The sequence below is a fragment of the Musca autumnalis genome, unplaced genomic scaffold, assembly GCF_047663935.1.
Source record: "Musca autumnalis isolate F117 unplaced genomic scaffold, ASM4766393v1 scaffold_3, whole genome shotgun sequence".
Lineage (NCBI taxonomy): Eukaryota > Metazoa > Arthropoda > Insecta > Diptera > Muscidae > Musca > Musca autumnalis.
In genome coordinates, this window is record NW_027411866.1 from 95,585,234 (window position 1) to 95,657,322 (window position 72,089).

Sequence of the window (72,089 nt, forward strand, 5' to 3'; positions counted from 1 at the left end):
CGAAAGGTACAATCATTGATACAAATTGATTTTAAATATTAAATCGGTAAAATTCAATTCAAGCCCACTGTAGAATTAGATAGCTAATAAAGAATTAAAAATACAAAAAAGAATTTTTTCAAATTTGACCAATATTTAAATTTTTACAGAATTAGACTTTTCAAGGCGCGCCATCTCTGGAACCTTTAGTCAAAAAACCTGAAAATATAATAAAATTTTTTGCTAAAGAGCAGCATCACCACAGCAAAAATAAACGAAATTAAAATAAAAATTGTGAAAGTATGTCCGATTTCACTCAGAAGTCTCCATTTGTATATTAGGGTTATGACTTTTCGACATTTATTGTTATTATTTCCTGTAGCACGGATGAATGAAGGTTTGCCTACTAATCACTAAAATAGCCTTTATTCCATTGAAACATAAATAAAGTTCACGCACAAATCGTTAATAAATATTGTTTTGAAAAAATTTATGAAATTTAAACAAGTAAAAAAGTGTTAAGTTTGGCCGGGCCGAACTTTTTATACCCTCCACCATAAAATATTCTGAAGTAAAACGGAATAATTATTTTCTTTCCTGTCCACAATTTTACTTTTAATTTAATTTTACTTTTAACTTACACTTATACCTAATTAAGGTAAAAAATCATAAAAAATGTATTTAATCGGTAGGGAACCTTAGATGGGGCTAAATCAAAGTGTGGACCTATGTTTTTGGTGGAGAAGTTTTGTGACCATTGGGGACTTCAAATGTCGACTTACAAATAGTTCGGTCGAAATTTATAGCTAAAATCTTCAAAAAAAAACAGAAAAATGGGGGGTACCGTTACATGGGGCTATAACAAGACATGGACCTATGCCGACAGTTTTTGGTTGAGATGTTTTGTGACCACTGGACACCTCAAACGTCAAATTACAAGTAATTCGGTCGCAAAATGTAGCTACAATCCTCAAAATACCGAAAATCGGGAGGTTACGTTATATGGGGGCTGTTCCAAAACATGGACCTATGTTGACGGTTTCTAGTGGAGATATTTTGTGAGCACTGGGAACCCCAAACGTGAAATTAGAGGTAGTTCGGTCAAAAAATGTAGCTAAAATCCTCAAAATACCGAAAAATTTTTAGATACCGTTGTATGGGGGCTATACCAAAACATGGACCTATGTTGACAGTTTTCGGTGGAGATATTTTGTGATTACTAGGAACCTCAACTGTCAAATTACAGGTAGCTCGGTCAAAAATTTTAGCTATAATCCTCAAAATACCGAAAATCTGGAGGTATTGTTATATGGGGGCTATACCAAAACATGGACCTATGTTGGGTAAAAAAATATAGCGCTCTAGCTCAATTTTTGCGAACGCTAGAGTGATTACAACAGACGGACAGACAGACAGACAGACGGGCATGGCGAGATCGTCTTATATAAATTGTGAGTTTATTGAAGATCTTTCGTCCAAAAATTGTGCACATGTACCTCACGTAGGCTTGATAATGCACAAATAATAGGATGTGCAAAGTTTGGACCAATCAGAAAATCCCCTTGAGAGTTACCTTGCGTTTTTGCCATTTTAGTTAGTTTTTTTGTTTGTTTTTTCAGAGTTTCTTGGAGCTTTTCGGCCATAATCTCAGGAAGTATGGTCTTGTCATTGCAATTGTACCATCGTGAAGGGGACCGCAAGGAGAATCTGCTGAAAAATTCAAAACGATTCGAGACATTTCCGAATTTTGTGTGGGAGGTATTCGAAGGTGTGGACCGATATAGTCTTACCCGATCTATATCTGGAAGGAATAATAATATATGGAAAGTTTGGACCACTTCGACATTTATCGTTCACACAATTTTTCAGACAAATTTTGATCTTTTTGGGGGAGGTGCCCGAAGGAGTGAACCGATATAACCCATATTCTAAATTAATCTAAGTTTGGGCAAAATATTACGAAGTGTACAATTTGGTTCCGTTCGGGAGTTATCGTTCACACCAAGCAGCTAGACAGTAAGAGAGACAGATGAACGGACAGGGCTAAATCGACTCCAAATTGTCTGAAACGAGTTTCGTCCAAACATACTTGGGGTCTAACACTATTATTTCGATGTGGCACATCTTTAGTCGTATTTTGTATATATTCCCTTTACCCTAAAGGCTAAGCCTATAAAATAGTTGGCGAAGCGACCCAATGCTACGATATTTGTATTAAAAATCTAATTGGACGACTGAACTGAAAAATTCGGTGACATGATAGAGACAATTTGTAGTATGTGAGGAAATTGTGGTTCTCTACACAAAACCCATTACATATTAGGCAGTAGACCGTTATCTAGCAGACACATTATTGCAATTTGCACCAGGGGAAATGTCATTAGTTATTTTTCTATATGTAAGCTACTTTGCCGGTATATGCCATCCAGGAATTAAAATATGGACCAAGAATAATACTTGTATATTTTTCATACAAAAGTAATGGTCTACGTCGCCCGCTAAATAATACCAGATCATCATGCAAAATTATAGGCAGTTTCTTCAACCTAAACTCTTACCTCGTGCAAAATTTAGTGACTATTGAGCTATAATTGCGACCTCTAGCGTGTTTGTGATAACACTACAAACAAAAAACTGGATATATAAGGCTGTAACTCTGTTATCTGATAACGTACGTCAACAAAATTGACATCAATGGAAACCTCAAAAGATTGTCTTCCAAGTATAAATTACTTGCCCGGAATGTCTATTTCAGGAATAAATTGGACTATTATTGCAACCTACAGAGCCGCAACCAAATTACAATTTTTCACAAAGTTCTGGTCCATTTAACCCTAGAAATGTTATCTGATCGGCATCTCAAATTGCAAGCTACCTATTTTTCATATACTCTTACCATATTTAAAATTTCGAGACGATCGGACTTTTATTGCGACCTACAAAATTGGATAAAAATTATGTTTTTGGTCCATTTCAACCGCTAAATATTTAACGATCATCACCAATAAAAATAGGGATCTATTCTGATTTGAAACCGGCCTCCATACCAAATTTCGTGACGATCGGTCCATGATTGCGGCCTGGAGTTTGATTACAATTTATAATGGACAGACGGACGGACGGACACATATCTCAAAATCGTTTTATCTCGCCGAGATATGAAGATTGGTATACCACATTGGGGGTCTCCGACGAATATTTCGCGGTGTTACATGCATTTTTATCAAAACAAACTTATAATACCCTTTCCACATAGTGGTGTAGGGTATAAATATTTTTCCAAATACATTTTTTGGTTCGATTAGAAAAATTAGAAAAAATATTTCGGTGTTCTCTAACTATTTCGTAAAATCCCATACAATAATTAATGTATACTGCTAAAACTTCATCAAGAAATTTGTAATTCTAATTATTCCATTTGAAATTCGAATTATTCCATTTGTAATTCGAATTGTCAATGATGGCATTGACAATATTCTTACGAAGAAACAAATTAATAATTCGTTTTCTTCCTTACACTTCCTTACAAATAAATTCTTTTTAAATGACTTTTTGTCCTATTTTTAATATCATTACTTTCAATTTATCTTGAGTTTTGCTAATGTAGGCCCCGTAAGGGCAAGACCCTATTTTTTAAAAAAACAGGGGAAAGTCTCTAGTTTACGATAAAAAAATCCAGCTGCCCCCATCTTATACCACGCCTGTAAAATCGCCAAAGTTCGTTTTTATTACGTTTTTATGGGAGCTATACCTAAACGTGGACCTATATTGAACATTTATTTCTAGGTTGTCGCCTCAGAACTCAAAATGCAAAATTTCAGCCAAATCGGTTGGAAAATTTGGCTAAAATCGTCAAAATACCGAATATCTGGAGGTATGTTTATATGGGAGCTATACCTAAATGTGGACCTATATCGCACATTTTTTGCAAGGAGGTATGTTGTCCCCTCGGAATTCAAATAGAACTATTTTTGCACTCCTTTCCATACGAGTGGGACCACTGTGCTATGCTCCGGTGGGGACGTGCCCTGTATATAAACTGACAAACCCAAATTATTAGAGATTTAGAAGATATAAGCCTTTTGACAACATGGCCTCAGGTCCTTGGGGGCCCATAACCGCGAAAGTACAAGTGATGGGGAAAACGCCGGGATATGTGTCTCCTTATTTTTAGTCTTTTATCATCACCATAATGTCATTCTGTTACCATGTCCTAACGATGTTACCATGTCATAACCATGTTGAAACCAAGATACAGCTTGCAATTTTTAAGATAGAGCTTAATAATTTGATGCAGAAGCTTCTATTACTCTAGAATGTTTGGTATTGAAAGCGGTCCATACGGTCCACGTTTTGATATATCCATCATATAACGGTACCTTCGAAATTTCGAAGGCTCAATAGCCCACCGAAATGGTTGAAATGTGGTATTTAGTTTTTGCTGGGGTTATAATCTGAAATTTTTCGGTATAAGTCCACGTCTTCATATAGCCCAATAAAACGGTACCACCCAATTTTCGGTATTTTGAGGGTTTTGACCTCATTATAACACCGAAATGGCTGAAATTTCGTATTTAGTCTCCGGTAGAGTTACAAAACTTTCCTCTACAAATTTCTTGGTACAGGTCAACGTTTTATACAGCCTCGATAGAACGGTACTGCCGATTTGTTTTCCTACAGATACAAAACATTACCACTGGTACGAAACATTCCTTGCAAAATATCGAATAGTATAGGTTCACACTTTGGTATAGCCCCCATATAAAGTTAGCCCTATTTAGGATAGGAAACTTATTGGCAGAAAAAAAATCTATCCATATATATGCAGGATTGAGTCTAGACCCTGCTGCCCCATTTTATGTATTTCGATGGTTTTCTGGGAAGTCTGCCAGATCCTCTACTGTGTAGTGTTGATCACCGAATAGCATTGCTCGTCCTTGAAGTGCTACCTTGACATAAGCAGATCGCGGCCTCCGGTTCTGTCTCCGCGGACATTTTACTCTTCTGGACGGTTCTATACTTCTTTTTGGAGTCCCCGTTCATTCGAGCTTCTTGACGATATTTACTAGTCATTTGATGGTGGGAAAGTCCGTTTTTTCTAACATGGTTTAGGGGTGTTCTGTTCCTCAAATATAATATGTTTGGATCCAAACATATACTTGTTTCCAACCAGTCCCAAATATATATTTGTTTGGATCCAAACATATTTCTACCATATATTATTATATTCGATCAACTTTTATATGTTTATAAACATAAACAGACAATGTGCATTTCCTTTTTTAACCTTTTAGCCTTTACCTAATTAACTGCGCGTTGCGTGTGCGTTCAAAAATACAAAAACAAAATACATGTATTTGTTTTTGTTTTCAATTTGAAATACATGTATTTTGTTTTTGTATTTTTGAACGCACACGCAACACGCAGTTAATTAGGTAAAGGCTTTTCAAAATGATTCAAACAAAGCAGCTGCCAATAATAAATATTTCCCTGTCGAATTTGCTTTGAAGTGCCCATTTTTTAATTGTTCAACATATCCCCTACATCCCCATAATACTTTTCTTTTGTTTATTTGAAAATAGGGAAATTTTTCTGTGCTGGTCGTTAAAAATACACCATTGAACGAGGTCGTATGAACACAAGAGACCCACATCCACCTTCATATGCCGTCAATTCATAGGTAGACGCAAACGAGAAAGAAACCTACGCAACCGGGAGTAAGAACATCAATATTTCAAGAATTGTGTTGACAGTGATAGTGTTCATACGTTCCGTTGATATTATTAGATGCATGAGGGCTATTTTTGATCTGACATGCTAAGGTGACAGTTTTTGTTTTTCTATTTTTTTTAACTTTTAGTTATGAAAATGATGATCGCATCTTATTTTCGTGTTTGTTTTTAAAATGACACCATTTTGTTTTGTTGTGAAAAATATTATTGAAAACTATGAAATGGCTGATTTGATTGTAAATGACTGTTTCACACTGTATTGACGTGAATGTTGAGTCTACGTAATTATGTCATATGAAATGAATCAAAAAATAAATAAAAAAAGTTAAAAATATCTTCTTTGTCACATTTCATATGAGCTATTTTTTGTTCTTCTAGTTTATACATACAAACACATTCTTTATTTGTACCTCGTTTCATGTTCATAACTTTCCCTTTGGTATACAATAAAGAAATTTCACATGTTCTTCTTTAGTAATATTAGAGATCAGAGGGAAAGGAAGAGGAAGAATTCTTTGTTGAAAACGAAGTCTTTCGCCATGAATAAAAGTCATAATAGTTTTAGATTCCGGCCAATTCTAGTCCATAGCCAAGTTAAGTCTATCACATTTCCCCTATGGCAGTAATACGTATCGGCCTTGTGCTTTCCAATTATATTCTGCCGTGAAAAGACTGCACCTTCTCTGTAAAGAGTCTGGACACTCATGGCCATTCATGGCCATTTAATCTGACAGCAAAATATGCTGATTACAATTGCCGACTTTTTTCGTATATTTTGTGTAAAATTTGATGAGTAATAATTTCAAATGTCTTGATCGACCGGCAATAGTTTTATTAGATTTTTAATAAATCTTACCACATAAAGATTATCCTACCACATAAAGATTATTGTAATATTTTAATTTTATTAAATTATAATTGTCAATCAAAGTTTTTTCCACGGTTTTCTTTAAATCATCATCATCTGTCGACCAATTATTGTGTCAATTCTCCATTACATGGATGGGAGATTTCATGGTTTTCAATTTCGCACCGAATGTGCTGTAAAATCATAAAGAATCGTTAGCATTGTAGACATTTTTAGATGTTTCTGTTTACAAATTCTTGTAGCGTTTGTATGCTACGAATATATGAGCATCTCTGTGAATGTGAATGCTTATTGTGTATTGCAATATTTTTATAGGGTTACAATATACCCAGCAAAAAAAAATGGAAGTGGTGCAAGTTGGAGTGAGGATTTCATTACATGCATGGATGCGCTTCCAGTGGACTAATGAAAAAGGCAATCCTTTTCCTCACATTTGGATTACATCCAACAAGCACTTTTATGTATAAACGATAAAAAATTCAATTTTCATTCAACAAATGAAATTAAAGTAATACGGCGTTTATATTATAGTTTTTTGCAGGGTTAACCTTCTTTATGAGGATTTGTTTGAAGTATATACAATGGAAATGACATTTGAAACCCAGACCCACTGGGTTAACCTTGTTATATATAAACGGCCTATAAGAATAAAATTAAAATGTCTTATTAATGGCCTGTTCCCGTACTTTACAAAGTGGTAAAAGTCGTAAACGATTTTCATACAAATTTTGTGTACGGGAACGCAAAACTCGTAAAAGTGGTAAAAATTGTAAAAATGGAGTGCTTCCTAGCTGCGTGCTGCGGAAGCAAAATGGAGTGCTTCCTAACTGCGTGCTGCGGAAGCAAAATGGAGTGCTTCCTTTCTGCGCGCTCCCTTGTAAAATTCACTGAGGAATTCATAGAAAAAGAAGCACTTCGTGACACTTGCACCAGTGATTTAACTGCTTCCGTGGATGCAAACTTTTTGCTGGGTATTGACGTTATGAACATATCGCCCATTTACTCATAGAGTGACATAACTAAACAAATGCGTTGAGATAGCAATTTCAATTTTTTTAAGACTTCTACTTTAATTTGAGTCAAATTTACAGGGCCGTAATTTCTATGCGTAGTTATCTATGAGTTCATAGATATCTCCCGTGTAAGCAAAATGTTATAATTTCAACTCATAGGTAACGTTACCGGGCCAAAAACGGCCGTGCTACTTACACCAAGGATTTTATCTGGTTGATCGATGCCAATGTGTTAGAATTTCTAAAACATGTGGCAATGATTTTGCGTATTCATGAATGAAAATCACGAATGTTACCACATGATTTTAAAAATTACACGCCTCGGTAAATGGCATGTAGAAATTACCAAACGCGTAAGTAAAGATAACTAATAGGTAGCTACCTACCCGTTAACCTGGACGTTGAAATTACGGCCATCAATCTGATATCTCTAAAACACAAAGAGTTACAGCTCATTTACTACGAGTTTGGCATAATTCAACAAAAGTGTTTTTTTAGTTTATACTAGGGGACCCGGCGAACTTCGTCTCGCAGTTTGTTAGGTACAGAACTTTATGGCTTTGGTTCAAACCAATAATACTATTATTGCTATAACCTTGTTCAATGACAAATATTTCATTGTTTTGGTACTGAGAGGCAAAGTGTTTATATTTTCCTCGACTCACTCTTCTATAAACTGACAATAGCCGCTAAAAAAATTAGGTAATTCTAAATCGGGACTAAGATATATTTTTTAAACAAATAATACGTTTTGCGATGTAAATAATAATATTTGCTAGCGCAGTTGAAGGAAAAAAATATCGTAACGCCCTAATCGTTTCATAATCGATGGTTTTCTGCAATTCTTGTTTCCACCACTGAACACGATATTTCACTCAAGCAATTGAATATGAATTTGAATTTAATGGTGAATATAGTGCTTATTTTAATTTGCGTTTTAATCAATTAACCCATTTTGATCCGATCCACCGAAGGTAACCACCTTCGTCTGTTTTTATACGCTCCAGCATAGTATGGAGGGTATATTTAGTTTGTTTTTCTGTTTGTTACACATCGAACTAATCATTTGCACATATATTCTTGATCAGGATAAAATTCTAAGACGATCTAGCCATGACCGTCTGTCTGTCCGTCTGTTGTAATCACTCTAGCGTTCGCAATAATTGAGCTAGAGCGCTATATTTTTGCACCCGAGCGTCTTTTTTTCCATAGGCACGTCAAGTTCGAAGATGGGTTATATCGGAACACTTTTTGGTATAGCCCTCATATAACGGTACCTCCCGATTTTCGGTACTTTGGAGATTTTAACTACATTTTTTGACCGAACTACCCGTAATTTCACGTTTGGGGTTCCCAGTGGTCACAAAACATCTCCACCAGAAACCGTCAACATAGGTCCATGTTTTGGTATAGCGGTACCTCCCGATTTTTGGTATTTTAAGTATTTAAGCTAAAATGTTTGATCGAACTACCTGCAATTATACCGTTGAGGTTTCTAGTAATCACAAAATATTTCCACCAAAAACTGTCAACATAGGTCCCTGTTTAGGTATAGCCCCTATATAACTGTACCTCCCGATTTTCACTTTGATATACCTCCCGATTTTCACTTTGATATAGCCCATTAACACGTTCGCGGACGTGAATGCTATAGCATTCCGATGGCAAATGACGTGAATGCTATAGCATTCACATTGTCAGCCAATTTTTGTTCATTTACTTGAATACAATCTTAAGTTTTGGTGATTAATATACACAATACGATTTATTTCAACAAGATACATTCTATAATAAATAAAAATAATAATAACAATCAATAATTAATAAATAAAAACAAAAAAACTAATTTCAAAAATAATTGGGTGTCATTTTTTTCACCTCTCTGAATTTGCTTGCGTCCGCGAACGTGTTAATTACCGATTGAATACATTTTGTATGCTTTTTTACCTTATTTAGGTATCAGAGGTCACAAAATATCTTCGTCTAAAATTGTGGACGGGAAAGAATATAATTATTCCGTTTTAGTTCAGAATATTTTATGGTGGAGGGTATAAAAAGTTCGGCCCGGCCGAATATAATGCTTTTTTACTTATTTTTTCTGACTTCTCTAGTTAACGCTTTTTTACTTATATTTTCTGACTTCTCTATTTAATGTGATCTCCCGAATTCTATTTGCACTGCAAATTCGGTATTAGGTGCAATGGCTCTGGTAACAGGGACAGAGCTTTTCTATTAGTTGCGTTCTTTGTGTGTTTCGGATGCTTGAAGTCTTGTCACACTAACACGTGACTGTTGTCGATTACTTGGTCATCCTATATTTAATTTCGACATAAATAACATAGTCAAATTAACATCACAAACTAATTAACGATTAATAAGTATTTACCTATTTATGTCGCCGATAAAGAATATTTGTCAGATAAATCGACCAAAAAATGTCCAGTACCTCCGATTTCTTGTTTTCTCCAATTTTGAATATCATCATTTTTTCGAATGACATACATACATACATACAGTGTACCAACAGTACCAACCCAGCAAACCAATCGTACCGACATCGTAACGAAATCGGAACAAAATTCGGACGATACGTCCGATATCTGATCCGAAATCTTAACGATATCTTAACGAAAGTTGTATGAAGTGGTTGACATAATTTCGCAACGAAATGTCTTAGCGACATCGGATCGATTTCGGTCCGATTTCGTAACGAAATCTGAAGAAAATCCTTGGGAAATTCGGAAAGGAAATTTCTTTCCGACATTCGTTCCGTAATCGGAACGAAATCGGTACAAAATCTGAACTATTTCCTATCCGAAAAATCGTTTAGAAATCGGAACGAAATCTGAACGACTTTGCTTCCGACATTGTTCAGACATGTCGGACATCAGACATTTGGTTTGCTGGGAATTTGTCTTCCAGCTCTGCGGGAACTAAATTGATTGAATTCATACTCCTTTTACAGTGGGGGCATCATTTTTTTTTTGTATCATGACAGAATCTATACAGTATCAAAATATATCTGGTACAGCTTAAATATTATACCGCATATATCGGAAGTTTATCTTTCGAAGATGTTTTTACCAACGGTTTATGCCACAACTTCACTTCCAATGAAATTACCTCGGAGCTCTTGATGTTTCAATTAACCCACCAATTTTTTGGATTTGTACCTTTTTCCTCAAAACTGTGGAAACCACTCTTGGCATTATCATCTTAGTCTTTTCAATCGGTATCTGACCGAAACCACCACTAATCTTTACAAACTCTAAACTAAGCCCTTTTAACCATTTTTCGCTGTTAATTTCCTAAAAAGACGCTTGAAAATAAATGAGAATCGATTTGATTGTGAATAAAAATTTCTATACTACTTTCAAAAATTGACAAAACAGAGGCGTACAATGGACCCTCACAGTAGGTGCAAATACTATTTTCGCCAAAAACTCTCCAAATAAGTGCCAAGATTTACTCCAAACGCGAAGCTCGATAGAAATTTGTGGAAAAATTGACTTTATTAAAAAAATATTTTTGCACATTTTTCGCAAATTTTCGCGATTTTTTTTAGGTTTTACCCTTTTCTGTCATAAGACCATTCCAAATTGGTGCGAATTGTCAAAATCTGTTCAGCCGTTCTTGAGTTATAAGCGTAGTAACTAACATCATCCTTTTCTATATACATATATATAGATATACTAGGGGGCCCGGCGAACTTCGTCTCGCAGTCTGTTAGATACTGAAGTCGATGGCTTTGGTTCAAACCTATTATACTATTATTGCTATCTCGTTGTCGAGTTCAATTGCAAATTTTTCTTTGTTTTTAACTATTTAGGACGATCTTTATCGCAGATGCACATTAGACAATTGTACTTTCGATGTCAGTTTGTCGAAGAAAGAGGCAATGTGTTTCTATTTTCCTGGAATATCTGTCCCATAAACTGGTTTATTAGAGCTCATTTAAATTTGCGTTTAATCAATTAACCTATTTTGAACAGAGGGATCCGATTAATCCGATACTTGATAAAAGTAACCATCTTCGTCAGCTTTTCTTTCTGACTTCTCTGTTTAAGATGATCTCCCGAATTCAAAAGTTCGGAATAAAATCATAGGTGAACACGGAGAGTGCATTTGTATGCAGAATCCTAATTTAAATTAGAGGGACGTACTCTTATTGTTCATCTATGGATTAGATGCAATGGCTCTGGTAGCACGGACAACTGCGGTAATTGTATCAATATCACAAATTAATATGTCGCCCGATGCAGAATATTTGTCCATAATTCGATCAAAACATCTTCAGTACCTCCTATTTCCTGTTTTTTTTTATACCATCAGCCTTTAGGCTAAATGTGCATCATCTTAATAATAGTTTTAGACCCCAAGAGTGTTTGGACGAAGTTCTTTCAGACAATTTGGAGTCGATTTAGCCCTGTCCGCCAGTCTGTCTGGCTGGTGTGCACGATAACTCTCGAATGGATCAACCGAACCAAATTTTGAACTTCATAATACCTTGTCCAAACTTATTTTAAGTTCGAAGTTCACCCATATCGGTCCACTCCTTCGGGTACCTCCCCCACAAAAGTTCGAAATTGTTCTATAAGATGGTGTGAACGATAACTACCGAACGGCGCAATCGATTTGGTCCAAACTTTGCAAATCGTAATACTCCTTCCGGATGTAGATCGGGTTTAAATATGGACCATGTTTATCCACTCCTTCGTATACCTACCGCACAGAATTCGGAATAAATGAAGTTTAGGAACTTCCATCGGATGGTTTTGAAATTTTTTTCAGCACATTGTCTTTGCGGCCCCTTTGCCAAGATACACTTTTTTCGGGGGCAAGTTCATACTTCCTGATATACTGGGGTAAAAACTCCAAGAAATCCTGACGGCACCATCTACTATGCCAAATCCTGAAGATAACTATAGCAGGGAGATCTGACTGGTCAAAACTTTGCACATCGTATTATTTCATCCAGTCCTTCGGGTACCTTCCACACAAAATTTGGGAAAAGTGGACTTTGAGGACTCATCTCGAATCTGTTTGATTTTTTTGCAGAAGGTTGTTTTCACTATTCCTATTTCATCGGTACAATTTTTTTTTCCGGAGTTAGCCCATGAAGTATGAAGGATAACTCTCAAATTTTTCAACAATTTTTTCCAAACTTGGTTTAAAATCGCTGTTTAAACTTGTGTTTGCTTCTTTTTTGTTTTTGGTAAAAGGCTGAGGGTACAGCTGACTCATACTTTCTTGTTTCTTTCCAATTCTGAATACCATACTTTTTCGATGTACATACATATGTTTGTATTTGACCATTTTCAATTCCGTTCCAGCTCTGCGGGAACTAAACTGATTGAATTTATACTCCTTTTCAGTGGGGATATCATTTTTTAGTAACATGACAGGACCTAGACAGTATCAATGTATATCTGGTACTACTCGAATTTTATACGACATAAATCGGAAGTTGATCTTTCGAAGATGTTTTTACTTACGTTTAAAAGTATCATACATATGTGTATATGTATATGCCACAGCCTCATTTCAAAGAAATTACCTCCGAGCTCTAGATTTTTCAAATAACCCACCAATTTTGTGGATTTTGTACTTTTTTCCTCAAAACTGTGGAAATCATTTCCTGCGTTATCATCTCCATCTTTTTAATCGGAATCTGACCGAAACCACTAATACAAACTCTTTACTTAACCCTCTCTTTTTAACAAAGTTTTCGTGGTTAATTTTCTAAAAAGACGCTTAAAAATAAATGAAAATCGATTTGATTGTCAATAAAAAAATGTCTATACAACTTCAGAAATTGACAAAACAGAGTAGTACAATAGACCCTGACAGTTGGTGCATATACAATTTTTGTCAAAAACTGTCACGGTATACTCCTAACACGAAGCTACATAGAAATGTGTCAAAAAATGTCAAAAAAATTTTTGCAAATTTTTCGCAGATTTTCGCGGTTTTTTTAGGTTTTATTCTTTTCTGCCATGAGACCATTCCGAATTGGTGCGAATTGTCAAAATCTGTTCAGCCGTTCTTGAGTTATAAGCGTAGCAACTAACATCATTCTTTTTTATATATATAGAAGATATATAGATGGTAAAAACCAAAAATGTTTTACAATCAATGAATCCGAGTTTCACCCATTCAGAATTCGCGAACTGTTAACATATTCTATATAGTATGACTTAATTCTTTAAAATGAAGTGTTTTAGGAGGGATCCTATAATGTCGACCATTAAAATTAATATTCGTGGAAGCTGTGTTGGCATCAGTGTAGAAAAATTGGTAACAAGAAATGCTGTTCTTTAGTAAATTAAATGCCCAATACATTTTATAATTGAATCAAAAAGGTGAATGGAAATATTTTATTGGACAGGGAAGAAATCGGATTTAGTATTGGTTATTACATCAATACATTTTTCATATACATACATACATATGTATATTTGAAATATGGACGTACCTATTTATTACATTATATAATCATTTGAATCCAGATGCCGATTTCCCGCTGATGATTTCAACTTCGAGGAAAATGTATTTTATTTCACAACTAAGGAGAATCGTTCAACGATGTTTCTACCACACTCCACAATGTGGGACATTGGAAATTAATAAATACTTGGAAAAACACAAATATCAAGCCTTTTACACGAAAAGCCTATAGCCGAGTAATACAACAACACAATAAAAAATGATTTCTTATCTGCCAAACGAGTGTGCAAAAGTAGTGGAGTAGGGTATCACATGGTCGGCCCCGTCACACTATAGCCTTTTCTTACTTGTTTTTTCTTTTTAAAAGTGCGACTTTTTATAAGTTATTTCATTCAGTTTTTCTTTTATTAAAGTCTGTTATGTATTTCTTTTGAATTTTATTTGTGTACCTATGTGTCTGTTGTTGCTTTTGCTTTTTTCTATGCCTTTCAATAAACCACCACCATTTCTAAATGTGTGTACATGTTTGATATAGCCAGCAAGCGCTTACTGGGAGCAAGTGAGCATACATTTCAATGTGTTTCACATTAAAATTTACGCTCCCTTGCTCTTAGAAAGCGCCCACTGGTGCATGTGTTTGTTTTCTTTTTGTGGCGTTTGGGTTTGTATTTGTTTGCACCCAAACATATAATTTGTTTGCACCTAAACATATATTCCTTGATTGCAAACAAATATATGTTTGCTGCAAAATATGTTTAGGACATATCGCTCATTTACTCAAAGAGTGACATAACTCAAAAATGCGACTTCTAATTTATCTTGTGTCAAATTTGCATGCTGATATCTCAAAAACTCGATGAGTTACAGCTCATTTACTACGAGTTTCGCATAATTCAACACAAAAGTTGTTTGAGTTTATGAAGCACTAAAACACTTCAAATCATGCTTGATCATGCACAGAATTTTAGCTCTGATAGTTGGCTATCTGCACGCAGAGAAAAAATATTTTTCGCTTTTGTTGGAACAAAAATATCTGTTTTGGTTCCAAAAATGTATTTCTTTTGTTCAAACATTGTAATCCAAATCCAAAAATACCATCTTTTGTTCCAAACATAGAAAACAAAAACAACTTTCGAATTTCCGCAATATTGTAAAAATCGTTAACAATACCGATTGTAGGAACTATCATAATCTAATTTTGTTTACAAAAAGTATTGTCAACCCAGAAAACCAGACCAGAAATTTTTGATTTGAGTGTATATACTTCTCATATACACTTTTCACATAACTTGGATATAAATGTCGCGTATAATATTGCAATAATTGATGAACACAATACATGGTTTGCTGCATTGGCTGACAACAAAGACAAACAAAGAGCCACAAGCACCCACCACAACATAAGAAATAATTAAACACCATATCAAACTCCGGTATAACACCAAACCTCAAAGCACAATGAAGATAGAAGAATGAAACAAAACAGAAACAAATAAAAACAAGAGTCTCATTGTTGGTATACATACACACAAAAACAAAGATAAAGGCATCATGCAATACAAACAAAACTCACCATAATTGTTTTTTTCAACACGGCATCGAATAGCGAGAGAAGAGAAAAAATTGTCGAAGAAAAGAGAGAACTATTGTCCAGTTGACAAAAACTATTTTTGGATTTAACAAAACCCAATTGTTGGAATCACAATACTACATTTGGAATTTAACAATATCTTTAAAATACATATTTTGCTCTTCGAATATTGTTGGATCCATCATATTTTTTTCTCTGCGTGTGGTTGCAAAATATGGTCCAAGTAGTTATTTTAGTTTTAGTGCGTCAACTTAAAACGCGTTTTTCTCGAAACTTGATTTTTCGAGATGTGTCACTCTTTGAGTAAATGAGCGATATGTTAGATAGGCGTTTTTTTCCTCCGTGCATCTAGAATGTTTGTGAAACAATTATTATTATATATAACAATTGGTAAAACAAAAAATTCTACAAGACCAACATTTCCTGTATCTCTTACCCATATAATCCCCCCATTTCCGCAAAATTTTCCCAATGCAAATTGATGACTTTCTGAATTTCGACACTACACGGAGGAAAAATGCAGCAAACAAATAATATCAAATAATACATTTGGGTGCTAACAAATAATATGTTTGGATCCAAACATATTATTTCTTTGCTGCATTTTTTTCTCCGTGTAGTGTGGAATTCTTTTGTAATACCGAAAATATGTTACTGAAATTTTGAAAATATCAACAGCCTGTTTCTGTATGTCGAAACGAGAGTTATAAAATATAACATACAAATTTGGATGCAGCAATGAGAATTCGACCGATATTTTGAATTTTGTAGGTTTCGTTTTTACACGGATCCAAACATATTATTTGTTTGCTGCATTTTTTTCTGCGTGTAAAAACAAAACCTAAAAATTCAAAATATCATTCGAATTCTCATTACTGCATCCAAATTTGTTTGTTATATTTTATAACTCTTTAACAAACTGTTCTTCTTTAGTATAACTTTGGTCAATGTTTACATTTTGAAGATAACGTAATAAAAATGTGAATGCTGCGGCTGATTAATGCAATTCTTTAGAGGTTTGAATATTAATCTATGCCGTTATACATTCATAACAAAAATTATTGGCCATATTTGCACACTTCTCAAAGAAGTATAGAGTCTAGACATGAAATAGACTTTTTGGTGATTTTGCAGACAAGGAAGTATTTTTAAATTTTTTAATATAAATCGTTAAAAAATTAAACGCCAAGTGGTCATTGTACTGATGCCACCACCAAAGACTAGACGATAAGCTGTTGCTTTTGCTGATGTTCTTTGGCAACTGAATGACTGACTGAAAAATTTTGAATGGACAGACAAACGAACAAATACACGCAAAACGAATGCCGCTGTTCATTGAATGGCTATATGGGATATGTAGCCAAAAATATGTTGTTAAGATTTTTGTTTGTTTGTTGTTTTACATAGCATTGTAGTTCTGTTATAACCAAATATGTAAAAAATATGACCATAACACGAAAATTATATGTTTTACCAAGAAGTTGTACGCTACTTCAGGCATTGTAGATCAGAGGTAATATATTACGTTAATTTTTGGTCTGTTCCCAAACTGCAAGAATCTACTAATTTTTACAATTTTTCCGATAACATAAAGGAAAAAATGTTATCGTAGTAAAAATAGTAGCTTCTTGCAGGTTCTGGAACAGAGCAATTGTCCTTCGTTTGAAATGAACAGAGAGGGGACAGGTTTACTCAATAATTTGTACCAATTATTATGGGTGCTTTTTGTTTACTCAATAGAAAATATAAAAGACCTTATTCGCTAACAGGATGTTACTGAATAATTTGTCCTGGAGAAATTAACGAACAGACATAATGTTTTGCCTACCATTCTCAGTTACGATCGATCTGACGTAGGGTAGCATATGATCAGTCGAGAATGGAAACAATTCCCCACGTCTCCATGCTTAAACTTATTAAAATTATCATTTGTTATTCTATCCTTTGTTTACTCGCTGCTGGTTGTCGTTATGAAAGCGACATGGCGAAGATTTCACAAGTTTCTTACATTTCTGCAGGTAGTAAACGAAACCAACGAACGAACCGAACTGTTGACTGTTCTTTTTATAATATCTGATGACAACAGCCAGTCATGTCTTCCTGATGTAATGCAAAACTATAAGTAACCCGAAAAGAAGATAAAAACAGCAATAAACATTGAATATTTACAAAAGCAATTTTATAACTTCTCAATACCACGATAATTGCATTTAGAATAGTGAATATTCACACAAATAACTATAAAAATCTATGGAGTTCCATTCACTTTTCTTGGTTGTGGTTTAGTGGACTGTTACTGAAACTCTGCTGTAATCATTTTGGTGTTTGTTTTCTAAACAAAACAAAAAAATCCGCAGTAATGAAAAAAAAAATCTAAAAATATTTCGCAAAACATTTATGCGAATGAATGTCTATGTTTGTTTTTATGAAAAGGAAAAAAAAACACACGCACACGCTTAGATAGATTTGTATGTCTTATCTATGCTGAGTAAGCGATTCAGGTGGTATGGATGTCAGTATTTTGTATGGGCACTGATCACGCTAAATTCATGTTAATCCATACATCCATGGAATTAATATCAAATTTTTCTTCAGACATATCAAGAGAAGATTATCCCATTCAATGTGAAGTGTATTTGTTTGTCAGGAATAGTGGACGAAGTGTATGCGCCCGTATATTCGTGCATATGAATATGGAACCGCAGTCTATCCAATTTATTTGTGCCTTCTTCAGCAATTTATGTCTTTTTTGTAATCATGTATCTTTTTTTATTGCGAATCATGAATGGCATGGTGTGTTTTTGAAATTCGAAACGTTAAGAGTTTTTTCGCACAATATTTTTGATGCGATTTAAAGGTTTTGAAAGGAAACATAGTGTCACATCGAATTATGAAAAATCGTTGTACATATATTCCATTTTTAATGATAACAAGTTAAGTTCGGCCGAGCCTAACATTTTACAGTAGTTTTCACTTAGATGCATTAGTTTTAGCTGCGTTTTGGCGTTAGCTGCCCAATTTCATTTTTGTTTTGCGTAGAACAAATATGCTATTTTTTATCAAATTTATTTAAGATAACTGCATTTTTTGCTTACGTGCACAAAAGTGTTTTAAATTTTTCAATGTGCACGTAAGCGAAAACTACTGTATACCCTCCACCATATAATATTCTTAACTAAAATGAAATAATAAGTTTCCTTCCTTGTCCACAAATTTATTTATTATTTTATTATTTTCCTGCGGGAGTTTGTCTGTTCTCCTATCTGGCGCGGTCGTACCACTCTGTCCAATACTTGTTGCATGGCGCTTCTGACGCATAGTGGTGGGATTGTCTACCTCAGAAAACCTTGAGTTTCCCGCGGACAAAAAACAGACTACGGGGTGTTCCCCTAAAACAAAAAGCAAATATGGAAGAAGGTAAACATGATGAACCAGTAAGGAAAGGACCAAAGTCGGGCGGGGCCGACTATATAATCCCCTACACCACTGTGAATATGTAAAATATATATGGGAGCTAAATCCAAATCAGAACAGATTTTGATATAATTTTTCACATTTATTTGTAGACCAAATTCCGTCACATAGTCCAAATTTCATCAAAATTGGACATACAAAGCGTGTTTCGTGCATCAAATACCTCAAATCGGTCGAAAATATATATGGGAAATATATATAAAAATAAATAGCGTTCGTCCTTTGGCAAAAAAAAAAAAATATCTTCCCCAATCTTCATGCGAATCGAACAATAAATGCGACCTGTACTTTGTTTACAAAGATACATGGACAGACGAACAGACGGTCAGACGGACAGACAGACGGACATGCGTAAATCCACTCAGAAAGTGATTCTATGTATATCCCTAAAAGGAACTATGGGTCTATCTCGTTTCCTTTTGCATGTTACAAACTAATGCACAAAGACATAATACCCCTTTCCACAAGGTGGTGTAGGGTATATAAAGTTATGGTCCGGGCCTAATAAACCCAGTGCCGGCAGGGACCAGTGATCTGCCTACGAGTCACACCTCGTCTATATCATGCGAACGTGAGCAAACATCTTCCATATATGTGGGTGCCTTGGCATATATGGTCGAAGGTAATGCAACAAGCACATAACATAAGGGGGAGATTTAACTTAACCCAACCATATGAGGATGGAAGCGACACTGAATCCGAATCCGATAGCTGCGGCAAAACTAACAACACCGTTGTGGAAAACCCCATAAAAGAGGAAGTCCACAAGATGGTGGAGGAAGTGAGCGAGAGCATCTCAAAGCCCACCATGAAAAGAGTGCAGTGGTCTGGGGCTCAAAGAAAGAATTATAAGAGGAACCAGACTAGACTTAAAAAAAGGAACAACTGGCTGCTTCAAAGGTTACCACAGATATTCTTTCCACTTCATCGGAAGCGGCGATGAGGATAGGGTCTCCTGAGGAGCAGAACGCAGCCAAATCCAGTAAGAAGAAAAAGGGCTTTCCACCTTCAAATGCCCAAGACAAACAGGACAAAAGCAAAGGAGACTCCCAAAAGGTGCCTTCAATTGAGACTGAAGAGGTGAGTTCTGACGTGAAGAGGGTAAGCGTAACGTCGTCACCTTCTGAAATGGCCAAGGACTCAGAAAGGAAGCCTAATGTCATCCAGAAGAGGAAGATGGACGCGGAAACCGGAACGGAGCCGCAATCGACTTACGCCAAGAACGAGCTGTGCTATGCAGTAATCGACACTAGCAAAGGATCTGGAAGGCTACACAAAACCATCTATTGGAGATCGCGAAATCCATCAACGACAAAATATTGGAGCAAATTCTGCAAGGGTGAGTTTCAAAAAAATCAACTGCTGTGAGCCAAGAGGGGATATTCTATTGTACCACCTGGACTCACACACAAACTCTGCAGCAGCATAGCAACTCCATGGGAATGTGACAGACTAAAGCTGGTGTGGAAAGACGAAGTTCGTTACCTAACCAAAGCATCGGTGTACGTCAGGCGGTACGGCTGCAAGCTCAAGACGGAACTCATGCTCGAGGTCTTTGGCGTACAAAATGAGACCCTTAAAGTGGAGAGGTGGGAGGTCTTCCATAACACGATCCTGCAGGCGAAAATCCAAGCAATAACAGGGTGTCTGAATTGTTTTGATACTCACACAAAGCCTACCACTGCAAACATCCTTACGGACAGCAAAGCAGACATTAGAGCTATAACAACCAAGACAGTGAAATCTAGAATTGTCTTGGAATGTATAAAGTCTATAAATAATTACTCCCAACACGGTACGGTAAACATTATATGGGTACCAGGGCAGTCCGGGATTAGGGGTAATGAAATAGCAAACTCCTGGGCAAAACAAGCCAGGGACAACCTACAGCAAGTCTAGATAACGCCAAGCCCTTTAAAGCTAGAGCTAAAGGCACATATATGCCTCTGAAGCAGTGAAGAGAAGGGAAAAAACACAAAAAACCTATCGGGAAACTAACTAAGTAAAAAAGACATCAGTAGACTGACTGGCGTCCTTACAGGACCTGGGGCACCTGAGCTTTTACAAATCTGAGAACCCAGTTTAAAGTGTGGATGTATGTCGACAATTTTTTGTGGAAAAGTTTTGTGACTGCAGGGAATCTAGTATATTAACTTACGGGTAGTTCGTCAAACAATGTAGCTAAAATCCTAAAAATACCAAAAATTGGGTAGTACTGTTATATGGAGGCTATACCAAAACATGGACCTATCTTTACAATTTTTGGCGACGTTGGCGATTTTTGATGGAGAACTTCCGTGACCACTGACAACCTCAAATATCAAATTGCAGTTAAAATCCTACAAATACCGAAAATCGGAAGGTACCGTTATATGGGGGCTATAACTAAACATGGAGCCATGTTGACAGTTTTTGCTGGAGAATTGCAGCTAGTTCGGTTAAAAATTGTAGCTAAAACCCTTGACATACCAATAATCGGGAGATACCGTTATATGGGGAATATACCTGCTGATAGTTGTTGGTGGAATTGTATTGTGATCCCCAAGAACCCTAAATGTCAAATAACAGCTAGTTCGATTAAAAATCGTAGCTTAAATCCTCAAAATACCGAACCGGAGGAACCTTTATATGGTGGCTATATCAAAACATGGCACTATGTTGACGATTTTTGATGGGGAACTTTCGTGACCACTGAGAAGCTCAAATGAGAAATTGCAGCTAGTTCGGTTAAAAATTTTAGCTAAAACGTTCAAATACCGAAAATCGGGAGGTACCGTTATATTGTTGCTATACCTAAACATGGACCTATGGAGACAATTTTTGATGGAGTTGTATTGTGATCCCTAAGAACCTTTATTGTCATATTACATCTAGTTCGGTAAAAAATTTTAGCTGAAACTTGTGACCACTGGAAACTTCAAATGTTAAATTATAGGTAGTTCGGTCCAAAAATGTAGCTGTTTTTTGTGACTACTGAAAACCTCAAGTGTTAAATTACAGGTAATTCGATCCAAAACTGTAGCTAAAATCCGCAAATAGGGAGGTACTGTTATATGGGGACTATTCCCAAACATGTTAGCAATTTTTGGATTTATGTTGACAATATTAAGTAGAGATGTTTTGTGACCCCTAGGAACCTCAAATGGATAATAACAGGTAGTTCGCTAAAAAAATGTACCTAAAGTCCGAAAAATATCAAAAATCGGGAAGTACCGTTGTATGAGTCTAAAATGTACAAGACAATTAAAGACAACTTGCGACACTGTTTAGCATGGAAGTGAGGTTACAATTAAATACGTTAGGTAAAGTTTAAAAAGGAGAATCGCCACATATCCTGGTGAACCAAACTTAAGACATTGTAGACCTAAAATGTTGAATAATGGGAGTATTTTTTATTTTTGGGAATTATGTGTCCTTAACAAAATCGCAGTTGACATGTAAGGGTGCCTCTTAGCCTTCTCGCATAGTATATTGATGGTATACCCTACCGCACCTTGTTACAAGGGAATTTTTCCCATGGTTTTAGCCCTAGACGTTAGACATTTAGGGGCTCTGGGCTATATAAGTTTATTGTTGTCCTACTATTTTTTTGAAGAGAATTTGTTGTCTCATTACCTCTAATCTCAGCATAGCACAGTTGTCCCACTTGTAAGGTGCGACAAAAAAATTTATAAACGTCGATCCTGGTTTCGGTATAGCCCTCAAATTACTGTACCTCCCTATTTCAGTTATTTTGAAGTTTTTTTTTTCTACGTTTTCGGTTGGAATTTGTTATAATTTGCTATTTGGAGTTCTTAGTGGTCAAAAAACGTCTCCGACTGGTATCGTGGACAGGAAAAGAAACAAATTATTCCATTTGAGGTCATAATATTTCATGGTAGGGGATATATTCGGTGCGACCGAACTTTACATTCTTACTTATTTTTCATATTATATGTAGCATCATACATATATAAGAAACATACACATGTAAAAAAATACACTCATTAGTAGATCCCAAAATAAAAATGTCTAAATTAAAGAAAAAACCAAAACAAAGAAGTAACTGAGAATACAGCAATACAGTAATATTCACGGAAACGACCATAGGCATTGTCAGTATTTTTAATGTCACACGCGGAAATGCAAATATATGCAGCTGGAACCAATTTTTTTATAAACTTGAATCTGTTGCGAACATTCTTCAACAAATTTGGAGAGTGGCGAAGGATGGCGAAGTTAGTAAAACTCAACTTCAATTTTTAGGACTTGGAAAAAATCCAAAAAAAGGTATTATAAAAAAATGTGATTTCCAGCATATTTTATGCGAATAATGTGTACAAATTTTTATGTAAAAGTAATTAGAAAACCTTGTACTAAAACTTACATTTTGAAAAAAAATATATCCTTTAAATTTGGAGTTACTTGCCATGTACGAAGTCACAACCTTACTGATGTTTTTAAAGTTTTTAAGAGATCATATGTAAATGTCAACTTCTTCTGTTTTGTTTTGTTAAATACCGTTATAAATTACAAAAACAGTTTTGGAATATTAAAATATGATACGTTTAGAGACCATTTGCTGAATTGTCGCAGAGGTTTGCTGATATGGATTTTTCGATTTTTGTCGCAGGTTGGGACCATTGTGCACAGTCTCGAGCCAGTTCAGACATTCTGTAACCGCCCGAACATTCGTTCGAATTGCTTTATTATAATACCCAGTCCATTCTCCCCCCTAGAATCATTGTGGCACTTACATGGGAAGGTGTGTGAAAAATTCTTCTAGATATTATATAAAACTCAAATTTTTTATATATGGTTCCAGTGACTAGAAAATACCCAAACATAAATATTGCAGTCCTATATAGCGAATCACCCTGATTTGACGTAGTTTACTATTACGAACAATTTTTCTCTAATTTGGACTGTAATTCGGTACTTTAAGCTTTAATTGCATTTTGAACATCTCCGCGAAAAATTACCAAACTGAGTCACCAAATTAAAAAATGTTGTCTCTTTTATCCCATTTTTTATTTCTTATTTAATTTGCGAGATATTTTGAAATTTAGCAGTTTTTCTAGGAGTTTTTATACCCTCCACCATAATATGGAGGGTATAATTAAATTTGTCATTCCGTTTGTAACACATCGAAGTATTCATCGGAGACCCTATAAAGCATATATGTATATCCTTGATTAAGGTACAATTCTAAGACGATATAACCATGTCCATCTGTTCGTTCGTTCTTCTGTTCCTTGAAATCAAGATACAGCTCGCAATTTTAAGATAAAGCTTTGTTATTTGGTATAGAAGTTTCTAATACTCCTAGGATATTTGGCATTGCGAATGGGCTATATCGGTCCACGTTTTTTCGGTATTTTGCAGGTTTTAGCTTCGTTACCACACCAATTGACTGAAATTTGGTACTTAGTCTTCGTTGGGGGTATACAACTTTCCCCCAGAAGTTTTTTGGTACAGGCCCACGCCTTCATATAGCCCCCATAGAACTGTAGCTTCCGATTTGCGGTATTTTGAAGGTTATGCCCTCAATATGCCTATAAAATGGTAGTTGGTATTTAGTCTTCACTTAGGGTACAAAACTTTCCATGTGAATATTGTTGATATAGGCCCAAACCTTCATATAGCCCATAAAACGGAACCTCCCTATTTGCGGTAATTTCAGGGTTGCTTCCTTAATATTCCACCGAAATGGTTCAAATTTGGTATTTAGTCTTCATTAGGGGTATAAAAATTCCGTATGAAATTTGTCGCTACAGGTCCACGCCTTAATATAGCCCGCATAGAACGGTACCTTCCGAATTTCGGTATTTTCAAGGTTGTGGCCCCAATATTTCTCCGAAATGGCTGAAATTTGGTATTTTGTCTTCATTTGGGGTATAAGACCTTCCATATGAAATTTATCGGTATAGGTCCATGCTTTCATATAGCCTCCATAAAACGGAACCTATCGATTCTCGGTATTTTGAAGGTTTTGGCCTCAATATCCACCAAATTGGCTGAAATTTGGTATTTAGTCTTCATTGGGAAAATTCAACTTTCACCTCTAAATTTGTCGGTATAACCCATGCCTTCATATAGCGTCTGTAGAACGGTACCTCCCGATTTTCGGTATTTTGAAAGTTAGCCACATTGTTTACTGAAATTGCTGGAATTTTATATTTAGTCTTCTTCATAAACGAAAGGAAACAAATTGTTCAGTTTTACTTCAATACAACTGGTGGTGGAGGGTATATCAAGTTCGGACGGGTCGAACTTAACGCCACCTAAAATTAAGGCCTTGACACATAAGAAGCATGTCATTCTAGCTTAAGTCATATCTAGTAAATTGATCCACAACTTCCCATACGGGACAAGGGACTTCCCCTATATCAATGAGTGCACCCCGATTCATATTTAGCTCAATGATATGGGACCTACTGTTTATCGCCGAGTCCGAACGGCGTATCTTAAGACACCACTTGTGGAGAAGTTTTTCAATTCTGAAATACTCAGGAAATGTCGCCAACATCACCGAGGGGTATTTTGCCACCGTTGGAAATTTTTGATGTTGCCTGGCCGGGGAATCGAACCCACGACCTTCTGTGTGCAAGGCGGCCGTGCATACCATTGCACCACGGTGGCACCCAAGTTCGGCTTAATTCAAGTGTGAAATCTTTTTATTAGGTCGAACTTGGTCTTTAGTCTTTTATCAGCAAGAATGCCATGCTTCTTATGTGTCAAGGCCTTTATGTACCGGGAAGAAAATAATTATTCCATTTTAGTTCAGAATATTTTATGGTGGATGGTATAAAAATTTCGGCCCGGCCGAACTTAACGCTTTTTTGTATGTTCTATTCTTAGCTCTAGTATTAGCACAATGATATGAACCTCCTTTTTATCGACGACTACGGACGGAACAATTGTTGGTTAGTTAAAAGAGTGGTAAAGTTATTGGGAAGGAACACATCACTTCTTTGAAACCATTCTTACCTGCAACCTGAGAATTTTTACATGCAAGTTTGTCTATTATAAGTCAAAGACAATCAACAAATTTTAGTTGCTACAATAACAAAAACAGATAAGTACCATTTACAGAATGAAAACAAATGAAACATTGCATATGGTAATATTCAAAAAAGTTTTACAATCGTTGAAGTTGAGGTTCACCATTTAATAAGTCGCGAACTGTTAATATATTTTATAAAATATGAATACATTTATATATATTGAAGTGTTTTAGCTACGATCTCATAATAGGGACCATAACAAATAATTTTCGTGGAAGCTGCGCTTGTGGTAATATAAAAAAATGGGAAAAATGTGTTGAAGTTTACAAGTTTTTTTGTGTTCTTTCTTGATTTCTGGCCAAACCACGGAAAATTCAAACCTATGCTCAAAGAAAGAACTAAAGAATACCCCTTAGGCAATATGGTTCTAGTGTATGACTTTTCGATATATACACTGTATCCCCCTAAAATCGATGCTGACATTTTGAAGTTTTGATTTCAGTGTTTTTCGAATTTTTCTTATAATTAGATGGTGCAACTAGATAATAATCGAAACTAGTTTATAGGATTGTAGAACTCGCGATTCCACGTCGTTCGATGAATATCTTATGAGTGTGCTCCGTACAGCTTCCTAGTAATAGAAGTCCAAAGGCGAAAATTTGGTCCGTAAATTTTCTGAAAAAACCTATTTTTTGGCTTTAAAATTTACAACTGTCGTACAGGTACCCCTGAACCCCGCGTGATTTTAGTTTTTTTACGTGCCGGATCTAATGAGCTCTTCCGCGGTCAAATCCATCCACTAAAACGCCGGATATAGATACCTTGAAAGTAGGAAAATCTGCAAAAATATATTTTGACAATTCCGCGAATTGAACCGCGGTTTTCTTTGATTATTTTTACATAAATGTAATCCTTTATACGCTATTATTATATTTGCCAAAAAGGTGTGTCACAAATTACAAAGATTCGGGAGTAATATCCCTATTTATCCCAAAATAGAATGTGGTGGCACATCCGCAGTTCTTGACGAATCTGTCTAAAATAATTTATATTGACGTATTTTTAATAGGGGGCCATTGAAATCGGATGCACCTTATTATCATATGCACATCGCGTAATTTTTGCCCACTTGAAGGTTTTTTGAATAGTAAGATGCAACTGATGGCACACTTTGGCCGCTGAATGAAACATGGGAAAATCCATGCATATTGATAGACATGGACTCCCTGTATCCGAAAAGCACATGCACCCCAACTGATTTCAACGGATTCGCGAATTACACGCCTTTTAATTTTTGTGTTTTTTCTTTGGTTGTAATTTCAATATTACTCTCTACTTCTTATTTCTATTGCTTATCAGAGAAAGCAAATATACTTTCACGATGACTAATTACTTTTCTCGTAGAAGTTTAAGCAAAATACTTCAGTATTTGGATCGAAATTTAGCGAAATAATAGAATAAATCCCAACATTTATTTTTCAAATTTTTCGTATTTAACCAAAAATATATTTTTGAAAAAATTTCCTACAATAAGTTTCCGTTGTTTGTTGTTGCTATAATATGCAAGTTATAAACGCGATCTTTATAATTTTGGTCTCACATTTTTCTAGGCGTTGTCTAGATTCTGTACGTATTTTTAAATTATTTTTTTAGAGATTTTTTGGACTTTGATTTAGAATAAATAAAATTTATTCCAAGATTTCTTCAATATTTTTTGATTTACCGCGAAAATAAAAATAAATTTAGCAACTATTTTAGCATCTACGGATAGATATCACATTCTGCTAACGATTCATATATACATGTTCTTATTACAACTCAATAGGAATTTTTAAATATTTTTTCTTTACAAGAGAGTAAAACCGCATATAACTTTTGAGTGCAGCATCCAATTTTGTGAACGCGAACAGATTTGAAACCACGATTTTTTTTCTTAACCCATGTACCAAAAATGGCGGATGTGCTCGCCAAAAAAGTTTTTAATTTTTTTTCTATGTAATTGTAAAGGAAATTTGAAATTTACCATATACACTGTAACTTTTTTCTTAAAATATTTAAATATGTAGGCATTGCTTTTGTAACAACAAATAAAATAAGGAAAAAAAATATTTTCAGTTTCTATTCTATTCGACTTATAAAAATTTTCTGATCAAAATTCTAAATTTTTTTGAAATTTGTTATTGACATTTTACCGTTATGTTTCTCATCATTTAAAACCCGCAATATTTTTCTAAAATTCATACTTTAAACAAGAAATTTCCCTAATACTACCCAAAGTAAAATGGCCAAGAAAGGTGGCAAAGACAAGAAGGACAAAGGTAAGAAGGGAAAACCAGCACCGGCCCAACCAGTTGTGGAGAAACCCGTCGAAAAAGTAGAAGAACCCAAACCTGAGGAACCGAAAAAAGAAGAGCCCCAAAAACTCGATGTCGAAGAGCCATGCCTTTTCAATTGTTCTCAGGATGTCGTTACCTATCGCCCGAATTCTTATCCTGGTTTATTGGAACATCCCAAAACAATGGCTGTTGTAGGTTCGGAATGTGGTTCATATGATAGTTTGTGCAAATTAATACATGCCGCCTTTCGCTGTGCCGATCGTGTCTACATTATGGTTCCTTGGGGCAATTATGTGATCTTTCGCTGGCACGATGGTTCGAAAATGATTTATTTTGTTTTTGATGGCTGCACCTGCAATGTGAATCGTTTCCGTTATTTGGATTTGTCATGCGGCACCTGCGGTTTGCTATATTTCGAAGAAATGCATAAAGTAATCAATTATGTAATAATGTCAAGACAACGACGAGAAGAAATTAAGCGTTTGAAACGATGCATTGTCGATGATGTCTGCAAAGAAATGTATGGAGATCAACATATTTGAAAACAATTTTTGACACACAAACATGTGTATTTGGTATATGCCTCATAATTTTGAAATAAAAATTGGGAAATTAAAAAAAGGCATGTGATTTAATTCTGTTCAATGGGCTAAGCAATTAGTAGTAGGTAGTAGGACGTAGAAAGTTGCATTAAAGAAAATACAATGGGACGAAATCAAAAACTATAATGGTAAGACAATTAAGATGACACATGCATGCCTTAGAAAGGAGGGGGGAGGAAACATGAGGAGAGTAGATTAAACTGCGAGGAAGGGTAGAAAAAGGAGTTAGCTGCACGCAGTTTTACGTCCTGAGATAGCTGGCCAGATTAACTTCGATACCATGCGCCCAGGTATGTCTAGCAATTCTCTACGTAGAGTTAATAGAGGAAAAAGGGAAATGGTTGTTTGACACAGTCCTCCACCTGAAGGTCAGGAGACTGGGCACCTCGCCTTGCTAGTTCACCTCAGTCTCATTTTCCAAAACATTTCAAAGCCCCGGTACCCAAGACACTAGCTTTGCTACCAATCTGTTTATACAGACCTATCTCGCTTGTGTCTGGCTCAAATGAACCGTACATTGAATGAATGGGGGTAGCAGTCATTTTTGCAAATACCAAAAATACCACTGCATAGCCGTGTAGAGCATGAAAAACAACTGTGAAATACGGTGTCATTTTTTCTCTACCGCGAAAAAAGTTTCCGCACCAAATGCATTGAAGTTCAGTAATGCATTATTTAATTTTATTTGATATAATGACATTTACGCTTTTCGTATTAACTTATTAATAACACTGTGATACAAAAGTGGACAAAAATTTTTTGCAGGATTTCTGATGCACAAATTCGGATTTGTGGGAGTCCATAGAAGACGAAAATACCTTTGGTTTCTTTGGGTCACTTCGTGTTTTGATTTTATAACGGTAAATGCAGTGATTTTTCACTTTCTTGGATTTTCAAATTTAAACGGACATTACTTCTTAATTACTTCATTATAAAGGGGAGAGTAATGCCTTTCGAACAAGCCATAGATTTTTAAAATCGGTTAACAAATGGCTAAGTAATAGTGGTTTAAGTGTGACAAAAATGCAATAAAAAAACAGTAAAAAGTTTTTCCTTGTGCTCTAGGCTGCGTAAACGACACCTAACAGTAAAATTATTTAATGTTAACAATTAGGAAATTTAGTTGGCTTTCCAAAATGCGAAAAACCAACGAAATCGGTTGAAAAATGAATGCGTTATGGCATTGTTTGTGTTTCAACTTTTTGGTTTTTTTCATATTTTCCTTTATAAAAGATGGGTAGCTTAGCATGTATGATTCTAATTGTGATTAACCTGCTTAACAATTACGCACAAGGTATCAATGTTTTATAAAGGAAAATATGAAAAAAAAACCAAAAAGTTGAAACACGAAAAATGCCATAACGCATTCATTTTTCAATGGATTTTGTTGGTTTTTCCCATTTTGGAAAGCCATGATCTAGAAAGAAAGGTCCAACGTCACAAGACATAAACCCTAGATCAGCAAGCTAATCAAGCAGGATTGAATAGCATGAACAAAGAAGCAGTCGTATCTGTCACACTGTCGTATGAATGCGGTTTGCAGCTGAGTAGCTTCAGCTGCCACGACAAACGAGAGTAGTTTTGACTCAAATATGCTCGGGATGGTGCAGCCGTCTAAATTTCAATAGAACAAGGATTGAAAACACCGTACTCAGCCCAGCATGCGGCATACGCCCACACGACACATGGGTATTAAAAATGGAATTTGTTGGTTCAACTTTTTGCGTAACCCGGATAGCGGGGATTAGATTGCCACTATATATCCAGGTTTACAGTAGAACATTTCCAATCTCTAAATAGCTAACATACTTGGGGTCATATGGATATCAGGTTTAAGTGGTCCAAGCATGCCACAGCCACCTGCTAAAATGTGAAAACAAGTAAGAACTGCGTTAAGTGCTGCCGGGCCAAACTTGTTTTGCCCTCCCCCACGAGTTGTATTGCAGTAAAATGGAACAATTAGTATCCTTTCTTTTATGAAGAAGACTAAATACCAAATTTCAGCCATTTCGGTAAAACAATGTGGCTAACCTTAAAAATAAAAAAACGGGAAGTACCGTTCCATAGGGGAAATATCACAATGTCAATCTATACCGTCAAATTTCTGGCGGAAAGAAGTCTAAATACCAAATTTCTGATATTTCAGCAAGATAATGTGCCTAAACACTTAAAAATACCGAAAATCGAAAGGTACGCTTTTATGGGGAATATAGTAAGAATTGGACCTATACTGATAATTCTCTTCTGGAATATTTTATAGGATATTGACGTCACAACCTTCAGAATTATGAAAATCGGGAGATATCGTTTAATGGGGGCTATATCGAAACGTGTACTTATACCGACGAATTTCAATCGGAAAGGTTTTTACCTCCAACGTAGACTAAATACCAAATTTTTGCCATTTCGGAGGGTTGTTGGATCCACAAACTTCAAAATACCGGAAATCGTGAGGTGCCGTTCTATCGGGAAACATTGTATACCCCCAACAAACATTATAATTCATCCATTTCTGTGGAATGTTAAGGCCATAACCATCCAAACACCAAATATTGGGTAGTACCGTTCTATGGGAGCTATATGAAGGCGTGGGCCCATACCGAAAGTTGAATAACCCCAACAAAGACTAACTAACAAATTTCAGCCATTTCGATGGGTTATTGTGGCCACAACCTTCCAAATACCGAAAATCGGGAATTACCATTCTATGGCTGTTCCAACAATTTTCTCGGGAAAAGTTTTATACCCGCAATGAAAACTAAGTACAAAATTTCAGCCATTTAGGTGTGATAATGAAGCTTAAACCTTCAAAATACCGAATAGTATAGCATGTCTTCGTTGATTTGTTGTTTCAAAATTATCATATTGTGAATAGGGGACGTTTATTCTTTTACACTATAGGCAGATGTTTTCTCTAAATCGCTGTTTCTAAACGGATTATTGGATATTTGTGGTTCCCTCTTTTTTCAATTGGGCATAAGGCCATGTTTATATTATAACCTTTTGAAGAGTTAACCTTCTTAATCAGGATTTATTTGACGTATACGCAAAGGAATTGACATTTGAAACCCAGTGGATTTGTTAAATCCGGTTATATATAAACGTACTATTACATCCTCACACAGTAATACATACATATGTATGTACTGTCGAACTTCTCTATATCGAACTTTCCTGTTACGATTTTTTCTCTGTAGCGAATACAAATTGAAAACATAGTTTTTTTCTTTAAATTTTCACATTTTTTACCCTCTCTATAGCGAACTTTCTTATAACGAATACTTCTCTATTACGAAGTGTGTTTAATGCACCCTAGAAAGTATAAGTCAGCTGTGCTGAGGGAGATATACCCTCAGCCACTGACAAAAAAAAAAGAAATAACAATTACAACGATCACGAATTTGTTTAAAATACGTGGAATCTGTGAGTACCGTAATGTGGGGCAATACCAAATCATCGACGTATACAAACAACTTTTAGTAAGCAAACTTCTGATTCACAGTGAACTCGAAGTACAGATTAAATTATGTTAAACTAAGTTTGGAAAAAATTTTTAAAAAGTTTTAGAGTTACCTTGTATCGTCGTAAAGGGAGCAGCAAGTACAACCTACTGAAGGAAAATCCAAAACGATCCGAGAGGCGCTCTTAAACTTCACTTTTTCCGAATTTTGTGTGGGACCGAAGGAATGCGCAATAACACTTTTGATATGTGCTGGCAGGGTTTTTGGAGCTTTTGGACGTATGGACTTACTCCGGAAAATATTGTACCGTTGTAAGTGGTGCCAATAGGACAACCTATTTAAAAAAAATTAAAACGATCCAGGATTAGCTTTAACTTCGCTTTTTCCCAATTTTGTTCGGAAGGTACCCGAAGGAGTGGACAGATATAGTCCATATTCCAACCTGATACATGACTGAATGAAATAATACGATGTTCAAAGTCTGCACCAATCAGAAGCACCCTGCGAGAATTATCTTGCGGGTTTGCATTTTAGTTGGTGCCGTCAGGGTTTCATAGAGCTTCTAGGTCATTATCTCAGGAAGTATGGACTTGCGCCCGAAAAAAATTGCGTCGTTGCAGCATGTACAACCTACTGAAGAAAATTTCAAAACTATCCAAAAGGGACTTTTAAGCTTCAATTTTTCCGAAGTAGTCCATATTCCAACCTGGTACATGACTGGATGAAATCATACGATGTGCAAAGTCTGCACCAATCAGAAACTCCCTGCGATAATTATCTTGCGGATTTGCCATATTGGTTGGTGCCGTCGGGGTTTCTTGGAGCTTTTAGGCCAATATCTCAAGAAGTGTGGACTTGCGCAAGAAAAAAAAATTACATCTTCGTAAAGGGAACAGCAAGTACAACATACCTACTGAAAACGATCCGAGAGGCGCTCTTAAACTTCCCTTAATGCAAATTTTGTGTGGGATATATACATATATAGAAAAATTTTGAACTCTTGTGGCTGAGATACACGAAGGAGTGGACCGATATGGCCCATCTTCGAACTTAAACTAAGTTTGGACAAAATAATACGATACCCAAAATTTGCTTCGAATCGGTTGATCCGTTCGAGAGTTATCGTGTGCACCAGACTGCCAGCCAGACACACAGACAGACGGACATGGCTAAATCGACTCAAATTTGTCTGAAACTAATTTCGTCCAAACATATTTGGGGTCTAAGACCGTTATTTCTATGAGGCACATTTTTGGTCGTATCAAAGTGTATATACCCTTTCTAGCCTAAAGGTGGAGGGTATAAAAAGATAAGCAAAACTCATTAGCAACACCCTTAAAAATAGCTTCAACATAAGAAATTAATATTGAGGATTTTACGTGAATACTATATTTAGGTTTATTGTGATACTTTAACTGTGGATTATCCCTCGGATGAAAACATGAAGTAATAATAGAGAACATTGTGTTTATCATTTGTTTTTTTATTTAAATTCAGAAACAAATAAAAAAAAAATCATCATTCATCAGATTACATCTAAATAATAAATTCCAAATAAAAATTCAATTTCTGTTCATGCATACGCACACCTTTTTTATTTTTCATTCATATATGTATGTAGCTCAAATAAAAAGTTTTCCCCTGGTCTCTCTATAAAAAATTTTCTCTGGTAGTATCACAGCAGTATTGATTTTCCCTAAGACTTTGCGTTCACCGAACAGATTTTGCCAAACATCTGCCAAATTATGTAAAACACCTGTAGCGCACATCTACACATAAAAATTCAGGGCATTCTTATCCGCTGAATACCTTGAAAATTGTTGTGAAAATGTATATTTCAATTAGCATTGAAAAACACATTCGCATCGATGAGTGTGAAAGTTCCGATACATTTATACAGGCATTTATTTGTAAACAACATTAATTTTTATGTTTTATAAATACATATCTGAGAACACTTTGTTGCCCTGATAAATTCAAAGAAATTCAATACTGAAATATATCTATAGATTTTTCCAAGTGCATATTTGTTTTTTTTTAATACGAGGTGGTTTCGAAAGATATAGGAAAAGTTTTTATTATTTGAATTGACAATAATAAATTAGAGCATGACCTTTATTAGATCCACAGAAAACATTCTGAAATAAATTTATTGTGATTTATTATTTAACTCATTTATGACAATTCTAATTGTTTTCAAAATGAGAAACAAACACTTTTCATGCATTAATTAGTAAAAAATGACAAATAGTTGCAATAAAAAATGTCGTTTTTTTAAGACCAAAATGAGAGGATAAATAAAAAATTAGCCCACTTAGTTCAACAATAATAACCAAAAGAATAATTAACATGTAATGCAAGGTGTCAAGCAAATGTTTTCAATATGTAATTAAGGTTCCAAAATACGCCATGTCTTCGGTAAATATTTAAAAATCAACATTTTATTCTTAACAAGGATTAACTGCTAACAAGTATCAAAAATATTAGGCATAGTAGGTATTAATAGGGTTACCATATAGACCAAGGGGGTACCGGCTCATCACTGAGACGTTTCATGAGTTTTTTCATTTCACAAATTACAATAAATATTACCTACAGCAGAACTGTATCAGGTGGGTCGCACAATCGACTTAAAAAGTACCAGGATATATTAACATTAAACAGGACCACCTAGGTCCCTAACGATGGCCTAAAAGTGTTTTTTGTACATAACTGTAAATTATATTATACATTAAAATATGTTAGATTCACTTTGGCAGTTTTGTTTACATGTGTGTTTACTTATTATTTGTAAAGTAAGGGCTATATAAGTAAACACACATCTCAAAAAACTGCCAAAGTGAATCTAAAATATTTTAATGTATAATATAATTTACATTTATATGCAAAATGATTAGATTGTTTATTCAAAATCAATTGTTTATTCAAATCAATAATGATGGTGTATCATGAAATTTATTTTCATTAAAATAAGTTCTCCTCTTATTAGATAGTCACTAAAAATGTTGTAATAATTTACACTTCCAAACTTTATTTCCTGCCTTCGTATACCAAAATATATATGTATCTATTTATGTTTTTATTTTAATTTTAGTGTAAGAATACCACTTCTGACATAATTTTCAACTGTTCACTTTGTTGTATAGGCGGCGTTTTTCGGCCCCTGCAGAACATGTAGAACACGCGTGAACACTTGTAATTTTTCAAAATAAACTGACATAGCAACAGCATCCTCCAGTGTTGTGGAAGTAAACCAAATTAGTTTACAAATATAAATATTTTCATTGATTTATTAATTGCAACCGAATTCAAATCCTTATGGAATAATATTACGAGGGGAACTAGAAAAGGCAACATTTGACAGGCGTCATTTGACATTTTTTTTTTAAAGTTTGACTGTTTTTAGCCTAAGCGTACCCAGGACAGTTTGAAATACGACCATGTGTTGTGTTATTTACAGTGACATGAAAAAATCGCTTTGCAAAAAAAAAAATGGAATTTACTTGTGAACATTTTCGTCCGATAATTTTTCACAACATTCGAGGTGGATAATCAAATTAAATCTTTGTATGTCGATAAAGGACCATCCTAAAGCACTATGAAAAACTGGTTTAATGAATTCAATCGTGGCCGACACTCGCAAAAAAAAACGAAGTTCGCCAGGGTCGTCCAAAAACGATCGCTGTGCCAGAAAAAATTAAGCCGTGTGTAAACGAATAATGCAAGATCGCCATTTTATGTACCGTTAGATAAAGGCGTACGTGGATATTCATTTTACCAACTAGCATTTGATATTGCATTGACACTTGGCGCCAAAAATTCGGGTTTTCTCGTCGGATCCCGTGTTGATTGGTGCAAGAAATTTCGAAAAAATACGATTGCGGTGCTTCAAAGGATGTTTATAAGATGGATCCAGGTGGAGAATCATGGAACTATGCGTATGAAATATAACTATGCCGAAAAATCGCAACAATCCCAAGAAGATGTTGTAAAAGCTTTCTTATCTTGAATTCAGGATCAGTGTGGATCATTGGTTGCTATAAGAAAGTCGTCTAGAAAGGTCATAACTTCTGACAGAATGGCTTTGGCAGAACAGTTGTTTACAAGGGCGACAAGGTCATCACTATCATCTAGACAGTGAATTGCTCTGGCGCACTTAGGACGATTGCAAGCTGGCCGCGAATTCTACTGCTGTGATCCCATCCAAAATTGCAGCAACGACATGGATTCAATTTCAAAACAGGCACCAGTTGGTCAATTCCTTCCAGGATTCAATTTCACAATGGAGAGCACGAGTGCGAACTATATCATGACATGCCCATTCCGTAGTCGAAGTAAGAATTGTAGGTGGAAATAAACCTGCACCATTGTAAAGCGACAGCTGCCGAACTTCTTCTCTCCCTTACAAGATCCGATGTAGAGATCGCTTTAATTCAAGAACCCTATGTGGAGCAAATCCCCATGACTTCCTCTAGGCAAGCAGTGGCACCAATATAAGAGGCGAGTACATATTCGATTTCATTTTAACTAATAATCTACAAGTAAGCAATGGGGGAAAAGTTCAGAACTTTACAGAGCAAGGGAAGTTGGCAGAAGATAATGGTAATGGTAATCTTGAAATCAGAATCAGGTAAATCAGAAATCAAAATCGATATGACAAGTAAGTGGGAGGAAAACAACTTTAAGTACTGCAGGATGTGTGAAGTTGTGGAAGAGACTGAAACAATCTTACACCTACTCTGCTGGTGTCCTAGACTGACTGTCAAAAGACACAGGCTGTTAGGTGTCAATGAGATTGTATCTCTCTCTTTCTTCTCCTCTTTAGACCCGCAACCCTATTAACTTATTCCAGGAGCCTTAGGTGGCTATAGAGTGGGCCATCCTAGACTCAACAAATTTAATAAACACCCTTTCTCTTTCATACCTCTCCTTTCTACCTACCTTCCACCTGCCTCTTTTCTGTTCTTTCCCCCTCCTACAATTTTTATCTCTTTTAAGGATGAGCACAATGGACCACTGGTCTCCAAGTGAAGTGGATGCCAACAAGCAACGGCAGCTGCGCACCCTATAACCCAACCTTACCTAATCTACTTTCTTTCTACATGCAATTTGTCTCAGAAGTCAAACTAAGAAATTTAATTTTGGTTACCGACCTTTCGACTTCAATGGTCACTTGCTCACTTCATCATAGTCTTCAACTTCCCGTGTTGCGTTCTTTTTGATGTTCTTAATCGGATGCGAACGAGTGTTTTGGAGTTAGAGTCGGAGTTGGAGTCGGAGTCTAGCAAATTTTGCTGGAGTCGGAGTCGTGAAAAAAGCTTGACTCCGACCCCGGGCAACAATTTGTTCTACATTTATAAAAAATTTGTTAAATCAAAAAAAATTGTTAAATGAGAAAATTTTGGTATTTTGAAGGACTTTTGAAAAACCAAGCGTCTTTTATAAGGAAGCCTATGTTAATAACAGAAGAGTATGAGGTCATCTATAAGAAACCTTACTTGACCTTTTGTCCCTCTATGAAAGGACCTACTCGTATGCTATGAGAAATCCTGTTGCTCTTCGATGAGAAGGGATCAAATGAATTTCCGATTAATGTAATGCCCATATGAGGCGTGTGGGGTGAATTTGTCAATAGATTTATGCTGAGAAAGTCGCAAATGTATGTTTGATAATGGAGATATAATTTAAATGACCGAAAGTTTAACAAATCGACGTTATATTACAGGCATTACCTCTATAGGATGGTGGATATATTCATTTCTATGTATATTAAATCATTTCTGATTGTCTACCGGCCTACCCGAATTTACCGTTGGTTTTACTTGTATTCTTTTTGAGGTGTTAGCCAAAGGACACTTTCCGCCAAAGATACTAATTTTGTCATTCTGTTTGTAAAATACCGAAATATTCGGCAGCATCTCTATCTGTAGATAAAGTAGAAAAATGTTTGTATGTTTGTTTGTTCTTTTGTTTGAAATTTATGGACTCAAAAACCGCTGAACCGATCTTGCTGAAATTTCCAGGGTATATTACAACATCGCCTGAAAGTAACATAGGCTATAAATTTTTTGATCCGGAGATATAGCATCAGAATCAGAGGTACCTCCAAAAAATTTAAATTTTGTATGCAAATATCTATAGAAGGGTTACAGATACAGTCTCCAAAATTGGAGTGTGTGACGGAATTTGGCCTACAAATAAATGTGCCAAAATATATAGAAATCGGTTCAGATTTGGATATAGCTCCCATATTTTCGTCCGATTTCAAGTATTTTATGTACCAAACACGCTATATATGTCCGATTTCAATGAAATTTGGAATGTGTGACGGAATTTGGCCTATAACTAAATGTGCCAAAATATATCTAAATCGGTTCAGATTTGGATATAGCTGCCATATATATTTTCGTCCGATTTCGAGTATTTGATCTACCAAAAACGCTATATATGTTCGATTTCAATGAAATTTCGAATGTGTGACGGAATTTGGCCTATAACTAAATGTGGCAAAATATATCGAAATCGGTTCAGATTTGGATATAGCTCCCATATATATTTTCGTCCGATTTCAAGTATTTGATGCACCAAACACGTCATATATGCCCGATTTCATTGAAATTTGGAATGTGTGACGGAATTTGGGTTCAAGTAAATGTGCTGCGGGGTAGCGAAGCGCACCGGGTTCAGCTAGTAAAGTATAAAGATGACTGTCTATCCGTCCATCTGTCTATTGAAATCAGGAGAGAGCTCGCATCATTTAATATAGGGTCTTATAAGTTGATACAGAAGTTTACAGTACTCTTTAGATATTTGGTATTCACAAAAAGCTATGTATATCGGTCCACGTTTCGATATAACCCCATAGAACGGTACCGACTGATTTTCGGCATTTTGAACGATTTTACCCACATTATCGAACCGAAATGCCATAAATTTGTTATGTAGTCTTCACTAGGGAAATATTTCTGCAAAGAATTGTCGGTATAGGCGTAGCGTTGTAGTAGATAAAAAAGAAGACATGTATCCCGGAAAATTGATTATTTAAAGTTGTTTTACTTTTTTGTTTTCTGGTTGATTTATTTTGGCTTAAGGTCAATTGAAAAAAATTAGTTGTTTGTTTTATTTTCTTCTTTATTTTTATTTTCCAATATGTATTTCGACTGTATTCTACAGTAATATTTGTTCTACTTTTTTGATCTTTAAGAACCGTTCCTATAAAGTTCAGATGTTCTGAAAAGTTACTTACTGAGACCTTAGGAGCATTTTCGTAGTTAATTGTTTTCTTGAATTTTGAACGGTTTACTTTCTATGAAAGGACCAGAACCCGCGAAGAAAATAATAAAATAGTATTGTTTTTTTGTTTATTTTTTTGTTTTGTCTTATTAAGGCGAAGGTAATTTTAAAGTAATTTTAAGAAATTTGACCTGAGCGATTTTGACCTTAAAGATGGAGAGAAACAACTTTGTCTCTAAGAATAAATCAGAATCCTTACCGATTTGGACAATACTATTAGTTTTGACATCAAGGCTTCAAATCTTTTGGGGCCCATAACCGCAAAACTGCATATGATGAGGAAATGCGCCGGAACACAGTATTCTGTTTGGTCTTCTATCACACTGCGGTGTTAGACTATGGTTAATTTTCCATTACTTAAAAAATTACAGTGTTATCGGACAGCAATTACGGTAATTGCCCATCCCCATCTATTCCTGCCTACGCCCATGAAACCATTTCTTACATTTTTATATAATAAATTTTTAAATAATAAATATCATTATTAGTATGGAATTTTACAGTTTTTTACAAGCCAGTTTTGAAGAAATGTTACTAAATCCTGAAGATTTTCGTTATTGCAAAGGATCATTTTTCAGATCTGAACTATACATAATTTAGTTAAACAACGTAATAACGATATACATTATCAAATAATTATATCGAGAGCGTTAAAATCTATTACCCTTCTAGGCCACAAAATTTTTGAATATTTAAAAATATAATTAAATAATTTCATAAGCAACAAACCTCGTCGAATAAAAAACACTAAGAATGTCATGTTGTGTTGAGGTAGCTAAAAACCACATCAAAATACATGCTTACAAATTGCACTTGTTAACCAGGCTGTAACGTTTTTTCTTATTGTTACCTCTTTTTTCTTCTGTTCATTGTCTTTAGTCATATACAAAGAGTAAATATTAAATTTGACCACTGGGACCTATATAATTTTAGTCTAAGCTAGGCTAAGACGTTATTTTTCCTGTTGCGGTTGATCAGGTAGACACATTCGCATAATTGAAAACCAAAACGGCTGTAGCTGTGGTGGTCTTTGCATTTGGTTTTTGTCCATTATTTCGATAAATTTAACAAGACAACATAAAAAAGTCTGTGGCGAACATGTCTTAACCATGGCCTCAGGAATCTTATTATAAGACAATGCAATGCACAATGAGGCAATTTATTTACCTTAAATCGTTTTTCTAAAAATATTCTCGAAGGAATAAGAGGAAACCTTTTCATATGGAAGAGTTCGGATCAATAACCACCACATATAAATAGGTTTTGATAGCCCATATATTTAGGACTGTATCTCCCTTTACTTGGGAGGGTTACAATCGATCGCACATTGTTCCTTGCGATTAAAAAATCCTTCTACACATAATGTAGGAACCCTGCTAGGGCGTTTTCCGAAACGAGATCATATCAATTGTGTAACAAAGCAGACAGAATGATTAAATACTTTATTTTGCAAACACAGATAAAGCTTCATAGAGATCGAATTATATTTGCCTTTTTATATCTTAGACTAGATCTCAGCTTTATTGCAAAAAATTGGATATTCTCTTTGGCATAATACTTGACCACTGGACCTGGAGGTTCTTTAACTCTTCTATGAGAAAATCTGTTAGAAGACCTAATTTTTTCTAGGAACTCCTATGATCTTTGATTCCTATGAAAGACCTTTCAGAAATACTACTAATCTTTAATAACTATTACTTATAATTTACTAAAATTTAATACGTGTTATTAAAACTTTTCTTAAAGGCAACTTACTTACTTAGCTGGCCCATAAGTCTAACAGAGAAAAGATCTCCAATTCTCTCTGTTTGTTGCTTCGCTCTCTGGAATACCGCGTCTTTTCATCACTTCATCCACTTGTTTGCTTCACCTAAGCTTGGGCTGCCAATTCGCCGTGCACCGCCATATGGCACGTATTTATGCGCCATATCATAGGAATGAGCGATGATGAACCCGCTACATCGCTCATTCTTATGATATGGCATAGCCAATGCAATCATTGCCTTGCCTTGTCTGCTTACGCAAATACCAAGGCTACGGAATCATACATCAGCACGGGTAGTATCAGTGTTTTGGAAAGCGTTATTTTTGTTTGACGAGATGTGGCTTTGTTCTTAAACTACTTACATAAGCCAAAGTAGTATCTGTTGGCCAATTTAATTTTTCTTTTTATTTCACAACTGATGTTATTTGTTGCGTTTACGGCGGTGCCGAGGTAGATGAAGTGTTTTACTACCTCAAAATTATAGGAATCAATGTCAACAGTTGGTCCGATCTCTGTGGACGCCTGTGCGTCGACACCATCAACTTGGTCTTCTCACCGTTTACCGCCAGACCCACTTAGCAGATTACCTTTCGAATTTTGCAAAGGAATCAGTTACTTCCTTTACCAATCGACCCATGAGGCCAATATCATCGCCATAAGCACGTAACATATGGCTGTTTTTATATATTGTGCCACTTATTTTGACCTTCGCATCTTGTATAACCTTTTCCAGCAGAAAATTGAATAAGTCACACGAGAGGCCGTCTCCTTGTGTGAAACCTCTTTTGAAACTAAACTCTTCCGAGTAGTTCTTTACTATTTTAACTGAGGAGGAGTATCAGTTAATGTCATTCTACAAAGCCGAATGAGCTTTGCAGGGATACCAAATTCAGACATGGCTTGGAATACCTTTGAACGTAGGGGGCTTTGTAAATGACAAAAAGGTGGTAGGTGTCGATCTGCATCTCATGGGTCTTCTCCAGTATTTGCCGCAGCGTAAATATCTGGTCAATGTTGGATTTGCCAGGTCTAAAGCCACATTGCTATGGTCCAATTATTTCGCTGACCATAGGTTTTAGTCGTTCGCACATCATCCCTGACACTATCTTGTAGGCAATAGGGAGAATACTTATGCCCCTATAGTTAGAGCATACAGTCTTATGTCCTTTCTTGTGGACAGGACACAGGATGATCAGGTTCCAATCGTCGGGAACTTATTACCTCCTGCCAGATGGTGCTAACTAGCTGATGAATACATCTTATACGCGTGTCGCCTCCGGTTTTGAAAAACTAGGCTGGTAAGCCATCGGGCCAATAAGGCAGCAGTTATTATTCTTCAGGAGGTTTATTGCTGTCTTTACCTGATCTTGGCTCGGCGGAACATTTAATACCATCTTCTGGGATTGGATCTGTGGTATCTTCGCTACTATCGGATACAATCATGTTGGAAAAATGTTCTTTCCATACCCTGAGCACACTATTTGTACCAGTTACCAAATTACCTTACTGATCTTTACAGGAGGATGTGCCTGTACCATCCGTTTGAAGTTTCACCCTTTGGTAGAACATTCTGACCTCATCCTGGCTACTGTTCGTCTCGATTTTTACACACCCCTGCCTGCGGAAAAACGCTTTTCCTCTCTCATTTTCTCCCGATAACTCTTTCGTGCGCTACGCGTTGCTACTGATTGTAGAGTTGCCCTATATGCCTCATTTTTCTCTTCGGTAGCAGCACGACACTCCTAGTCATACCATGGATTCCTTGGTGGAGGTCTCTGCTATCCAAGTATGGATTTTGCGGCTGTTTGCTGCTTTTTCTCTTTATTTTAAAACTGATGTTGTTTGTTTTATTTATGGCGATAGCGAGGTAAATACTGTCATTAACTACCTCACAATTGTATTTTTCAATGCCCACAGTTGATTCAAGCCCACTTCAAATGTCAATCTTTAGCTAGTTCGGTTAAAAATTTAAGCTAAAATCTTCAAAATGTAGAAAATCCGGAGGTTCCGTAATATGGGAGCTATAGCAAAACATGGGCCCATATAGCCCATATTCATACTTGCCTGTCTGTGGCAAAAATACACTCTGGTGCAAAAATATAGCGTTCTAACTCAATTAATGTGGAAGCTAGAGTATTCTTAATCAGCATAAAATTCTAAGTCGATAAACCATGTCCAGTACAGTTCGCAATATTTGAGATAAAGCTTTTAATTTGGTGCAACTCCTCTGTTGTTTGGTGTTGAAAATAGACTGAATCGGTCCTCGTTTTGATATAGCTACCATAGTACGATACCTATCAGTTTTCGGTATTTTCAAGGTTTTTGACTCATTATAACATCGAAATGGCTTAAATTTCATGTATCCTCTGCCTCATCCGAAAAGATCATAAGTCCCTTTTCATAAATGTTGCAGGAGGAAGAAAAAAAAACATTCCAGCGCTTTCTGTATTAAAGTTTTTATTATGGTGGAAAAGTATGTATTCTTCGTTTATTTATTTCGCTTCAATACAGATATGTATTTTGTTTGACAAAATTCCATTGCGTTTTGGGAGATATTGGATGTCTTGGACGTACGACCTTTTCCTTGTACAGTTTTGTATTTTTTAGGGACTTACAGCCTGTTTTTGTAAAAATGCTTGACTGACACTCGAACCGTTCGTACTAAAACGTACACGTTCAAAATTTCGTTCTTGTAAATTTTTTAGAACCATTCGTCTTTATCTAAAACAGTAGTGAACGAAATCACGAGAGAGGGAAATTTAATACAGCATTTTTTTGATGTTTCTTTACTTATTTCAATATTATTTAAACATAAATATCGTCTAAAGATATTAATAATCCAAAAGAATGAATTTGATTAATAAAAAATTGTGTCTTCGTTCATAAAATCGACGAACGAATGGGCAAAAAATTTTTACAAAAACAATTTACGGATTTTTATACCCTCCACCATTATATGGAGGGTATAATTAAATTTGTCATTCCGTTTGTAACACATCGAAATATTAATCGGAGACCCTATAAAGTATGTGTTTTCTTGATCAGGATAAAATTCTAAGTCGATATAACCATGTCCGTCTGTCCATCTGACTGTTGAAATCAAGATACAGCTCGTAATTTTAAAGATAGAGTTTTGAAATTTGGTTTAGATGTTTCTATTACTTCTAGGTTGTTTGGTATTGCAAATGGGCTATATCCGTCCACGTTTTGATATAGCCCCCATAGAACGGTATAAAACTTTCCCCCAAAAATTTCTCTAAACAGGTCCACGCCTTTATATAGCCCCCATAGAACGGTACCTCCCGATTTTCGGTATTTTGAAGTTTGTGGCATCAATATTCCACCGAAATTGTTGATATTGGTATACAACTTTCCATATTAAATTTGTCGGTACAGGTCCACGCATAAGTATAGCCCCCATAAAGCGTTATCTCACTATTTCCGGTATTTTGAAGGTTGTGGCCTCAATATTCCTCCGAATTGGTGAAATTTTTCGGTATAAGGCCACAACAATCCGAAATAGCTTTAATTTGGTATATAACCTTCGTTGGCGGTAATAAACTTTCCATATGAAATTTGTCGGTATAGGTCCACGCCTTCATATAGCCCCCATAGAACAATACCCCCCAATTATCGACATTTTGCAGGTTGTGGCCTCAATATTCCTCCGAAATTTTTAAAATTTGGTATTTAGTCTTCGTTGGGGGTACAAAACTTTCCTCCACAAATTTTTCGGTACCGGTTCACGCCTTAGTATAACGCGCATAGAATTGTACCTCCCGATTTTCGGTATTTTGATGGTTGCAGCCTTAATCTTCCAACGAAATGCATTAAATTATGGTATTTGTTCTTCATTGGGGGTATTTAACTTTTCCCCCGAAATTTTTCAGAACAGGTCCACGCCTTCATATAGCCCCATAGAACGGTGCACCCCAATTTTCGGTAATTTGAAAGTTGCGGCCTCAACATTCCAACGAAATGGCTGTAATTGGGTATTCGTTGGGGGTACAAAATTGTCCACCTGAAATTTTTAGGTATAGGTCCACGCTTTCATATTGTCTTTATAGAACGGTACATCCCCATGTTTGGTATTTTGAAAGTTTGTGGCCACAGCCAACAAAATACCGAAAATCACACACCGGAATGGCTGTAATTTGGTTTTAGTCTACGTTGGAGGTAAAAACCTTTCCGACGGAAATTCGTCGGTATAGGTCCACGTTTCGATATAGCCCCCATAGAAAGGCACCTTCCTATTTTCGTAATTCTGAGGGTTGTGACGTCAATATCCCACCGAAGTGATTGAATTATGTTATTTAGTCTTCTATGGGGTTATGAAATATTCCAGAAGAGAATTATGAGTATAGGTCCATGTCTTCCTATATCCCCCATAGAAGCGTACCTCTTGATTTTCGGTATTTTGAACTTCCGATATTTCGGTAAGATAATGTGGGTAATCTTACCGAAATATCGAAAGTTTGGTATTTAGTCTTCTTTGAGTCTAAAAACTTTCCGCCAGAAATTTTTCGATAGAACGTTACCTAACGAATTTCGGTATTTTGAATTTGCTGAATTTGAATTGGTATTTAATATTCTTCATAAACGAAAGGAAACTGTTCCATTTTACTCCAATACAACTCGTGGTGGAGGGCATAACAAGTTCGGCCAGGCCGATCTTAACGCCGTTCTTACTTGTTTAAAATAAAATATTTATACTTTACACAACAATGTGGAAAGGGAATTATAAGATTGTTTTGTCCAATATTCGTGTAATATCGCGAAGTATTCGTCGTAGACCCCATCCCCTTGCCATTTTTTCATATATTGACGAGATAAAGCGAGAGGGTTCCGACCAGAACTGAACATATTAGATGTTGATTATAAGGTGTGAAATGGACCAAACCCAAAATTTGTACCCGATTTTGTAGCTTTACTGTAGATCGCAATAATATTCCGATCGGCGCGAAATTTTAAGAATAATTTGAGTTTAAGACAAAGAATAAGCTTCAAATTTACCATGGTGATCACGTTAAAATTAGCGGGTTTAATGTGTAATCGATAGACACAGTCCACGAATGCTTTCATTCACTGCATGATCGATTTGTTTTGTCGTGACTTGTTCCGATGACAACCTAGTGACCTCTTGAATGTCGATATGATTAAATTTGGTGCTGCTAACCACAATTTTTGTATAATCAAAGTCTATCAGCCCACTTTCAAGTTAATCGTGCTGAGATTTTTGATTTCCATTACTTTTTATTGTGATGCGATATCTCTCTAACCGTTAGTCAAAAAATCTCTAAATATACTAAAATGTTTGCTGATGAGCAGCATCACCGCATCAAAAAATAAGGGAAATCAAAAACCTCATCTTGAAGAAGTGTCCAATTTCACTCAGAAATCCCCATATGTAGTCCACTTACCTTGTCTTTGGTTCAATAATTCAAATTTTTCCGGGTTGTCGCTAGAGAATCTGAGAGAAGATATTTTAGCATCCGACACAGTCATGTTTGGTTCCATGGTAGCTATAATATAGAAAATCAGACTCAGATGTTGTTGTGTCGCCTTATCGTTTCATCGCACTTTCTCTAAGGCGATAATATCAAATATCTACTTTTAAGTACATTCGCCAATGAGTAAACTACTTCTCCTCTGTAAACAGACCGAACATTCAACATAGGGGTTAATTTTTTTGTTTTGTCATAAAAAAGCGGTGTTTGTGTTCGGAGTGAGTTAATAGCCCGACTTCCAAGGTTTTATTAGACTACTGAGTGAATGCGCGGCACCTGTTACCACACAACATTTAAATTCAGTTTCCCAGGTGACAGGAATGTCATGTCCACTTTAGACACAAATATATGATCGACATAAAAACATATCCCTGGTTTTGTACACCCTCAAAAATAGCGTATTCTTACCACCTAAAGACCCATTGTGCAACTCATAGACCTGTAAACAAAACATAGCACTAAAGTTATGGCCTACCAAGGATGTAAACTATTTCGCTATTAACATTGTTTAGTTAAAAAACGGGAGTCTTGTTTGATTTTACAGTAAGCTTCAACTTAGTTGAAGTTTTTTTGCGTTTTTGTAGGTATTTTTTACTTTTTGTTTTCATAATTGGATTAACTGGCGCCTTTGGCTCTGAAAACAGTGCACTTGATATTGTGTCCAACATAAAATATTCAAATGATATGGTTAGTCGAGGAACGTTTTTGTTAGCAACAGGATTGTTTTTTCCGTATTTTTTGTATTGTTTTTCCTCGTATTTTGTGCCTTGAATTATTGGAATTTTAATTCAATCAATGGTCGTTCGTTGAGTCGGTGTGGTAAATAGGCTGTAACATTTTGTGAGACGGCCGGTTTGTCTGTGGAATTTCATTGATATGTCAATTAGTTGAAATTTTGAAAGTTGCGGCTTTAAATTGAAATCATTCGTTAGGGGTTTTGGCATTTCACATTAAATTTGATTAACATTTTTGACATTATAGCAAAATAACGTTTGATTGGTTTTGCCAAGGGCTTTGATTAACAAAAATTTGTACACAAATATTTAGTTAGTGATCGTATTTATTTATAACAAAGAGTAAAGAGTATTTTTTGGTGTAATATTTAAATATTACAGAAAACCGCTTCTGGGGGCAATAAAACAGAGTATAAAGTATTAACACCGCTACTACCTTAGAAAAAAATTACATATGTTATGTTTGGGTCATATTTGACCCCCACTTTTTTATTGATAAAATCTAAATAAGTAATTTTTTAAAAGGTTTTTAAGGCTTATGATATTTTCAATAGGTCCTTGTTAGAGTAATTGTTCGATGGTGAGACGGACACACCATTTTTGTGCAAATTATAAGCTCAGTGTTATAGCGCTATGAATTTTGACACTGACATAAACGTCCATATTAAAACCTCATCTATGTTTGGTAGAAATTTCACGACGTGCAAAGTATGGACCAAATCGGTTTCTCCCTCCAAGAATTATCGTGCGCAAAAATTTTCGGAACATTTTTGAACTTTTGTGGGGGAGGTACTTGAAGGAGTGGACCCACAGGGCTCATATCCAAACTTAAACTAAATTTGGGAAAAATATGACGAAGTCCGAATTTTGGAGCTTGTAGTCGTTTATCTCAGAAAGTATGGACTTGCGCCGGAAAACAATTGTACTGTTGTAAAGGGGGCTGCAAGGACAAGCTGTATTTGGAAGGAATAATTTGATGTGCCAAGTTTGGACCAAATGTTTTCTTCGAGAGTTATCGTTCACACAATTTTAGAGAACATGTTGAACTTTTGTGGGGGAGGTATCCGAAGGAGTGGACCGATATGGCCCATCGTCGGACTAAAACTAAGTTTGGGTAAAATATTACGAAGAGCAATATTTGGTTCGAATCGGTTCATCCGTTCGAGAGTTATCGTGCGCTCCAGCCAGCCAGACAGAAGGACGGACATTGCCAAATCAACTCCAAATTGTCTGAAACGGATTTCGTCCAAGGATAATTAGAGTCTAGAACCATTATTGCCCATTGCCCATATGAAAGCGAATAGTATACCCTCGTTAGTATAAATGCTGAGGATATAAATGGTCTGTTCCTTTACTTTTGAAAATTGTAAAACCGGCAAAAGTAGTCAAATTTGTAAACTGTATGGTGTCAAAAGTTAAGGAACGCATTTCGAGTAAAAAGTGGTAAAACTTGAGGATTCTTGCACCTAAAGGAACAGAGCTAAAAATATCCATTAAAAAATGGTGAACTGTGAAAGTCAAAATTTAAATTTAATCTGAAAAATATATAGTTTTACCGCCATAATTTCGTCTTTCGCTTAAGTTCAAGCTGTTTATGTGTATAATAACACCTCAAACATATGAATATCAGATCGTCCGTTACGAGCTATAGTGGGCACCGTTGAAAATTCGATATTACATACAAATCTTTTTAACGCTCATATCTCAGGCAATCATTGTACGACCGACTGGAACATATTCTATCCTACGTGCTCCAATAAAAAATTTCTATTTTGTAAAATTTAGGATCGGTCAGCGTAACATCCCAAAACATGACTGAGATCCTATCTTATTTTTTTTCAGCGTTCAAGAGCAACTAACCTTTGCTCACTGTTCAATTATTCCGGCTGCAACACTTTAGATGATTTAGCTACTTGTTCTGCCTATGTCCACCGAACAACTTGTTAACTTCCAGTGTCAGCTTCCTAACTCATGGGGCACTGGGGTTGGCATGGCGAAGCTCATCACATTCATTTGCTAATCCCCTCGGTTCTACTGGGAAATTTGGTCTAACTTCGAGTATTTGACCAGCAGGTATATGGCGAGTGGCTACATAAATGTTGATGTCTCGGAGCGTCATTTCTGCTACCCGAACATCAGAAGGTTTGGACAGATCTCCGAAGCGGTGATTAGTAAACTCTCTGAAACGAGGATAATAAGCTTTCCCCATGATTGATGAAAGTGCGACGTTCAGAGGTGATGCAATAGGGCAGACTGCTGATGGATAAAAGTATTGGAAGATGGTCCGACCCAAAACACACATGTTTTACAATTTTTTCGATCAAAAATCGTAACTTACAGTGAGTCAATTAAGTATTTTGCCTCTTTAGAAAATTGAATAAATTTAAATAAATTTGTTTAAAATCATCGAATTTGTTCTCAAAAAGTGGAATATTTGTATGTAGTATGTTCGAGGATAGTGTAATATCCAATATCTGCAAGAACCGCTGCGAAAGGCTTAATGGTCTTCTAGATATTAACAAAAATTTATAACAACACAAACTATTTTAACTCAAAAAAGTATTTTGCCTTTTACATATTTTTTGAGAAAATTACATTTTTGTTACACGCTAAATATTTTTATAGCAATCGTTGGAGATTATAAAATTCTACAACCGTTTCGACACCAGTTCCACCATCTTGCTACATGTTTTCGTGGTTATTTTCTCCAATTTTCCTACAATAATTTCTCGGGCAATATGTTACATAAATTTTGGTCATTACCGACATTAATCTCCAAGATTATCAGTGAAAAATAATTCACCGCTACCTTCAAATCATAACAAATGCTTAAAAAATAAATAAAAAGCATGCATCGCAAATAGTGAAAGAAATTACGGTTTGAAACTATGAAAATCAAGCAAAAAATTATTTAAAAACAAGTAAGCAAAGGCTATAGTCGGACAGGGCCGACCATACGATACCCTACACCACTATCCTGCGAGTTAGCTTTCAGCAAATCAAAGTTTCTTTTGGACAAATAAACTCATTGTAAGAAATAAATTTTTGAAGTCTGCAACCTTATCACATTAATATGCTGTTTATATTAGAGCTTTTTGCAGGGTTAACCTTCTTTATATGGATTTGTTTGAAATATAAGCAATGGAATTGACATTTAAAACCCAGTCGGTTTGTTAAATCCGGTTATATATAAACGGGGTATAAGTTTAAATAACAATATAATAATTGTTCCACAAACATCACAGAAGGGACAGGGCGTGCACCACGATTCATATTACAGCAATAGTATGGGGCCTACTGTTTATCGCCGAGTCCGAAAGGCATGTCTTAAAACACCACCTGTAGAGAAGTTGTACATGGTTGAAATACTCAGAAAATGTCGCCAACTTTACTCAGGGGTTTTGCCATCGTTGGAAATTTGATGTTTGCTGGCCGGGAATCGAACGCCCGACCTTCAGCGTGCAAGGCGGGTGTGCAAACAATTGTACCATGGTGGCACCAATAAGTAATTTTAGAACGGACATTTAGTCTGGACCTAATTTTTTGCATATTTATTATTTTGTGCCCTAAATATCCCATCGAATTGGCTGAAAGTTTGTATTAAGTATTCGTTCATCACAATTTTCGACCTGAAATTTATCGGTATAGGTCCAGGTCTTCATATAGCTCCCATAGAACTGTACCTCCCGATACCCGGTATTTTGAAGGTTGTGGCCTCAATATCAAACTGAAATGGCTGACATTTTGTATTCAGTCTTCGTTGGAGGTAATAAACTTTCCACCTGAAATTTGTCGTTATATGTCCACGTTTTCATATACATAGCTTCCGTAAGCAGAACCTACCGATTTTCTGTACTTTGAAGGTTATGGTCTCAATATCCCTCCGAATTGGCTAAAATTAGGTATTAAGTCTTCATTGGGGGTATTAAACTTTCCATCTGAAATTTGTCGGTATAGGTCTAGGCGTTCATATAGCTCCCATACAACGAAAGCTCTCCATTTTCGACATTTTGAAGATTGTGGCTTTGGTTACAGATTTCTCTATTTTATTGACTTGTCTGAAGTGAATTTCAAACAGAAAAATGTAGACATAAACATTTTAGAACATATTATTGAAATATATGTAGCATACGAAAATATGTGAAATACAGAAATTTTCCATATGCAAAAATAATATTTGCATATGCATAATTTATACATTTCGCATATTTTTGCATATGTGATATACATGTTTCGATTGGAATTTAATTAGAAGCCAAAAATATGCAAATTTTACAAAAATAGGTGTTGCATAAAATTCCGCTGTCTACATATCATTGAGCTGATATTAATCGGGGTGTTCTCATTGATATGAGAGAAGGCTCCCTTGACCCTACTGGGATGTTTGTGGAACAATTATATACAGTACATTTTAAGAAATATTCTTAAATTTGAAAATTGGCGCTGTTTACCAATTACTTCTACATCTTTAAATTTGAACAATTGGACAGGTAATATGATAGGGTTCCACCCAATTTGTAATAACTGGGAATTTGTCTGTCATGACAGAGAAAATTTGTAGCATGGGAGGAAGATGTGGTTCTCTTCACAAAACCCATTATATCTTAGGTAGTAGGTCCGTTACCAAGCACACATATTATTGCAATTTTCATTAGAGAAAAGATCGGTAGTTAATTTCTCATATACAGGCGACTTTGCCGGTATATGGCCTCCAGGGATTCAAATATGGACCAAAAACAAAATGTTTTTATTTAGCATACAAAAGTAATGATGCATTGCACCCGCTAAATAATATCAGATCATCATCAAAAATTGTAGGCATCTTCTTCGACCTAAACCCCTACCTCGTGCAAAATTTCGTGACTATTGATGTGTAATTGCGACCTCTAGTATGCTTTTGATTACATTACAAGCAAAACACTCGATATATTAGGCTGTAACTCTGTTATCTGACCACATAAATCAACATAATTGGCATTAGTTGAAAGGGCAAGAGTTGTCCTTCCAAATACTATTTATGTGGGCGGAATGTGTGGTCAAGGAATAAAAATATTACCGGTATATTAAAAATTTTCACAATTTTCACACAAAAGTTGTGGTCCATTTAACCCTCTAAACATCATCCGATCACCATCTCAAATTGCAAGCTTCTTCTTTGTCATATAATCTTACATTATTTAAAATTTCGATGCGATCGGACTATAATTGCGACATACAGAGCAGCTACAAAATCGGAGAAAAATTTTGTTTTTGGTCCATTTCACCCGCTTAATATTTCTCGATCATCACCAATAAGAATAGGGATCTATTCTGATCTGAACCCGACCTCCATACAAAATTTCGTGACGATCGGTCCATAATTGCGGCCTGGAGCGTGTTTACAATTTATAATGGACAGACGGACGGACGGACGGACGGACGGACAGACACACATCTCAAAATCGCTTTATATCGTCGAGATATGAAGATTGGTATACCACATTAGGGGTCTCCGACGAATATTTCGCGGTGTTACATGAATTTTTACCAAAACAAACTTATAATACCCTTTTCCACATTGTGGTATAGGGTATAAATAGCGAAGATATTTCCTGGCCGCTTCTAAAAATTAATCGGATATTTAATATTAATCTCGGAACCAATGTCTTGGATGAAGTGTCCACTAGGTTCCAAAATCCATAGATATTGATGGTTATGTAGCAAGAAAAAAATATAAAATAATTGGAAAATATATAGAAACAATAATCCCTTGCCTGACCTCTAAAGTTATAAAATTGGTTTTTAAAACTGGTGCGGTATTGTGGCGAAGGTATTTAAATATATTTGCATCGGACGACCTTCACATGTTGCGGGAAGATATCAATAAAGAACAGTCTACTTTGTCTTATTTATTTCAAAAATAATATGTCTTTTCTTGCCATTTTGGAACCTTGTAGACACTTCATCCAAGACATAAGTTCCTAGATCAATATTGTAGGTCCATTTAATTTTTGGAGGGTATATACAATTTCATAGGTGTAAAATGTGCCTCATCGATTTAGACCCCAAGTATGTTTCGACGAAATGTGTTTCAGACAATTTGGAGTTGATTTAGCCATGTCCGTCCGTCTGTCTGTCGGGCTGGCTGGAGCACACGATAACTCTCGAACGGATCAACAGATTTGGTCCAAAATTTGGCTTTCGTAATATTTTGTCCAAACTTAGAAGATGGGTTATATCCGTCCACTCCTTCCGGTACCTCCCCACAATAGTTCGAAAATGTTCGGAAAATTTTTGCGCACGATAACTCTTGAAGGGAGTAACCGATTTGACCATTCTTTGTACATCGTGAAATTTCTACCAGACTTAGATGAGGTTCCAATATGGACTCAATTGGTCCATTCCTTCGGGTACCTCCCACACAAAATTGTGGATAAATTCACTTTAAGACCTGCTCTCGAATCACTTTGATTTTTGTTGAAACAGCTTGCATTCGCAGCCTCAATTACGACGGTAAAAGTTTTTTCAGGGGCACGTCCATACTTCTTGAGAAAACAGCCCGAAAGTTGTAAAAACCCCTATGGCACCATTTGTAGTGGCTGGAGAGCTCGAACCGAATACTGCGTTCGTCCACTATTTGGATATCGTAATATTTCTTCGAATATTAGATGAAATTCGAAGGTGGTGCTTATAGGTCCACTCCTTCCGGTACCTCCCCCACAAAAGTTCGAAAATATTCGCTAAAATGGTACGCGCGATGTCTCATAGACGTAGCAACCGATTAGGTCCAAACTTTGGATCTCTAAATACTGTCGAAACATAGTTTATGTTCAAATTTGGGCCCAATCTGTCCAATCCTTGCGGTACCATTTTAGCTTTTGCCCTATCCATATACATATACGCCCAACATTTTGAAAAACGTATGTATTTACGTTTTTTTGGGGAAAAAGTATTTCAATCCACACAGGCTGAGGGTATATCTCAGTCGGCAAAGCCGACTGATACTTTTTTACTTGTTTTAATAATTTCTTGTCTCAATTCTTGATTTCCAAGGAGTCCGTTTTCACTGATTGTTTTAGAGATTAATGTCGGGAATGACAAAAATACAATTTAAATATTGTTGAAGAAATAATTATAGGAAAAATTGAAGGAAATGCTGGCGAAAACATGCCGCAAGATTGAGCAATCGGTGCGAAACGCTCATAGAATGTGATAACCACCAAGGGTTACCATAAAAAGCTCAAGTGTGTTCCAAAAAAATCATTTTCTCATTTTGGATTTTAAACTATGTAAAAACCTATAAGTATACTGCATACAAACATTCCACTATGTGTCCCATAACTTGATGTGTTTTAACGAATTTATTAAACATTTTTCAATTATTTAAAGAGGCAAAATACTTAGTTGACTCAAAATACTTAAAATTCGGAAATACTGTTATATGTTCCTATACCAAAACATGGACCTATGTTGACAATTTTTGGTGTAGAAGCTCTGACCGCTGGGAGTTATATCCAAATATAAACCATCTTTATTATAATTTGGCAAAATTATTTCCTTCGGCATTTTTTTGGAATTAAAATTACTGTTGAAGAGTAGGATTGAATATGAGGGTGGTTTTGAAAATTCTTACTTATGTACAATTGGTAAAATTTGGATTTGGGTGAATGGGTAGGGATTTTTGTTGAAGTGCATGATTGATATATTTTTTTTAAGTTTGTACTTATGTGTACGAAAAATACTAAACTGTGCTTAATTTGGTACAATTTGGATGTGGGTGAATTGATAGATGTGTAATCCTGAAATTTGGAATAAAGTTTACTGTTTGGGTGTAGGATTTAGATATGGAGGTAGTTTTGGAAATTCTTTCTTATGTGTATGAAAAGTACTAAAATTTCGTAAAATATGGATTTATGTGGAAACCTGAAATTTAGAGTTGAGGTATGGAAATTCGTACGTATGTGTACGAAAATTACTAAACAATTTAGATTTGTTGAACCCATCGAGCTAAAATCTTGAAATATAGAACTAAGATTACTGTTGGAGTTGAGGATTAAGATAGTTATTGAAATTTGTGCTTTCGTACGAAAAGTATTAAATGATACTAAATTTTGTATATGAATAGGGGTGGAATTCTTATATTTGGTATTATAGTCGCTGTTGGTGTGAAGGGTTGAGATATGGAAGTGGTTAAGGATATACGTAGCATAAATTAACGAAAATCACTAAATGCCACAGACCTTCGATCAAATTGTTATTGTGTAAATGGGTACAGTTGAAATTATGAAATTCGTTATTAAGATAGCAGATAGATAAGAAGTTTTTAAAATGGATACAACTTCTGAAATTAGGTATGGATGTCGCTGTAGTGAGTTGGTGTTGGAAATACGAAAAGTACAAAATGGTTCTAAATTTGGTGTTGGGTGAAGCTGGAATTATATAGTTTGTGTGCGAAATGTACGAAACTGCAATAAATTTGGTATTGGGCTAAGGAAGCAAGTGGGATATTGATTTATTATTTATTTGTCAGGTTCACTATTAAAAGTGGTAGTACAATAAGTGTACTAGAAGTATTAAATAAAACTATATATTGAAGCACTGGTATTCAGTGAACCGATAAATGAATTTTGTTATGTGGCTCAGTGTTGAGACTGGATCTGAATGTTTATGAAAATCCGGCTTTAAAATGTGTAAAATGTTTTTACATGTAATACTATTGATTTTAAAAATAGTACTGAATAGTCTAATATTGCTTTCATGTTAACGTGAAGGCGGTTTCTAAATAAATATTCTGTGGCCACCATTTTCATATTAAATATTGTTTATTTGTATAATATGGAGGGTGTAATTAAATTTGTCATTCCGTTTGTAACACAACGAAATATTCATCCGAGACCCTATAAAGTATATGTATTCTTGATCAGAGTAATATTCTAAGTCGATAAAACCATGTCCGTCTGTCGGTCCGTCTTTTGAAACAAGATGCAGCTAGCAATCTTTGTAGATTATAAGTAGAAGTTTCTATTACTCCTAGGATGTTTGGTATTGGCAAATGGGCTATATCGGTCCACGTTTTGATATAGCCCCAATAGAACGATGGCACCCATATTCGGTATTTTGAAGGTTTTAGCCTTATTATCACGCCGAAATGGTTGAAATTTGGTACTTAGCCTTCGTTTGGGGTTACAAAACAAGGTCTCAGAAATTTGTCGGTATAGATCCACGCCTTTATATAGCCCCATTTTCATATGAAATTTGTCGGTATAGGTCCACGCCCTCATATAGCCCCCATAGAAAAGTACTTCCCGTTTTTCGGTGTTTTGTCGGTTGCGGCCACAGCAACCCACCGAAATGGCTGAAATTTGGTATTTAGTCTTTGTTGTAAGTATATGCCTTTCTGACTGAAATTCGTCAGTAGAACGATACCTCCCGATATTTGTAATTGTGAAGGTTGTGAAGTCAATATCCCACCTAAAGACTAAAATTTGTTATTTAGTCTTCCATTGGGTTAAAAAATATTCCAGAAGAGAATTATCAGTATAGGTCCGCGGGTTCCTATATCTCCCATAGAAGCGTACCTCTTGATTTTCGGTATTTTGAAGCTCTTACCGAAATATCGGACAATTGGTTTTTAGTCTTCTTTGAGTCTTAAAACTTTCCGCCAGAAATTTGTAGGTATAGATCGACGAATTGATATAAACCCCATGGAACGGTACACCCGGTATTTCGGTATTTTGAATGATAGACACATTGTTTTGCCGAACATGCTAAAATTTGATATTTAGCCTTCTTCATAAACGAAAGGAAACTAATTGGCGGAACTTAACGCCATTTTTATTCAAACGGAATAAACGTTATTACAGCCAACAATAGGCTAAAGGTCGTTTATTCGTGCAACAGGAAATATTTTTTTGAGAAAACCTTTTTTTTATTTACTATTTGTGTTTTTTTATTTCATTTCATACTATTAAAAAAATCAACATGGTTCGTGCGTGACTTTTTTAATACTGAAATAGAATAAACGTTATTTTAGTCATTAATAGGCAAAAGTTCCCAGGAAATTGTTTTTGAGAAAAAATTCAAAAATTTCGTTACCCTAATGTACATAGCGTGTTTGGTGCAACAAAAAAATACATGAAATTGGCCGAAAATACATACCCAGCAAAAAATCATTACCAAAAAATAGGGTTTTCAGTACTTTTTGGTAGTAATTACTAAACCTCCTACTAAACCATTATTTTAACAACGTCGTGTCGCACTGATGTACTAGTTATTCCATAACTACTAGAAGGGCTAGTTATTCTATGGCCACTAGAAGTTGACAAATAGGTAAAAATGTTTGTTTTATTTTTAGAACAGCTGAGGTGGAATTTGTTTTCAATTTTAACACACTTCATATTTTTAATTTACTTTATTTTGCTCTCTGCTGGATTTGATTATTGCTCTGTTCCAGAACCTGCAAGAAGCTACTATTTTTTACTACGATAACATTTTTTTCTTTATGTTATCGAAGAAAATAGTAAAAATTAGTAGGTTCTTGCATTTCTGGAACGGACCATATGTGAACTTCTGATTTGTAGCCGAACACACTACACACTGGGCTACGCGTACGAACATTAAGGGTTATTTAAACACTTAAATTTACACCACCAACTGTTCTTTATTTTGTTAACAAAAAATCGCGTGCCAACGTTGAGCGTTTAACACACAACCTTAGGATTTGTAGTCGGACACACACGCTCTGCGCCACCTTACTCATTACATAGTGAGTAGTGTTACATATGTAGTTAGTAGTTTTACCTTGTTACACTACACTGTAATGGGTAACATAATGACTAACGGATTCGAATTTTTGCTGGGAATGGTAGCTATATCCAAATCTGAAATCGAACGATGAAAATTTGCTATAATAAGGAAAGGATAATACTGACTACAATATAGTGTAACAAGTGTGCTTGCCACCCATTGCGCGCTTAAAAACCGCTACAACCATTGACAGTAGCGGTGGCATTAAATGACACTCAAAAAGGAAAAAAAAGAAGTTTGTATTTTAAATTTTTTATTTGCCAAGAGCAACATAGCAACTCAAATCATTTGCTTGATCGCTTTATACAACGCCACCATAAATAATGCAATGCAGAAATTGGTCTGAATAAACGAAAAGTGATCTACAAAAAAGGTCACTACAAAAAAAAAAACCCGAAACCAAAAACAATCACACGAGTAAAAGTTAAACGAATTCAATTTAAATTTCAATGTTTTAATGTTGCAACAACTCCACTTTGATTGGTTGTGGTTGTTACGAATTTGTCTCGTGCAGTCCCATGTAGGTGTTAAAAAAGCAACAACAACAAAATTCACAAATCCCAACAAAACATTTATGAGTTGCACTTAACATTTTAGTAACAATGTTACAAATAACCACGCTTTATTTTTATTGGAGCAACTTCATGTCGACACTGTTGTGACCATTGATTCACGGTCCACGCGACTAACAGGCCAACCAACGTTTGTGGTTGATTTGTGAAAATTTTTCTGTAGCAATATTTTGACATTAAACTTGGTCTTTACATGTCGTATAACAATGATGGGGGTCATTGGATGTTGTGCGATTGTTGCTATATTGAGACCCGAATCGAATTAATAACAACAATGATTCGAACATGAAACAAATAATATAGCATCAAGTCAAACGGTTGCAAGTCATAAATTTTACTTAAAGGGTAATCTGTTTTGGATTTGAAGACCATTTAAAAACATGTAAGAACGACGGTAAGTCGATAGGGTCGAACAGAAATAGCAACTTCACTTCGGGTGGTATCATTGCCATGAAAGGAAACATGAGCTTGGTTTTTAATTCATGGAATATCGGAGGCTTAAAAACCTGGTCTCCAGTTTTAATCTGGTTGATGGGAGAATTGTCACAATCAGCATAACAACAAATTTCTTTAACAACAGTATCATTTGTGCCCATGTCCGACCGAAGAGAAAGATGAACAAACCAAGGATATATTTTGCAATCGCCTAGAGAGAATATATAACCGCTGCCCTGGCCATGACGTTGAGAATGAACTAGGGGATTTTAGTGCTAAAATTTGGAAGAAAATATATGTATTCCAACAGTGGACAGTTTCAGCCTTCACGATATAACTTCCGACTACAGAATGAGGCTGATCGAGTTTGCAGCTGAAAAATACATGGTAGTGAGCAGCACCATGTCCCAACACCTCGACATATACAAGTCACATGCATGTCTCCATATAGGAAAACCAGAAACCAAATCGATCGTGTTGTGATAGACGGAAGACATTCTTCCAGTGTGTTACATTCCGATCGATTCGAGGAGCAAACATCGATACCGAACTTTCCTTGCAGCCAAGATACGCACTAATCTTAATGTTCCGACAAAAATCTATCTAACACAGGGCGGAACGTGGATGTTGAAAAGCTAAAATCACAATAGATAGCACAAGCCTACTCCACTCAACTTACCCAAATACTGCAAGACGACACTCCTTCACATGATGATGTGGAAGGGGCAGGTGCTAAACTTAACCCACTCTTTTCAAACTGCCGCAAAATCTATACTTGAACACAAAATGCCACCACCTAAAAACCCATGATGCGTCATACAGTGCAACCCTGCAGTCAGTAGCAACACGAACCGCCAACAAAAAATTTTGCGAGTAGGGAGAGAGAAGAAGCATATTTTCAGAAGGAAGAAGAAAGGGCAGGAAAACAGTGAGCGTGAGAAATTCGAGATGTTCAGGAGTCAGAGTGAAGTCTGAAAATTTTCTTCTTCTTCTTTATTTACTCATCCGTTATCCGGATATAAGTGATCGTACAATTCATTTTGTTTTTTAATATTTATCGCATTATATTTATGTTATAGTATAGTGGTTGTCAGCTCTCTGTGTCTTGCAGCATTCAGCAGATCAGCTTCGTCGGTATAACCTGTCCAGTCCATGATGTTTTTGAGCCAAGATGTTTCTTTTCTTCCTCTAGCACGCCTTCCATCAATTTTTCCTTTTAAAATTGCTTGTAAAATGTTGTATTTGTTGTTCCTTAATACGTGTCCAAGATATGCTATTTTGCGACTTTTTATTGTTGTTATTAACTGCCGGCTTACATTCATCCTTCTTAGTACTTCGTCATTAGAAATTTTCGCAGTCCATGGTATTTTCAGTACTCGCCGGTAGATCCACATTTCGAAGGCTTCCAATTTTCTTTCATCAGAGGATTTGAGCGTCCAAACTTCTGTTCCATATAGCAGCACCGACCAAATATAGCATTTTATAAAACGTACTTTCGTTGTTACGTTTATGTCATGGCTTTTCATAAGTTTGTTGTATTTACAAAAAGCATCTCGCGCCATCTCTATACGACTTTTAATCTCTTTCGAGGGATCCCATTGGTCGTTTATTAGTATCCCTAGATATTTAAAAGATCGCACTCTTTCAATTTCTGTACCTTGAACTTTTAAGGTCACATCTGCATGGGGATTTTTTCTGCTTATGACCATATATTTCGTCTTCTTCATGTTTATTTTAAGGCCATATTTCTCACTTACACGTGCAAGTTTCTCCACAAGTTTCTGGAGACCGGATATACTTCCAGCCAGTAACGTGGCATCGTCCGCATACCTTATGTTATTAATTATTTTCCCATGAATTTTTATTCCGACGTTTTCTCCTTCTAGCGTTTCTTGGAATATTTTCTCTGAATATACATTAAACAATAAGGGAGATAGAAGACAGCCCTGTCTAACACCCCTTGAGATGCCAATTTCTTTTGTTGGTTCTCCACTTACTTCAATTCTTGCCGACTGATTCCAATAGAGACTTTTTATGCACATAAGTTCATTGTCTTGCATTCCTATATCATGTAGTATTTCCATTAATTTATCGTGTTTGACGGTATCGAAAGCTTTTTCGTAGTCAATAAAACACGTGAATACATCCTTCTGGGCGTCCCTACATTTTTGTGTTATAATTTGGATGCAGTATAGTGCTTCTCTTGTACCCATTCCTTCTTTAAACCCAAATTGGGTATTTCCCATGTGTGCTTCACATATTTTGTATATTCTACTATGAATAATCTTTAGAAATATCTTCAAGGCATGACTCATTAAGCTAATGAGTCTGAAGTCACTGCATTGTTTTGCATTATTTTTCTTGGGTATTGCGATGAAGGTTGATTTTAGCCATTCTTGTGGATAGTTTCCAGTGTTGTATATGTAATTAAAAAGGTTGACTAGTAGGTGTATATTGCTGGAATCAATAAGTTTCAGTAATTCTGATGGGATTTCGTCCGGTCCTGTAGCCTTTCTGTCTTTCAATGATTTTATAGCGCGTTCTACTTCGCTCTGCGTTATAGGCGTCCCTCTTCTTGGAATTTCCGAATCATCCTCATAAGATGATCGTTCGCTATCAGTAAAAAGATTGGTAATATATTCCTCCCATATATGCTTCCTTCCCTCCAAGTCAAATACAGCTTCATTGTTTTTGTTAATTAGAACTGGATTGGTTATTTTCTTTCCATATACTCCGGCGGCTTCCTTTAGCTTCTTGTGGAGGTTAAAATCATCGTGTATACTTTGTAGAAATCCAATTTCCTGGCATTTGGCATTCAAATTCGCATTTTTGGCTGTTCGGGTCGCAGATCGTATCTCCTTATTTATTTCCCAGTATTTTTCATAGTTTTTATTTCTGTATTTGCTTCGCTCATTCCATAGTTCTCGAATCTCGTCGGTAATCCATTCTTCTGTTCTTGATGATGTTCGCTTTCCCAGAGTGTTCTTTGCAGTCGTGTTTATAACATCTTTCACCTTGTTCCACAATTCGTGCATATTTTCTTCATTCAACTGTTGTAGTTGTCCATTTATATTGTTTTGCAGCTCATGTTTAGTTGCCGAGTCTTTAAGTTTTTCAATATTCATTTTATGTTGGGGCTGTTTTCTTCGATTTGATGCGAGCTTAATTCGTATATTTGCCACGAGTAAGTTGTGATCCGATGGTACATCTGCTCCTGGGTAGGTCGAACATTTTGTAACACTGGAGAAATATCTTTTATTTATTATTATGTAGTCTATTTGGTTTCTCACAATTTGGTTTTCATTGTCCTGTGGGGATTTCCAGGTGTATAACCGTCTGGGATGTAGGGGAAAACACGTATTGGTCACTTTCATACAATATTCCTGACAAAATTGCACTAGTCTGTCTCCTCTATCATTTCGTTCGCCGAGGCCATATTTTCCCGTAATATTTTCAACTTCTTGGTTTCCGACCTTGGCATTAAAGTCGCCTTGTATTATTGTTATTTCGTGTTTTTTTGTCATCTTTAGTAACTGCGCAATATCATTATAAAATTCTTCGACTTCATTCAAATTTGCATCTCCAGTGGGAGCATAGACTTGTATGATATTAAAATTTAGCGGTTTTCCGCTTATTTTTAACAACATTGTCCTGTCTGACTTTGGAACGAATCCCGTGACACAGGCCGCTATATGATTTTTAACAATAATAGATACTCCTCTTCTGTGAGCACCCTCCTGGTTTCCTGAATGATAGACCGTCATATTTTCTGATCTGAAATCACCACATTCCGTCCACCATGTTTCGCTGACACCTAAGATATCAATTTGGAGTCGGTTCATCTCGCTTATTGTGTTATGAAGTTTTCCACTTTCGTAAAGACTTCTCACATTCCAAGTTCCAATTACAAGTTTTTGTTTAGTTTTACCTCCGGGGATTCCGAAGTGTAAAACACCAGACAGTAGGGTATGATGCAAGCACATTCTTCTGCAAAGATGGTGAAGGTAACCCGGTAACTAATACAGATAGCGATGAAAAAACCTCTGAATCAATACCAGACGACTTCGTTGAGAGCTTACTTCCTAGCCAAAGTGAGGTCAAGACAACAATTAATCGGCTGAAAACAATAATGCAGCAGGAGCTGACGTCATACGACGTCGATATTCACCGTCAACGCAGATTGGTTCATAGATCTTTCGAAAAATTTTTCTCTCAAACACACCAAGCATTGCCTTGTCTGCTTGCGCAAGTACCCAGTCTTCGGAACCATACATCAGCACGGGTAGTACAGTGTTTTGCAAAGCGTTATTTTTGTTTGACGAGATGTGGCTTCATTCCTAAACTGCTTACTTAAGCCAAAGTTGCATCTGTTGGTCAATATAACTCTCCTTTTTATACCCTACACCACTATGTGGGGAGGGTATTATAAGTTGGTTTTGGCCAAAAAGTTTGTAACGCATCGAAATAATGGTCGTAGACCCATACTTATATATATCATGAATGTCTCGACGAGCTGAGTCGATCTGGCTATGTGTGTCCGTCCGTCCGTCCGTCCGTCTGTCCATCTAAACCTTGTAATCACGCTACAGGTCGCAATTTTGATCGGATCGTTACGAAATTTTGGGTGTTGATGGAGGGGAAGAAGCCTATTGATTTTGGTGATGGTCGGATAATATTTAGGGGTCGGAATGGGCAAAAAACTTATGTGGTTAAAATGACAACGTTTTTTTTCAAATGCGAATATCTCAGCTTCTATATGGGGTATACCAAAAGCAAAACCCGACAATGAAAGCAGAAAATATCACCTTTCTAATGATGTAAAGTAGGTTCTTGTAGGTGATCCAACAACGAAGATATCACAATAGTCGCAAATAAACCCCAAATTTTCATGTTTGCGATTTTAGTTATAATGACGAATATCACAGCTTTGGCTGGGGACTTTCCAAAAGCAAAGCCTGACTATGAAAGTAGAAGATTCCACCTTTATAATGATGCAAACTAGGTCGGCGTAGGTGACCAAATAGCGGAGATATCACAATAGTCGGTAATTCATCCCATTTTTCCATTTTTTTGGAAATCACGCTACAGGCCGCAATTTTGATCGGATCGTCACGAAATTTTGAGAGTTAATGGGGATCTCAAAGAGGAAGAAGCCTGTTGATTTTGGTGACGGTCGAATAATATTTAGGGGTCGGAATGGGCAAACAACTTATTTGGATAAAGAGACAACGTTTTTTTCCAAAGCTTATATCTCAGCTTCTGTAAGGGGTAAGGGGTATACCAAAAGCAATGAAAATGAAAGTAGAAAATATCACCTTTCTAACGATGTAAAGTAGGTTCTCGTGGGTGATCAAACAACGAAGATATCGCAATAGTCCCAAATTAAACCCAAATTTTCATTTTTGCGATTTTAGTTATAATGACGAATATCACAGCTTTGGTTGGACACTTTCCAAAAGCAAAGCCTTACTATTAAAGTAGAGGATCCCGTCTTTACAATGATGCAAACTAGGTCGGCGTAGGTGACCAAATAACGGAGATATCGCAATATTCGATAATACATCCCATTTTTCTATTTTTTTGGAAATCACGCTACTGGGCGCAATTTTAATCGGATAGTTACGAAATTTCGAGGGTTAATGAGCGAGGAAGAAGCCGATTAATTTTGATGATGGTCGGATAATATTTAGGGGTCGGAATGAGCAAAAATTTTATTTGGAGAAAAAGTCAATATATATAAAATATCACCTTTACAACAATGTAACGTAGGTTGTCGTAGGTGGTCTAACAACGAAGATATCGCAATAGTCGCTAATAAAACCCAACTTCTCATTTTTGCGATTTTAATAATAATGACGGATATCACACCTTTGGTTGAGGACCTTCAAAAGCAAAGCCAGACTAAGAAAGTAGAAAATCCCATCTTTGAAATTATGCAAAGTAGGTTGGCGTAGGTAGTCAAATAATAGAGATATCGCAATAGTCGTTAATGCATCCCTTTTTTCCACTTTTTCTGCAATCACACAGGTCGGAATTTTCATCGGATCATCACGAAATTTTCTCACAGAGATAGAAGCCTATTGATGTTGGTGATGTCGACAGTAGTCAAATATAAAATTAAATATTAATTATTTTGGTTCAGTTCGCCTTAAGTCATTTGGTATAAAAGCCAGATAGGTGAAAACTTTCGTATCTCCATAAAAGAAATGTTTTCGAGTGAAAAGATTATTCACAGAGGTAGTGGTGTAGGGTATCAAATAGTCGGCCCCGTACCGACTATAGCCTTTTCTCACTTGTTATTTCATAACTGATGTTGTTTGTTGCGTTTATGGCGGTGCCGAGGTAGACGAAGTGTTTTACTACCTGAAAATTATGGGAACCAACGTCAACAGTTGGTCCTATCTTTATGGATGCATTGCGTGTCGACACTAACAACTTTGTCTTTTCGCCGTTTACCGCCAGACCGACTATTAATGATTCTCCTTCGACCTTCTTAAAGGTATCGTCCCATGATGTCCATGTCATCAGCATAGGCAAGTAGCATGTGGCTGTTGCTGTATATTGTGCCATTTCTTTTCTATGAAAAGATCACACGAAAGACTGTCTCCTTGTCTGAAACCTCTTTTGGTATAAAACTGTTCGGAGAGGTTTTTTCCTATTTTAACTGAGGATCGAGTGTCAGTTAAAGTCATTTTACAGAAATAGCTTGGAATACCTTTGAACGTAGGGGGTTGTCAAAGGCTTGTTGTGCTTACACCTGGGAAGTTATTGTGGAATCTGAAACTACAATGTTTATAGTTGAGAAAAATCGCCGGAGCGCATTTTAAAGAAATCGCGGCAAAAGTTCACATTTTTAGGGTTGTTTAGGTTTTCACGATTTTGCTGGGAAACTGCAAGCCCTATTAAAATGGAACTACAAGACTGTCCTTTATGTCCCCATCTCTAACTTATATATCTCAAAAATGGTAAAATCTAGGAAAAAAATACGAACGGCAATCGTATAAAAAATTTTCACAGCTATAAGATTTTTTCTAGTCCCATTTCGATAAGACTTGCTGTTTTCAATCAAATCGAGAAAACCTAACAAAACAAGTAAAAAAGTATCAGTCGGCGATGCCGATAGAGATATACGCTAAGCCTATGTGATTGAAACTTTCAGATCGAAAGTATTTAGGGCAGTGTAGCCGAATTTGACGATTTATCGCCATTTTGACGATTTTTTGACCCAAAATAGGAAAATGACGATTTGACGATTTTATGTCCTGAATTGACGATTTTTTCCCGTTAGCCAAAATTGCATGAAACTAAATTTAAAATTTTAGATTTTAACCCAAATTTAACGAATGAAAAGAAAACAGTGTTGCAAACTCGTTTTTATGAGCTTTTTTAAAGTCCTTAGCAATTTCCAGTCAGTTACGTTTTTTTGCCGTTACCGACAAAAATCGGTAAAAATAAAACGAAAAATTTTGAATGAAAAGGTCGAATTAAAGTTGACAAAACTCGAGGTATCGGTCGGTATCTCACCGAAAATTTTCGTTAATTAATTAAAAATAAATTAAAAAATTCAGTTATCGATAATTGTCGGTAAATCTGTCGTTAACTAGTTACAGAATCCTACTACAGATTGGCAATATTTAGTTACATATGTATCTTGAATACAGGTAGTTTCAGCTTTTTTGCTTCATATTCAAATTATATCTGTTGAAAATTTTCGTTTAGAATTGTTAATGGATCAAAATCGTCTATCTCGTTGTAAAAATGTAGGAGTCCTGCGCTCTTTATGAGGTAAGTTAGTCAGTCATGACCGAAAGACATAGACGGTTATACAGTCAATCAGGCGACATTTGAGTAAAGCTGTCATTCAGAACTAGCAGTGTATTTACCTTGCTGCATTGTTGCAAACTTGATAGCCATAGGAGAAACTCTCATCTGGGGAAAGCTGTTTTATGGCGGTATTTAAGTGAGATGAAGTTAGCCTTACTGTCGTGGGGTGTATATCTTATGTAGCCAGTCTCATTGTCATAACTATAAGTGACAAACTCACATTAAGTGGTAACCAAACCTAGTTTTGGACTATGTTGACGATTTTCCAAATTTTGTTGACGATTTGACAATTTTTTGACGATTTCCGTTTAAAAACTGTCTGCAACGCTGATTAAGGGTCTTTTCAGTATTTTGTGGCCTTTTTTGGACATTTGAACTTGCCGAGAAAATGTGGATTAGGATCGACATAGTCCATTATGGAAGTGGATCTTATTTTGGGAGTCATATCTTTTCATGGTATAACTATTGGACAAGTATGCCAGTAAGAATGTACTTGTCCACGGAAAACATAATATCGCTATAAACGAGATCACAACCAACAGCATCGGTATACATATCCAAAGGATTTTCGAAAAGACCTTAAACTGCACCTAGACACAAATGGTGAACTTTCGTGGGGGACGTACCCTAAGGTACCTCCATTTTTAAAGTTTAACTAAGTACCGGAAGTTGTTGACCGGTATTGTCTATCTTCGAACAAAAACTATGACAAAATATGACGAAGGCCAAATTTTGGACCAAATTGGTTAATCAGTTCGAGAGTTGTCGTGCTTTCCAGCCATCGGGTTTTTTACACCTTTCGGACTTGACCTGAAAAAAACTTTTACCGTCGTAATTGAGGCACCGAATGCAAGTTGCTTCAAGAAAAGTCAATGTGATTCGAGAGCAGGTCTTAAAGTGAACTTATCCGAAATTTTGTGTGATAGGTACCCGAAGGAGTGGACAAATATTGCCCATATACGAACCTGATCTATATCTGGTAGATATATTATGATGTGTAAAGTATAGACCAAATTGGTCGGCCACTTCAAGAGTTATCGTGCGAAAACTTTTTCCGAACATTTTTGAAATTTTGTGGGGAGGTACCCGAGGGCGTTGACAGGAGAGGACAAAATATTGCGAAGGCCAAATTTTGGCCAAATCGGTTGACCCGTTCGAGACGTATCTTGTCATTGAGGGTTTTTGCATCTTTCAGGCTATTTTCTGGGGGGCAGTGAGTACAAGTTGTTACAACAAAAATCACAGCTATTCGAGAGCAGATCCTAAACTGAACTTTTCCGAAGCTTTGTGTGGGAGGTACCCGAAGGAGTTGACCGATTGAGTCCATACAAGAATCTCATTTAAATGAGGTAGAAATTTCACGATGTGCAAAGTATGAACCAAATCGGTTACTCCTCTTTAGAGTTATCGTGCGCAAAATTTTCCGAACATTATCGAACTTTTGTGGGGGAGGTACCGGAAGGATTGGACCGATATAGCCCATCATTGAATTTAACTAAGTTTGGAAAAAATATTACTAACGAGAAGTGATTTGATTAAGCAATTGGGCCAGTTGAGTGGGATATGCTGTGTCTCTCTGTGGTGATTACAGCTTACCGATGTATTCGTACTTAATTTGTTTAACTGGGTACGTACTTTTGCTGCAACAAGGTGGTGGTCCGAGTCTATGTTTGCTCCTCGGAACGAACGTACATCCAACACGCTCGATGTCTTCCATCTATCACAACGTGAGCAATTTGATTTTTTGTTTTCTGATCTGGAGAAAGTCAGTTGCCGTCATGAATGTCGAGATGCTTAAACCTGGTATTGCTAACTACCATGTTTTTTGCCGCTGCGAAGTCTATCAGTCTCATACCGGTGTCAGATGCTTCACTGTGAAGACTGAATTTCCCTACTGTTGGGCCAAAGATATTCTCCTTTCCAATTTTGGCATTAAGATCGCCTAGAATAATTTGAATGTCATGGGCAGGACAACTGTCATTTGTTTTTTATATGCGCTCGTAGAATATATCTTTGGTTTGTTCGTCCTTGTCTTCAGTAGGAGCATGAGCAAGTTTTTCATTCACTGTGGTGGAGCATGAACAAGTTTTTCATTCACTGTGGTGGAGCATGAGCAAGTTTTTCATTCACTACAAATAAAAAGTGTAAACATTCTAGGTGCCGATTCGCAGGGCATGATCCTTAGAAAACCTTTGAGGGGCTCGTAAACTTTAGAGACGTTTTTTTTCTTTTCTTTCGTTTTTATACCCTACACCATAATATGGAGGGTATAATTAAATTTGTCATTCCGTTTGTAACACATCGAAATATTCATCGGAGACCTTATAAAGCATATATGTTCTTGATCAGGCTAAAATTCTAAGTCGGTATAACCATGTCCGTCTCTCCGTCTGTTGAAATCAAGATACAGCACGCTATTTTTAAGATAGAGCTTTGTAATTTGGTACTGAAATTTCTAGTTCCCTAGGATGTTTGGTATTGCAAATGGGCTATATCGGTCCACGTTTTCATATAGCCCCCATAGAACGGTACCACCCGATTTTCGGAATGTTGAAGGTTTCAGTCTCATAACCGTACCGAAATGGCTAAAATTTGGTACTTAGTCTTCGTATAAATTTTTTCCCCAGAAATTTGTTAGTAGAGGTCCACGCCTATATATAGCCCCCATAGAACGTTACCTCCCGGTGTTTTGAAGGTTGTGGTCTCAATATTCCTAAGAAATGGCTGAAATTTGGTATTTAGTCTTTGTTGGAAGTAAAAGCCTTTCTGACTGAAATTCGTCGGTATAGGTCCACGTTTCATTATAGGCCCATTGAACGGTAACTCCCTATTTTCGTTATTCTGAAGGTTGTGACGTCAATATCCCACCGAAAGACTAAAAGTTGTTATTTAGTCTTCTATGGTGTTATAAAATATTTCAGAAGACAATAGCACTGGTCAACAGGTCTTTTGTTTCAACCGAAGTTGCAGTTGTTTCTAGATGAAATCGGCGAGTTATTTTCAAATCCGGTCCCGGGTTTTCTCCATCAGCTCTTGTTTTTGAGATATAGCTCAAGTTTAACCCAGACTTTCGTTATTTTCGGATACAAACAAATATTTTTGTGGGTTTTTCGACATATATATATTAAGGAGATGTTGTACGCTCGATACAAATCGTTTTTGAAATAGTTATGGTGGGTATATATCAAGAAATATAGAAAATATACGACGGACCTTGTAAAAATTGCATATTTTGAGTACTTTAAGCTGTAATTACGTCATCGGGGGAAGTCATAGGATCTTCATATGGTACTCCGGATATGCTTAGGGTGTCTACTATATAATCCAGTATTCAAATCTATAATATAAAGTTCATAGTCCCCATGATTCGGCCATAACCTTGTTTCATCGTAGGCTGATTTTTTCTAGGAGATGGTTTCTAACCCTATGTTAAAGCAGCTCCCCAGGTGATACCATGGTGAGGTTAGTGTCCACTTGAGATGAAAGAGGGAGCAAGATAAATCCTGGGATTTGCCATGCTAAAATCGATGATGAGTCAGACAGTCACTTATCACCATTTATATACAGATAAGAACATCACCTATAGGAAACTCACTTCTTCTGTTGGTAAATGTTTAATGCAGCCACCTATTTCTAGAACATTTTAAAATTTTACTGTGTAATATCCATTATCTACTGCCGGAATATCATATCCCAAAAGTCTCATTAAATGGTGAAATGGTAGGTATACCCGCCTTCTATACAGAAACTCCGACAATAGTCATTCTTTTCAACAATACCCTTCAGTTTAACATTGTCAATGAATCCATTCCACTTTCAACATGAAAGCTTAGATCCAATTTAGATAGAGGGTTTTGTGCAACTACTAACGTAGCGGATAATCATGAAGAAACAATTTTCCAAATGTTTTGAAAATTCTTGTCAATTGTAATTTGTTTGTTAAATTAGTTGTGTTCAAATAACATTGAGGACACTTGGTTGTCATGTAGCTAGCAGTACATGGATGGCATCGAAGATGGTCACTTACTATGGACCAAATAAAGAAGAAACCTCACCATGAATTGCAGTATTTGGCAACAGGTGTTTATTTCTGTTTTGTTTGTTTCTTTTTGGCTTGGTAGAGCTAGCATCTGAAAATAAAACAGGTGAGTGCTCACACACACACGGTTGGGTGACCATCAAAACTTTGCTAAGTTCATGAAATATTTCATTGTAATTAGTCGATGACAAAAGCAGCAGCCACAAATGTTTGTTATAGTTTTTTGTTTCTGTTTGATGCCACCGGTTAAAACATTGGCGTAGTTGAACTAATTCACAGTTGTATTTAATATTGAGCTGAGGATTTATTTCACGTTTACCTTCAGGGACTATACAATCTCTTAATACAAAACGAAAATGGTTATTCAAGCTAGGGGTTAATCCACCTTCTAGAAATGTATCTACGCCATTGTCATTGCTTCTAAACGGATATTTGTAAGTTTTTTTTTTTTAATCACAAGGAGACCTCATTCAATTGAAGACACAATGAATGTTAATATCATGGCTAGTGCTATTGAACTTGTTGCTATACATATTTTTGTGCCGAACACAAAATTAAATCAAACTCAGTTGTTAGACTTTATCGCTGATCGTCTTGACATTTAATTTGAAAATTCATTTTAATTGACATAATCACTCGAAAGGTT

General features: G+C 36.0%; 1 protein-coding gene across 1 annotated transcript; it reads left to right on the forward strand.

Annotated features, from left to right (window-relative positions):
• Positions 1–28,186: 28,186 nt before the first annotated feature.
• Positions 28,187–29,042, forward strand: LOC141399737 (uncharacterized). Its single transcript, XM_073978984.1, has one exon. It carries the CDS (start codon positions 28,372–28,374, stop codon positions 28,966–28,968), a length of 597 nt encoding a protein of 198 aa, XP_073835085.1. The 5' UTR covers positions 28,187–28,371; the 3' UTR covers positions 28,969–29,042.
• Positions 29,043–72,089: the final 43,047 nt, after the last annotated feature.

Coding starts and splice junctions, on each gene's coding strand:
- LOC141399737 (XM_073978984.1), top strand. CDS start 28,372: ATGGCCAAGAAAGGTGGCAAAGACAAGAAGGACAAAGGTAAGAAGGGA.